The 69091-nt window shown below is 49.3% G+C and overlaps 4 protein-coding genes across 12 annotated transcripts in view; 2 read left to right on the top strand and 2 right to left on the bottom strand.

The window, feature by feature from the left end:
- Window positions 1-3392, bottom strand: part of RAD51D (RAD51 paralog D) — an 18589-nt gene extending 15197 nt beyond the window's left edge. For all 5 annotated transcript variants that reach the window (XR_009499750.1, XM_059908886.1, XM_059908888.1 and 2 more), the window contains exons 1-3: window positions 3129-3392; window positions 2750-2811; window positions 2429-2547 (exon numbers count right to left, since the gene is read on the bottom strand). Coding sequence is in view for 4 of the 5 variants with exons in the window: in XM_059908886.1 (XP_059764869.1) it covers window positions 2429-2547; window positions 2750-2811; window positions 3129-3210 (263 nt within the window). In the remaining variant the exon portion in view is untranslated. The remainder of the gene's footprint in view (window positions 1-2428; window positions 2548-2749; window positions 2812-3128) is intronic.
- Window positions 3393-4878: 1486 nt separating this feature from the next.
- On the top strand, window positions 4879-11541 carry FNDC8 (fibronectin type III domain containing 8). The gene is made up of 4 exons (XM_059908218.1): window positions 4879-5087; window positions 8399-8765; window positions 10598-10834; window positions 11389-11541. Exons 1-4 carry the CDS (start codon window positions 4879-4881, stop codon window positions 11539-11541), a joined length of 966 nt encoding a protein of 321 aa, XP_059764201.1.
- A 1599-nt stretch (window positions 11542-13140) lies between these two features.
- NLE1 (notchless homolog 1) lies at window positions 13141-21729 on the bottom strand. 2 transcript variants are annotated; one of them, XM_059907188.1, is made up of 13 exons: window positions 21672-21729; window positions 21392-21535; window positions 20162-20379; window positions 19480-19559; window positions 18584-18660; window positions 18309-18406; window positions 17775-17967; window positions 17162-17297; window positions 16970-17016; window positions 15905-16107; window positions 14211-14370; window positions 14034-14104; window positions 13141-13486 (listed from the first exon to the last, which is right to left on the bottom strand). In XM_059907188.1, the coding sequence occupies exons 1-13, from the start codon at window positions 21708-21710 to the stop codon at window positions 13474-13476; spliced, it is 1479 nt and encodes a 492-aa protein (XP_059763171.1). In that variant the 5' UTR covers window positions 21711-21729; the 3' UTR covers window positions 13141-13473. The 2 variants fall into 2 exon arrangements, with proteins under 2 accessions (XP_059763171.1, XP_059763172.1); XM_059907189.1 differs by lacking the exons at window positions 18309-18406; window positions 20162-20379; window positions 21392-21535; window positions 21672-21729 and having other exon boundaries at window positions 19480-19496.
- Window positions 21730-24852: 3123 nt separating this feature from the next.
- UNC45B (unc-45 myosin chaperone B) lies at window positions 24853-53846 on the top strand. 4 transcript variants are annotated; one of them, XM_059907185.1, is made up of 20 exons: window positions 24853-24961; window positions 25728-25895; window positions 26485-26521; window positions 27723-27898; window positions 29445-29534; window positions 32221-32388; window positions 32969-33137; window positions 36296-36466; window positions 37999-38170; window positions 40934-41234; window positions 42161-42255; window positions 42402-42543; window positions 43294-43434; window positions 44808-44935; window positions 45860-45926; window positions 46850-46963; window positions 47323-47438; window positions 48254-48371; window positions 50540-50695; window positions 53192-53846. In XM_059907185.1, exons 2-20 carry the CDS (start codon window positions 25728-25730, stop codon window positions 53450-53452), a joined length of 2790 nt encoding a protein of 929 aa, XP_059763168.1. In that variant the 5' UTR covers window positions 24853-24961; the 3' UTR covers window positions 53453-53846. The 4 variants fall into 4 exon arrangements, with proteins under 4 accessions (XP_059763168.1, XP_059763169.1, XP_059763167.1 ...); XM_059907184.1 differs by lacking the exon at window positions 24853-24961 and adding an exon at window positions 25068-25208; XM_059907186.1 differs by lacking the exons at window positions 24853-24961; window positions 50540-50695; window positions 53192-53846 and adding exons at window positions 25067-25208; window positions 49167-50511.
- Window positions 53847-69091: the final 15245 nt, after the last annotated feature.

Raw genomic sequence — 69091 nt, 5'->3', positions numbered from 1 at the left:
TCCCCTCCCGTGTTAGAGTTACATCCATCAAGTGTCCAAAGAACACTGTGAGGACGGCTAGAAACCTAGTGGGTCGTCTTTGATTCTTCACATCTATATTCCCCCTGGCAGGAAGGCTTATCACATTTCTTCAGCGTGCCTCCTGCCGTCCCCTGCCCTAGATCAGCTCACACACCCTCCCCTGCCATATCCTCCTGGGCCTCTCTCCTGCCAGGCTCCCCAGCCCCATCCACCCTGCCCACCTCCACCCTATGCCTGTAACTCTACTTTCACAATACAGCCTCCTGCCTGGAGGAGGCAATAGGGCAGATGCGCTAGAGGTGGGTTCTTATGCTTAGAAGCCTGACAGGTGTGACGTCAAGGGCCTGGTCTGCCACTTACCAGCTGAGGTATCTTTTTTTTTTTGGCCTCGCCACACAGCTTGCAGGATCTTGGTTCCCTAACCAGGGATCAAACCTGTGCCCCCCTGCAGTGGAAGCGCAGAGTCCTAACCACTGGACCCCCAGGGAAGTCCCTAGCTGTGGGATCTTGAGCAAGTCACTTAACCTGAGTCCCAGTTTCTTCATATACAGGATGATGATTTTCATTGCAACGCGCTCATTGTGATTGTGAAGACAAATGAAACTACGTACCTGGAGTAACTGTGCCGGAGTACTCAGAGAAGGCCCATCCGTTCCTCACTGCCCAAGGCCTGCCTCCTGCATAGAGCTTTCCTGAACCTCTCTGATCTCCCCTGTAGTGACCCACTGTGGCTGCCATCTTGCCAGTTTATCACCTGACTGCTTCCTCTGTATAATGCTGGCTTTATAAGCTCCCAAAGGCCAAGGCTGCTCCTTGTTAATCACCCCCTCATTTTTTATCTTTTATTTTTGCCACACCATGCAGCTTGCGGGATCTTAGCTCCCCAACCAGGGATCAAACCCGGGCCCCTGGCAGTGAGAGCTCCAAGTCCTAACCACTGGACTGCCAGGGAATTTCCAATCACCCCCTCTTTATGCTGCCTCCACGCATGCTCACACCTCTCACTTGTGTTTACCTGCCTTCTCTATCCAATGGGTTCTTAAGTGCCTTGCCTCACCTGTACCTGTATCATCTGCACTTAACTGGAACCCGTAGGCACTCGGCCAGGGCTTGATGAATGACAGAACTGAACCCCCAACCCGGGGAAAGCAAGCACTGTGCTCTATGAACCTTGTCAAGAGAATGTGTTATGGAAACAGGGAGGGCCAAACCAATCCAAAGACCTTTGCGGTGGCAGAGTTCTTTATCAAATTCTGCACCAACAGGCCAAGAATGAGGTCAGACTTCCTTGGCCAGAAGCCGCCTGTTTTCTTCCAACTCTTTCTCTCTCCACACAACACGGCAGAAGGTAACTACTCTTGTTCCCTCCTGCTGCAGAGTATGGGGAATGAACCAAGTTCTGGATCAAGTGCCCCAGGGCTGGAGCCCCACCTCTGCCCCTCACTCCTCTTGGGCTGAACTCAAGTGGGGTTAATAATCACTAACTCGGGCTTCCCTGGTGGTGCAGTGGTTAAGAATCCGCCTGCCAATGCAGGGGACACAGGTTCAAGCCCTGGTCCGGGAAGATCCCACATGCCGCGGAGCAACTAAGCCTGTGTGCCACAACTACTGAGCCTGAGCTCTACAGCCCGCAAGCCACAACTACTGAGCCCACGTGCCACAATTACTGAAGCCCGCGCACCTAGAGCCCGTGCTTTGCAACAAGAGAAGCCACCGCAATGAGAAGCCCGCGCGCCGCAACAAAGAGTAGTGCCACTCTCCACAACTAGAGAAAGCCCGCGCCCATCAACGAAGACCCAACACAGCCAAAAATAAATAAATTTTTTAAAAAAGAAAAAGAAAAAAAAAAAATCACTAGCTCACAGGGTCACTGAAGAGATTATACAACCTATTATATAACCTACTATGTGTCAGTGGCTCGTATGTAGTAGGCACTCAGTCAATGTTAGTCCTGCCATGCTCTCTCTTGCCCCATCCTTAAGGGAAAGAGGAGGTAGGGGCAGAGAAGAGTTGCTCTGATCTGCTGAATAATAATGGAATACTGACATCTTGTGTCACAGGACAGTGGTTTTCACCCAGCGGCAATTTTGCCACCCTGGGGTGGGGGTGGGGGGTCATTTGGTCACAGCTGGAGACATTTTTGATTGTCAGACATGGGAAGGGAGGTGCTACCCGGCTTCTAGTGGCTAGAGGCCAGGGATGCTGCCAAACATCCTACTATAAGTCCAGGACAGCCCCCCCCAAATAATTCTGCATCCCAAAAGTTAGGAGTTGTTGAAACCCTGTTAGAGCTTAAGAGAACTCAAAGTCCTGAACATCCTCAGCACTGTTTGAAAAAGCCTGCTCTCCCTAGACGCAAGTATCAAAAGCCCGCCTCTCACCTTTTCCCCCAAGTACCCACACAAACCTTGCAATGCCGGTGGACAGGATGGCAGTGGAGGTCTTCAGCTCCTCGTAGAGATCAGCGCCATTGAAGGGGAAAGCCGAGAACTGAGCCAGCAGCACCCGCCTCAGGGCGACCAGGGCCTGCGGAAGGGGCGGGGAAACTCAGGAGAGGGCCGGGGCGCTCCGACCCGAAGCAGCCCAGAGTACTCGGCAATGACCCGCCAATGGAGGAGGCCCCCCCCCCCAGGGTCTCATACGGCCCCCTGATCAATCTCTGGGAACCCTTTGCTCAGGGATGGGCATTTAGAGACATCCAGGTTTGGAGCGGAGATTGTCAGCTCACCTTATAAGACAAGCCACATTTCTGGGCTACTTCCTCCAGGTCTGCTGAAACCAGGTCCACCACTGAAAACAAAACACGTGGGGTTGGTGGGCAGGAAGGGAGGCTCGGGGGCCTCCCTCACTTGACTTTTCCTCGCCTACGTCGACTAGCTGAGCCGAAGGACCTGGCGTGGTGCCTGGCACACAGTGGGGGTTCTACCCTTCCTGGGACGTGGCTAGCCCACTCCCACCTTCCCGGGCTCTCAAGGAGGCTGTGGGCGGAGGAGGGGGGGGGAGGGGCCCCCCCCGGAGGGGCCCCCCTCCCGGGTGTGCCAGGGCCGGGGCCGGCCTCCGCGCTGGGCCCGGCCGCGTGGCCCGCACTGGCGCACGCCTGCGATCACCTGTCTTGATCCCGCGGCTCCGCAGAAGCTGGACCATGTCCTGGGTGAGACCCGGGCACAGTCCGGGCCGAAGCACGCCCATGTTCCCTGTGGGCCCGGGGCCGCTCGTCCCGAGGACATCCGCGGGGCCCTTTCTGGACCGAGCGCGGGAGGCGGGAGGGAGGCGGGAGGGAGGCGGGAGGCGGAGGCGGCGCGGAGGGTGCGGAGCCTGCGGGGACGCCAGCACCCAGAGTTCTCCCACCCGGACCGCGCCGCAGCTTCCGGCTTCCAGGCTCCAGGGCCCGGCCTGCAGCGCCACCTGCTGGCCATGGGCCGGATGCGCGAGCCGGGCGATTGGGGCGGAGACGGCGCGGGCGGCGCGGAGCCGGGTGCCCTGCGTCGAGGCCACCGCGCCCAGATCTGCCACCCTGCGCCCGCGTGCGTCTCTGCCTTCTCCCCGACCTCGCCTCCCTGCAGGCCTCCCAGGTGCAGCCTTCTATGCTGAACACTGGGCCAGAACGTTCGATCGGACGGACCATCCCTACGCTCAGGGACGTACTTGTTATTGAGGGAAGACAGCAAAGAGGAAATCAAATAAATCAGATAATTACCGATCGTTTGATGGGTGCTAAAAAGCAGCTGAGCACAGAGAGGGCATCTGCTTCTCTATTTTCCAAATAAAAGAATTTGTAAATGAAAGACAACGAAAACCCTGAGTATATAGAACACACACACACACACAAAATAATTTGGTATTTTTAAATGTCCTTTGCTTGACCTCATCCTCTGGAAGAAAGAAAACAACTTTACAGGGTTATCTCCTCACAGTCCAGTAAGGTAGGTGCTATGTTTATTCCTGTCTTACAGATGAGGAAGCTGAGGTGCAAAGAGGTGAAGTCATTTGCCAAAGGTTTCACAGCCTGTAAGGGCAGAGCTGGACTTAGAGTGGACAAAACCACATGTAGGTGCAAAGCTAGTGCTGTTTTAACAGCACCCCCGTCCCCACCCCCCGAAGTATTGAACCTGGACCCCCTGCATTGGGAGCATAGAGTCTTAGCCACTGGAACACCAGGGAAGTCCCCCTACTGTGACATGGTTTCCTTGAGAAAAAGAAACAACACAATGTCTGGCCCATTTCTGTATGCCTCTGCAGCACCCACCATTGTCACTCAACACATGAAGACACTTGGGGTGAGGGTGTGGCAGAATTTAGAATTCCAGCAGTAAAACCTGGGTATATGTGAGCTATGAACCTCATGAACCATCCAGGCTTTCCCTGTGCTTACACAACTGGACGAAGGGGGTTTGCTGCCTAGGATTTCTGGATATAGAGTCTCAGGATTCTATAGACAAAGTCCCCCACTCCCAGAGGCCCAGTCCAGTACTGCCTGCCTGCCTCCATGCCCAGGTCCCTTTGTATCACCATCAATCTCCTCCTTCCTAAGGCAGGTCCAAAGGGCACCGGTGGTGAGCATTCTTTTAGATTTTCAGAGAAGGGCAGGGCTGCTGTAACCACAGAGCCTTAGCCCAAGGGGTGTTGTAGTCTCTTCCTTGGCTCTACCCACTCCTAACATTGGCCCTGGGCAGCAGCAGCCTCAGATCAAGGGGGAGGCTGGCCCCTAATTGTTACACTCTCTGACGATTATGAAGTCAGCTCATTGCACCCCCATCCCACCCAAACTAAGGGTGTGTCCTCTGCCTCCAGTTTCTCTCTGCTTCCTGTCAGCTTGGTTGTCCTGCATGGTGACGGCTGTGGCCCCAAACAAGGTAGATGGCATCAGAGACACTCTACAAAGTGGGAGATGGAGAGGAGACCGTGCTGAAGAAGGAAACCCTCAACGTTTTGAACACACTCAATCAAATGTCGAAGCCCTTTCCAAACCCCAAGTCTATGAACAGGACCGTCACTACCAAAGGACTCCCACTTTCCTCAAGGGGCAGTTTGGTTAACTCCTTGAAGGAAGATGCCATCAATCTACCGTAAGACACAAGTCTGGTCCTTTTCTCCTTTCTAAAACCAGACCTGGGGGGTGGGGGTGGGAAGAGGGGCTCGAAGAGGCAGTACTTCCTTGACTTATCACAGTCAAGACGCCCAGGGAAGAGCATGTGTGCAGGTTGCCTATGGCGTCCTGACCTCAGATCAGTTCCTGGAGGCATGCCGGCCTCCGCCTCCGGGAGGCCTTCCAGGATTAGTCAGAGGTTTCCTGGCGGTGCTTGTCATCCTGCTTTGTCCTCGTCATCCTGCTTTGTCCTCATCATCCTGCTTTGTCCTCATCACCCCCACACAGACCCCCTGCCCCCTCCACTCCCCATGGCTCCTTTGCCTCATCCTCCCTATTGTACGTTCACCTGCCTGGTTATGTCCCCCCAGTAGCCTGCCTGCCTTCAGATTGAGGTTTGCTGTTCCTCCTCAGTGATTCTGGGTTTCCTTTACTTCATTTCACAAAACTCTTTGAGCACTTAGGTGTCTGGCCCAAGGTTAAGTTCTGAGAATGCAGAGCCAGAAAGCACAGTCTCTGCCTTCAAGGAGCTCCCAGCCTGGTTGTGTGTGTGTGTGTGTGTGTGTGTGTGTTGGGGGGCTATCAGGCAAGAATTGAGACTATTACAGCATGGTCTGCACTATGACGGGACAACTGGAGGAACCAGAGGAGGCTTAGTGTAGCTTGGGAGGGGGTGAAGTTAAGGGAGGCTTCATGGAGGAGGTGACTCTCGTAGGAAGGGAAGGAATTAGCCAGTGGAGGGATGGTGGTGTGGGTTGATGCGGACTGAGGGAACTGTCTGCCGGGAAGTTTCATGGGTGTGTGACCTGGGCAGTCACACACAGCCCGACACTTAGAAGTGCCCTGTGCTTAGTTTAATGCTCAGATGTCACTGTCTTGAAATTCTTAATAATTTCTGAAGAAGGGGTCCTGATTGTATGAAAGAGATATGGTGTCCACTCCCTAAGGGACCTGTAAGTAAGCAGGTATGGCTAAAGTGATGGATGCTTGTAGGAAACTTCCTGGTATGGGGCAAAAGTCTTGGGCTAGGAGCCCAAGTTTAAATCCACATTCTACCACTTAGATATAGGGCCATAGACAAGTTAAATAAGATCAGGGACCCTCGGTCCCTCATTTGTAAAATGGGGCCAACACCATCCAGCAGGACTGCTGTGAAGATCACTAAGGCTGCCTTCCATGCCCCTTCAGCACTGGTGTTTCCAGTCAGTAAGTCTAAAGTAGAGATTCGTTAGGACAATCTATAGTAAAACTGACATCCATACCCAGACTCTTCAGCCTATAAAGGGCCTTGGTGGGGGAATCATCTATTCCAAGCATCCACCAAGGGCTAACATAGGAGGTTTGGGCTGATCAGGATTTCTCAGGGGGAGGTTGATGGGGCTGGAACTCAAGGAGGAAAAATTTGGCCTTGATCAACCAACCATGAAGCTGGAGGCTATCCTGGCATAAGGGATGTAGGGGTGTGTGTAGGTTGCTGGATCTGGCTAGAGCAGCCCGGGGAGAAGGGGGATGAAGCAGTGGAGGGGAGCCAGAAAGCACCAGAAGAAGATGGGAGCTGTGTAGCATAGGGCCCAGGAGATCTGGGTTCTGGTTCCAACTCTGCCATGGACTTACCCTGTGACCTCGGTCAAGGTGCTTGGTCCCCAAAGGCCTTGTGACCACTCTCTCTAGACAGGGTTCTTCAGACTGAGAGTTGTGACCCATGAATGGGTCAGGAGCTCATTCTGGTTGGTGGAGACCAGTATTACAAAAATGAAATAAAATAGAATTGAAAATTTCAAAGCACATCACACACAGAGTAAGGATTGGTTTGTGAAACATTTTAGTTACATGTGTATGTATGAGTATACTAGCTTGCCAAGAAATATGTATTTCTTACTTTGGCTTAAGAGAAAAAAAAGATTTGAAAGCCAAATGTTTTGGATTCTGTACTTCATCAGCAAAACCTTTTAAAGAGTGGGGAAACATGTACAAGATTTTTCTTTGTAATAGCAAAGAATTGGTAAGAAAGAATACAAATATCCATGTAATAGAAAACATACAGCGGTTAAAATGATTGAACCAGAGCAGATTAATCTAAAATATACAATGTTTTAAGTAAAAAACAGCAAGCTGCAAATGGGTATGTACTGAATGATACCATTTATTTATATAAAGTTTAAAAATATGCAAACTAATAACATATGAATGTAACAAACCTATAAAGACACATGGGGAATAATAAATACAAAATTTTAAATTTACTGCACAAGCTACCTCTGAGTGGGAGGATGAGGAGAGAGGTGGGGGAGTGAAGTATACAGGGGCCTTTAACTACACTGATAAAGATTTAGTTCTGAGCTGGATGGTGGCTAAATGCAAGCTTAATATATTACAGTATGTTCATTTCCAGTTTTATTGAGACACAATTGAATTTTAACAATGCATTAGTTTAAGGTGTACAACATGATTTGATAATTGTATATATTGTTAAATCATTACCCTAATAAGAGAAGTTAACATCCATCACCACAGAGTTACAAATTTTTTGTGTTTGTGATGAGAACTCTTAAGATCTAATCTCTTAGCAACTTTCAAATATACAATACAATATTGTTAATTATAGCCACCATTTTGTACATTACATCCCCATTAATATATTAATCTTGATATCTTGGAGTGTGTCTAAAAACTTTCATAATTTAAAAAATTTAGAATGGAAGAAAAAAAGTTTTTGAGCATTCATCCCAATATATGTATATTTATCTGTACTGTTAACTTTTACATGCTATATATTAATAAATATTGTTAAATGTTATAAAACCTAAGTAAATAAATTAGTAATTACATAATAAGCAATAGTAAATAAATATTAATAAAACTTGATTTATTATTTTTCTTTTAGATACTTTTAGATATTTTTCCATATCCCGGTTAGATCATTGTGGTCATTCCCTAGGGTGTTCGCACCCCACTTTGGAGGAAGGACTTAAGGTTTCAGCAGTGTTTCTAAAAATGTGGTTCTCAGAACGCTTGCATCAGAATCATCTGAAGATCTTACTAAAGATGCTTTAGCAGCTTCCCCAGTCCCATTCCAACCGGGGACCAGGGACCAGGAATATGCATTTTTCACTAGTAAGTGCCCTCGTGAGTTTGATGCACTGCTGCAGAGCAAGAATGTTCTGAGCTGCTCAGAAGCAGCTGGGGGCTCTGGGTAAGTTGTGCCCAAGGCCTGCCCGCCAGGAGCTTCCAGGCAGCAGGGGCCGGGGTGGCCTCCTTCGTCTGTCTCACCTGTCTCCCCTCCCACTCCAGGAAGCAGATGCCAATGGAGGATTCTGAATGCAGCTCCGATGACGCCAGCATCTCCCCCATGTCATCCACTTTGTTGAATCCCATCAAACTGGCCGTGACCCAGCCCAATAGCAGCTTCTTTGCAGGGATGCTGGAGGGCGAGCTGAACAAACTCAGCTTCTCCTCGATGGGCAAGAGTACAGAAAAGGGGGACCTGGCCCTCTGCCCCCAATCTAAGTCCCAAATAGCCCCTGGTGGCCTGCTGGACCTTGACAACCCTGAGGTGGACACAGATACCTCCTCAACGCCCTCAGAGTCCTCTGTGGTCCTGGATGTGCCGGAGGCGCCCTTCATCTGTGAACATACGGTCAGCGATTCCACGGCTGTGGTACGTTTTCCCCTTCTTGTGCATTTGGCAAAGGCTTAGTGGCTGCCCCCGACGTGCCAGGCAGTGAGCTGAGCTCACTGGGGAGTGTGAAGATGCCTGCATCCCGACCTCAAGAACTCCAGCACAAGCTAGAGAGGGCTCAATGCTGTAGGAAAAGTTCAAATCAAGTGCCAATAGGGATTCAGAGGGAAAGAAATATTACTTCCAGGTGCAGAAATAAGCTTTGGTGGCATTTAGTAACATTTGAGCTGGGACACAGAGGTCGGATTTAAACATCTAGAGATGGGGAAAGGCACTGCGTGGAAGGCTGACACTAGCAGAGGCTCACAGGTGGGAAAGTATGGAAGGAAACACCTAGGTCCAATCCAGGGCTTCTCATACTTTCCTGTGCCTGCGGATCTGATCATCTGGTTACCGATAAGATTCCTGGGCTTCATCCCTAGAGGTTCTGATTCAGGAGGTCTAGGGTGGGGCCTGAGACTCTGCACTGCTAACAAGTTCCCAGGTGGTGTTGATGGCCCATGGACCACACGTCGAGTAGCACTGTTCTAGATACAGGGAGAGAAGAGAGCAGGAGTTAGTCTGGGGTCACCCTCCAGAGGTCCTTTAACATTACGCTGCGTTACAGATTTTTCAGTAAGCAGTAACGATTAGCTTTTTGCAAAGCTTTCTGTCAGGTGATAGATGCAATTTGAGCTATATTTTGGAAGATAAATCTGGAAGTCCCATTGTTGGATGGCCTAGAGCAGTGTTTCTCAGTGTGGTCCCTAGACCGCCAGTAGCAACAGCATCATAGGGAAACTTATTAGAAATTTAAATTCTTGCTTTCCCTACCCCCTGCTTGGGCCTCCTGAATCGGAAACTGGGGGCAGGGGCCAGTGGTCTGTGTTTTTGTGTTTTTGTTTTTTTTATAAATTTATTTATTTATTTAATTTTTTGGCTGCGTTGGGTTTTCGTTGCTGCACTCAGGCTTTCTCTAGTTGCGGCGAGCGGGGGCTACTCTTCATTGCGGTGCGCGGGCTTCTCACTGCGGTGGCTTCTCTTGTTGCAGAGCACGGGCTCTAGGCACACGAGCTTCAGTAGTTGTGGCTCACGGGCTCTAGAGCGCAGGCTCAGTAGTTGTGGCGCACGGGCTTAGTTGCTCTGCGGCATGTGGGATCTTCCCAGACCAGGGATCGAACCCGTGTCCCCTGCATTTGCGGGTGGATTCTTGACCACTGTGCCACCAGGGAAGTCCCCAGCGGTCTTTGTTTTAACAAGTCCTCCGGGGTATTCTGATGCACACCAGAGTAGGAGAACCACTAACCTAGTTAGAGGAGAAACTGGAAATGGGAGACAAGACACGTGACAGCAGGGCCAGGAATCTGCAGTGTTATAAAAGCTCTCTGAGATCCTGGCTTGGCAACCACTGTTGTAGTACAAAGTGTATGGACTCTGGAGCTATTGGTTTGAAACTTGGCTCTGCCACTTAACTGCTGTGTGACCACGGGCCAGCTACTTGCTCTCTCTGAACCTGTAACCCCATCTGCAATGAGTGAGGTGGACGAGATGATGGCTAAGGTCCCTTTCAACTTAAACAGTCTAGAATATGGAGTGAGGGTACACTCTGAGGTGGTTGAGGTTGCCCAGGGAGAGTTGCTCATGCTTTGGGCTGGTGGGGCCATATTTAGCGTTGGGAGTGCCTAACACTTTCCATCAGCTCTAGCTCAGCTCCAGCAGGAGCAGGGATGGGAGTGGGGTCTTCTGACCCACGTTGTGAGGGATGGCAGGGTGGTGAGGGAAGGCCAGGCCAGGCCAGGTCTGAGGAAGCCTCGGGGGTTCTCTTCCCCTAGATTTCCTGGACCTACGCCCCAGGCAAGCAGCAGGTCAGTTTCTACCAGGTCCTGTTGCAGGAGGTGGTCAGGAAAAATGATAGTGAGATGCCCAAGGCAAAGAATCGCCCATGGATCTTCAATAAGATCTTGGGCACCACCGTCAAGCTGATGGAGCTGAAGCCTAACACGAGTTACTGCCTGACTGTCCGCGCAGCCAACGTCGCTGGGGTGGGGCAGTGGTGCAAGCCCTACAAAGTGAGCCCTGGGAGAAGGCGGGCCCGAGGGGTGTGGACCAGGGGTTTTGGAGGTTGGGAACACCCCTATACCCCCACGACTCGTCCTCTTGCTGGCTTTCCTTCTCCCTGGGCAAATAAGCCTCAATTCCAGGCCACTCTCCTCTGGGAGGGTTCAGGGTTCAGCCACTTTGGGGCCCACTAGGAATGCAAATTGATCTTTTCATTCATCTCTAACGAAAGTCTCCCAAAGCCATTGGCTTCTGGATTCTTCAACTTAGTGTCAATAATTGTGAGTGGGTCAGGAAGTCAAGGGCATTGAGGGTAAGAGAGGGAAGAGGCTAAAGCGGGACAAAGAAGGGAACAGCCTGGGGGTGGGCAGGAGAGGCCCCAGTAAAGACAGCACACAACTGGGGAGGCACAGATTTGAATCATGCCTCTTTGTTCCTGTTCCTGGTGTCAATGAATAGGTTGGTAAGGCTGTCGGAGACCCCATTTAGCAGACAAACGAGGGGGTGGCAGAGTCGAAGAGGTGAGCTCAGGGTCAGGAGTTCTGAGGACTTTGGTTTATTTCAGTTTGCAACCGTGGCTACAGACTTGAACAGCTTCCCCGAGAACAATCCCATCCAGATCACCGTGCGGCGCAAGGAACCCCAGCGGAAAACCATGTCCATCGGGTTGGAGGACATGCGGAGGCTAGAAGATCTGGAATACCTCTTTCCCTACTAAGGGGGAGGGTCCCAGGAAGCCCCTCACCTACTTTCAGCTTCGGCCTAGGGCCCTTAGGAACCGGAACCATGAAATGTACCAGCAGCACCAAGCCAGGGAACCGCTGACTATCCTGCTGGTCCCGGGCCTGGGGCCGAGGCCAGATGGGAGCTCCACTCACCTGGAGACACCGCAGGCCTGGCCAGGTCAGATCAGCCTCCACTGCCCATAGCTGCTAGGCTTCCTTCCCCAGATCTGGGCTGGTCCAGGTCCCTCATTAAAACCTGCAGGTCACGCAGCACCTTGGAATTCTGTTTCATGCCGCCGACAGCCTCAGCTGGGCTGCTGCCACCCACCCTCCTGGCTTCTGCCAGGACCAAGAGTCCAGGTGGGTCAGGGGACGGGGTAATGAGATGACAACAACACCCTTTCCCCGTGGGAGGAGGAGATGGTCCTCAAAGATTAAAACACACACCAGGAAAAAGAGCAATGTTGGACAGAGGTAGCAACAGCCCACACACTGTCAGCCTCAGACTTGAGCTCTGGGGGACATGATGCAAAGTGCACAAGCTTTGGGGGGAGGGTCTGATTTAATTCTGTCTCTTCCTGGATGTGAGGGTACAGGCAAACCATTTAAGCTTCTTGGGCTCAATTTCCTCATCAAAAACATGGGGACGTGGTCTGACCCTTCCAGGTTTGGCTGTAGGGTTACTGTGAGGGTCACGTGAGAGCACAACAGAACAGTGCCTGGCACCGAGTAGGACCTCAGACCCCGCTGCCTCCCTCGGCCCCTCACGCAGCCCCCCTGCAGAGACGGGCCAGGTGGAAGCCAAGAACCACAGCCAGGAGACGATTTAACAGCACAGATGGGGCGGGGGAGGGTGAGGAGGAACAAGATGCCAGAAGTGCCGTGGCCCCGAGTGGTCCATACAAGGATGGTTTGGAAGTCAACCTGAGTAGATGCACCTTGGTATTGGAAGAGAAAGTGGAGGCAAGACGCATGGAGGGCAAGATCTTGGCCAAAGGTTTGAGGATGTCCTGGTGGGGATTCCCTTCACTATGTGAGTCTTCACGGGGCAGAGAACCACCCTCCCCATTACACCACTCCCGCTTCCTCCAGAGCTCCCGCCACAGCACGGCCTGTTAGAGGGAACCCTCCGGGACAGCCGCCGCCCTCCTCTCTGTGCTGCGAGAGCCCAGCGGGGCTGTCTGAGGCCGAGGAAAGCACCCCAGAGCAGCACTGACCAGCACAAGTCCTTGTGATGGTCAAAGTGTCCTCTACCTGTGCTGTCCAAATCAGTAAGTAGCCCTGAGCTAGTGTGACAACTGCATTTCTAACTGGACCGAATTCTAGTTAATGCAAACAGCTTCATGTGGCTGGTGCCACCAGAATGGACAAGACAGCCTTACGTCATCCTCTGGCCACTAACATACGGGCTTCAGCCCATCTCCTCAGCCTCAACTGGCCTCTCCCTCGTAGGCACGGTGGGAAGAGAGGAAAGGCAACTTCCTGATCAGCATGGTTTTGGTGTAGCCCAGAGGGAGGGGCTAGACAAGCTGACCTAGCATAGTCCTCAGTAAAGCCCTGAGAACCTGGGACAAGAAATCATAACCCAAACACACAAAATATAAGTTATTTATTTGGTCACAGAATCTGGGGTCTGACCCTAAATAGACGGCATTTAGAAAAGGAGGCAGGGGCAGCAGTAAGGGCCAGTCAACGCTCGGCCTCCCCCGTGCTGGCACCAGCGAGCTACCAAGTGATGGCCAAGGGCTGAGCTCAGTGATAACCTCCCGCGACCTTCGACCTCCTGCTCTGGGGAGGGACGCCACTGGGGTCTGTCCTAGGACGGCAGGCCACGCTCATTCTCAAGGTCATCACCCCGGCCTTTGGTCTCCATCCGGGCAGGCAGCTGGCAGAGGCTGAGTCCAGGTGGGGGTCCTTGGGATTTCTCATCTCCTCCATCTGTGGAGGGAGGGAGGGAGCAGGATGGGGATGCCACCTCGGGAGAGGGAGGCACCATACAATCCCAGGAGCCCACTAGGGGGAGAGCTTGTGGTCCCCCCTCGGTCTACTCCCCCGGCCCCGGCTACTGTCCCTGCTCCAGACACCTGAACTTAGGCCAGGCGCCCGCCACTGCCTCGGCCAGGACCTCATCCAGGGGCCTGGCCCCTGCGATGCCCACCACGGCTGTCCAATGACAAACAGTGGCAATCCTTTGCAAGTACACAACCCTCAGGTTCCAAAGTGTATTCACCTATCTTTGATCCTCCTGTCTCCTGGTAAGCCCCAGGAGACAGGTGAACCAAGCTCTCCACGACTGCACACTGAAAGGCAGAACAAAGATTTGAACTAGGTCACAGGACTCCAAGATCCAGCGTGCTAAGAACTACCGCCTCACGCTGGAGGCTACCGTCTCGGGACGGTGTGGGCACCTGGAGAGCCCTTGGAACTCTACACCACAGGGGACGGTCACAAAGGGCAGGAGAGCCGCCACCTCCCCCAAACTCACATCCGGAGGCATTTGTCCTTTCCACCACTTGCCACTCTCTGGCCATCTGGACTCCAGTCGACAGCGTATACCTGAAGGGAGGAAGGGGAGGGGGACGGTGGCACGGTGAGGAGGGTGCGGGAGGAGGGCCAGGCCTCAATTCCCCCTCAACCACTTGCCCACGAGGGTCGGCCGTACCTCATCCGCGTGGCCTGGCAGGTCTGTGACCAGCTTCTGGGCCTTCACATCCCACACCTTCAGTGTGCTGTCACTGCTGCCACTGACCAAGAGCCGGCTGTCGGCCGACCACGCAATCTGGTACACGGCAGCCACATGGCCACGCAGGGAGGCCAGGTACCTGGGCCGGGGGAAGGAAGACGAGGATGGATGTGAGATCTTCAAACACGCCTGAAGGGTCCTCTATGCCCACAGCGGTGGTTCTCAACCTTGGCTGCGTGTCAGGATTACCTGGGAACTTTTACAAAATCTCACTGTCTGGTCCCCGCCCCAGACCAATTTAATCTTTTCCGGTCATTACGATGTTGTAAAACTTCTCCAAATGAGTTGCTTCTAGAATGCTTCTTGCCAGGCCTCCATACCTGCTCAACTTTGCAAGCCTCGGAATCCAATGCAGCCGTCTGCTTAGCCCATCCGCACGACCCCACCCTCCCCCAACCACCCCGACAGGAGCCTGCTGACAGGTGGCATGGAGAAACAGTGGGCCAGGCCCACCTGGAACCTGGTCGGGACAGACTGGCTGTGTCTGCTGGTGCAAGTCGTTGGGCCTCTCTGAGACTCAGTTTCCTTATCTTAAAAAGAAACCGGGGCTTCCCTGGTGGTGCAGTGGTTAACAATCTGCCTGCCAATGCAGGGGACACGGGTTCGAGCCCTGGTCTGGGAAGATCCCACATGACACGGAGCAACTAAGCCCACGCGCCACAACTACTGAGCCTGAGCTGTAGAGCCTGCGAGCCACAACTACTGAGCCCACGCGCCACAATTACTGAAGCCCGCGCGCCTAGAGCCCGTGCTCCGCAACAAGAGAAGCCACCGCGATGAGAGGCCCGTGCACTGCAACCAAGAGTAGCCCCCGCTCGCCACAACTAGAGAAAGCCTGCGTGCAGCAACAAAGACCCAACGCAGCCAAAAAGGAAACAAAAGAAACTGAATGATCTATTTCACAGGGCTGTGGTGTGAAAATACACGGAGACTGACACATAGGTGCCCCTTCGGCCTCAAGAAGGGCTTCCTTGCTCCTTTTCTCGCCCACGCCTCTGCCTCTCCTCCTAACTAACTGCCAGGGCACTGTGCCTCGTCACACCAGTGCTTCTCAGACTTGAAAGGTGACCTTAAAGTGCAGGTCATCTGATCCCCAAGGTCTGGGATGGGGCCCAAGGTTCTGCATTTCCATCAAGCTCCCAGGTGATGCACTGCCTCACTTTGAGGAGGGCCAGATAAAGACTGGACCACAAACCTACACTTGTGCTGCATCCCCGGCCCTTGGCCAGCATTTTTTTTTTTTTTTGGCCATGCCGTACGGCTTCCAGGATCTTAGTTCCCCGACCAGGGACCGAATCCCTGGCAGTGAGAGCACAGAATCCTAACCACTGGACCGCCAGGGAATTCCCTTGGCCAGCTTTAAGATCATTTCTCTCCCTAGATATGAAAGAAACTAGCATTTTCAGCGCCCACTGAGTGATGGTGCTAAACAGACCACCTCATTTAATCCTTGTAACAAAGCAGAGAGGTAGGGGGTCTGCACATTCAGAAGAGGAAACAAGAGGCTCAGAAAATCCAAACACTTGCCAGGGCCACACAGCTGGGAAGCGGCAGAGCCAAGCTCGTTCCGGAGGAAGAGCATCGCTCCTCCCCTCCCCACGCCCGCCACTCACTTGCCCGTCCTGCCATCCCATAGCTTGATGGACTTGTCAAAGGAGGCGCTGGCGATGATGCGCGAGTCTGCAGAGAAGAGCACCTGGTTGATGAGGGCCTGGTGCCCCGTCATCCGTGCCAGGGGCTTCTTGTCCTCCGCCGGGGACCACAGGAACAGGGTGAAGTCGTCTGAGCCAGACACCAGCCTCTCTGGGCCCTGGCCCTGGGGAGGCACAAAGCACACATGGTCTCAGAGAGGAGAGCCCGACCTCGGCAGCGAACACACCACTGACTGCTCAACACCAGCACGGGGTCCAGGACTGGAGAAAGGAGGCTGGTTACTTCCCCCGAAGGGAAACTTCACGCACACGGGACGGGACCATTTCTCTGACGTGTAATTACATGAAGAAGCAAGGTACAGAGTGGTGTGTTAAAAAGGGGAAGGATTTTACATGTGGGCTTGTATACGCGTGTGTATCTGTGTTGTGTGTAGTGTACACGTACACGTGTATGTGTATATATGACGTCTGTGGAAGGAGACACGAGACACAGGTAGCACTGGATGCTTCCAGAAAGCATGGATGAAGGTGCAACAGAGATGAGAGACTTTCCACCATCTAAAACGGCCCCTACTGCTTTGTGTTCTTTGCATTTAAAAAATTTTAAAAAATTTTTTTGGCCACGCCATGCAGCATGCAGGATCTTAGTTCCCCGACCAGGGATCGAACCCCGGGCCCTTGGCAGTGAGAGCGCCGAGTCCTAACCACTGGACCACCAGGGAACTCCCCTTTTTGTTTTCTTTGAACTTTAGACCATGTGAATGTGTTACTGAAACTACATAAAATTTAAAAAGAGAGGTACCTGAGGATTGCAAATAAACAGATAAGCAAACAAAACAAAATGAAATAAAATGATCCCCAGCACATTATGGTTTTTAGGATTGTAAACTAGGATTATCAGGAACAACTTTCCGGAAAAGGTACGGTCTGAGCTGGGGCTAGGAGGGAGAAGGGCCTGAGCGTCTGCAGTATCTTGGGGACGAGGAGAAGAAGTGTGTAGAGCTGGCGGTGCTGGCAGATACTCACCCGCACGAGATTGTAGCGGCTCAGAGCTCTCTCTTTTAACTCCTGCACTGTGTCCAGGTATCGAAGGAGAGAAGGAACAAGGCTGATGAGAAAATCCAACACAAAGAGCAAGTACCCTCCCCAGCCTAGGTCCGCCTCTCGCATGTTAAGCTTGAGAACTGGCTCCTTCCCTTCCTCCTCCCGCTCACTCACAGGACCCTCGGAGGTCCTGGGCGTTAACTGAGGCCTCGGCTGGGTCAAAGGCCCCCGTGCGCAGGGCGTAGTCGGTGCTCAGGGCCATGGTGTTCACCCAGTGGCCATGGCCTTGCAGAGTCCGGCACAGCACGCCCTAGGGCGAAGGGAGGCAGGTCAGACACACACAGAGCACCCCACCCCGGGAACGCGCACCCCCAGATCAGCCCCAGAAGATGGGCACTGTGGGACTCCGAAGCAGGGCCCTCATTCACTGTGATCTGAATCAAATCACCCCTCTGGGCTCAAGTCTCTCCTCATTTGTAAAATAAGGGTACCAGCCCAGAGCACTGTTTCTGGAAATATGTTTCACAGAAGGGAAATGTCACAAAAAAGGGCTCTAGTCAAAAAAGTTTGGGATACGGCAGGTTCGAGAAACCTAAATAGGCTTCCTCCAGCAGGAAATTTCCAGAGCCTGACCATGCTAAGGGGTCCTGGAACCTCCGCTATAACGCAGCACCAAACCATAGGACCCCCGTTCCCGAAGCACTTCCCCAACCACCCAGGAAACAGTGGTCAACCTCCCTGGACCAAGATTTCCCCAGGCTGGTTCCGGGCCTCTCCCAGCTCTTACATCATGAGCCCTCCAGACTTTGATGGTGCGGTCCTGGGAGGCGGAGTAGAGAAGCCCGTCCCCTCCCCACCGGAGACAGGTGACTGACTGCGTGTGCCCAGTGAGGATGCGCTCACAGCGGCCCACAGCCGTGTCCCAGACCCGCACGCTGCCGTCCTTGGAGCTGCTGGCCACGTAGCGGCACTCGGGGTTGCTGGAAAGAAAGGGAGACGTGCCCTCACTTCTGACCTGGCAACGCCTGTCTTCCGATCCCCAGCGCGAAGACCAGGGATAATGTCTCGACAGCTTCCTGAACCCAAGATCTGGCTGCGCTGCAAGGTGGCTCTCAGGCCCCGTGATGAGCACCACCGCCCTCCCCCCGCCCCACCCGCGCAACACAGGTGCAGAAGACCTTCCCCATTGCCTGCCATGCTGTCACTGCCGGTCAGACTGTCTACCTTGTCCCCTCACATAAGACTCCTCTGCACCAAGCAGGGGAGGGCTACGGCTTTGAAGCCCTGGCTCCTCATTCACCCAGCTGTCAGTGTCACTCACGCATGGAGGGGCTCCCAGCTCAGGGCTGTGATCCACTTGCTGTGGCCGGCAAGGGTCCTGCCCACTTGCTTCCCTGTGCTTGGGTCCCATAGGAGAATCTGAAGGACAGCAGCTCATCGAAAATAACCCTCCCCACCCTTCCCCTGGTCCCACCAAGGGTCCCCCGGCCATCGCCCCCACTCATCCCTCCCAGAAGACCCCAGAACCTGATTCTGACCCATCTCGCAGGAAGGGAGCCCCAGAATCCCTGCCTAATTACCCTGACCCCCATCTACCTGGCCATTCTTGCAGCCTGAAGCCAGCTTCTTGCCGTCTGGGGACCAGGATATGCTAAGGACCCAGTGTCTGTGTCCTAAGAAAGCAATGGGGGAGAAAGGGGGACACCTGTCTTTATCCCCGTTGCCTAGCAATGCTTGGCACGCTGCAGAAACTCCTTAGCTAGCTGCTGAATAAATGGACGATCGAACAGAAGAGATGAGGCTTCCTAGGCAAAGGGAGAATCCTTCCCAAGTGCTAGGGCCGTGCATCTCGCCTCACAGATAACACTGCCACTTTCTAGTAGTTCCTCATGTGCTACGTGATACAAAGTTCTTTCACACACATCAGTCCTACAATTCTCATGATAGCTCTAGAGCATGGGGCAAAGCAAGAAGTATCATCCCCATTCTCCAGATGAGAAAACCGAAGCTTAGAAAGGAAGCAAGGCCTACCTACAAGGTCACCCAGCTAGTGTGAGGTCCCCAGGCCAGCAGCATCAGCAATGCCTGGGAACTTGAAACGCAAATTTCAGGTCACACCCCAGACCTAAGGAGACAAAATTCTGGGGGTGGGACCCAGAAATCTATATTTTAACAAGCCCTCCAGGTGATTCTGATGCACGTTCAAGTCTGAGAACCACTAGGGCAGAGACTGGATTTAAGCCTGGTTCTCCTTGCTACCAGGCAGTTAGCCCCTGCCCACAGCCCCACGCTGACTCTTCCGTCCAGTCTCTGCTTGTTTGTAAGTGGCTGGCGGGGCTCAAGGGTAAGGTCTCTACCTAGGAACAGGCAGCCACTAACTGGATGTCAAGGGGCTGGAATGTGCTCTGGGCCTCCTCAGGAACTAAAGAGCTGAGTGAATCAGCCCCCCGCCACTGCGTTAAAACCCCCTAAGTGGGTAAGTGGGTACTGACCCTGGCACGTGAAATGTGGTGTCTCAGTGCTGAGATCCCAGAAGCGCACAGTAGTGTCTCCAGAGCCACTGGCCAGGTACCTGGGGAAGAAGAGAGGCCACCTGACCTCTGCAGTGAGGACAAGGGGTGGGGCCCACCGGAAACACTGCACATGTACATTCCTGCTGCCTAGTCAATCATCTTCTGGGAACAGAATCTGGGACTGGAATTTTCTCTTCTGAGAAGGAGAAATATAACACCGATGCCATCTGGGAGAAGACTCCAGGAGGCCATTTCTCTCCTTGTCCTTTCTAAAAGGAATGGCCACAGTCATAACCAGATTTAAAGCTTCTTATTATCCTCATAGGATTGTGAGAAGCAAATAAACCCTATTTCTCAGGTGAACAACTATCTCAGAGAGAGGTTAAATGATTTGCCCAGGTCACATGGCTAAGAAGGGACAGAGGTGAGCTTGCAGCTCAGATCTCCTGAGGTCAAGTCCAGGAAGGGCTCTTCCAAGGCAGGTATCCTTGACCTTCAGGGACCAAACTCCACCGGGGAAGTCCCTTACTTGCAACCTGAGCCCAGAGCTTGGGTCTATGGTAGGCAGCTGGAGGCCCCATTGAGCATAACTTGGGGGTCCCCCCACCCCCGCCAGCAGCTGCACCCACTCTCTCCTCCATGACTCTGCAGCTGTCCTTACTTTCCTGTAGGGCTGAAGGCCACAGAAATGACTGCCTCGCTGTGACCCTCCAAGGAGCTGGTGCAGCGGGTCACAGCACGAACCCTGAAGATAGCCTGTGGCTGGTAGACGATGTCAAGGACCTTCTCTGTCTCGACCGCCTGTGACTCCAGCGTCCTCCCCAGGGAGGAGGTGATCTCGGCATCATGGACATAGAAAGCCAGTGGCAGGGGATCCTCCTGGAGGACAACAGCAAAGAGAACCCCCCCGCCCCCATCAAAGGATGGGCAAGGCCGCCTCCACCAGGGACCCCCACCCTCCGTGAGCTGTGAGCAGGCAACGCTTCCTACTTTTCAAGCCACCCTGCTTGGGTTACCCCCATCATTCCCCATTCAGCAGGAACTTTTTAATCCTTGAAGAGTGACTGCAAGACACTTACACACCACTTCAAAATCCTTTATCTGAATCTCACAACCACCCTGGGAAGTAGGCATTAATACTGACAGATGAAAAAAACTGAGGCTCAGAGCAACTAAGTGATTAGCGCAACGTCCTATTGCTGATGCCTAATTCAGTTTCTTCAGAAAGAAAACTAAAGTCCAGCATTAGGGTTAGTATATAGCATTATGCAGCGTTTTCTAAACCACCAGACCATGCTGCATAATGTGTAAGAAGCATCCAAGAAGCTGACTGAAAAAAGGCAGACTCTCTGCTTCACCCCAGGGTCTGGTGTAGCAAGTCTTGGGTGGGGTCCAGGTATTGCATTTTTAAACAGCCTCCCACCCCTCAACAGAGGGCAGCATTCTGATAAACACCGGCTTAGGAGAGCATGAGTTTTGAATCTGACACTTGGCTTCCAACTCCCAATCTACCACCTACTGCGCAGCGCCATACAAAGAATTGAATGATCCCAGGCAACACTGTAAAATGGGGATATTAATGACAATGGGAATATAATGAGGAGCTGTGACAAGGAATCACTGTTACGATGCACCCAATGCTTTCAAAACGCGGTCTCTCTCCGCAGGTGAACTCCCGATGGTGGGCGCGTAAAGCGCTCTCACACTGATCACATCTTCCGACCCTCCCCAAGGCAGACGGCACCGCCGGGTTGTTATCACCCCTGTGGGAGAGTGGTGGGGATGTACCCGAGACCTTCGGTCTCCTGATCCCCTGCGTCCCCAACCAGGGCAGCGCCGCCCGCCCCGCGCCCGGCGGAGAAGACGCTGGGCCGCCGGGCCCGCCGCTCACCTGGGCCAGCAGCGCGTTGCACACGAGCTGCAGCTTGTCCGGGGTGATGTCCACGGGCACGTCGAACGGGGAGCCCAGCAGCTGCCCGCCTTCATCCTGGAACTGCACTAGCAGTCGCTGCACGTCGCGCGTCGCCGCCTCATCCTGTGCGGACAAGCGCGGCGGGCGTCATGCACGCCGCCCGGACCGAAGGGCCCCCACTTCCGCCTCCCTCCGGCCTCGGGGACCCCGGCCCGAGCGCCCAGCCGCGGCGCCCCCGCCCCCACTCAGGCCCACCCACCGCCGCCACCGCCGCCACCGCCGCCGCCACCGCCGCCATCCTGCGTCCCCACGTGGAGGTGAGAACTCCGGCGGGACGGAGCGCCACCCCCGTGGCCCAGCGGTGCTGCAATCCGCCACATCGCCCTCTGGTGTTGCGGAGGGGAAGTGTCGCGCCGCGCCGCGCCTGGTCTCAAATGGATCAAATAAATTAATAATACTTGATGCGTACAGAAGCAAAAAATTCCTACAGTTTTCAACAGTGTAGAGCAATAACAATAATAATAATGATAATGATAACGATAGCAATGTATCAGGCATTGTTCTAAGTGCTTTACATACGTAACTCATTTAATCCTCACGACTCTTTTCACCCCATGTTACAGATGAGGAACTAAAGCAGAGTCGGACCAGGAGCGCTCTTACCGGAAACCTGGGATCTCCCTGTCAGCTCCTCTCTCTCTCTCTCTCTTTCTCGCTCTCTCTCCCCCCTGCATCCAGGGAGTCTCAGGCTCTGCCAGTGCTGCCTCATGAACCTATCTAGAATCTCTTCTTTCCATCTCCACTGCCACACTCCGCTCTGAGTCACCGTGGTCCCTGCAATAGCCTCTTCACTTGCCTCCCTGTCTCGACCCTGCCTCCTCCTGTGCGTTCTCCACACAGCAACCAGAGTGACGTTTCAAACCAAAAAATCTCGTCTGTTACTTTCTGTCCTAAAACCCTACAATGGCTCCCATTACAGGCAGGAAAAAATCAGACTCCTTATAATGGTCCACTCAGCCTTACCTCTCCAGCCACTCCTCTCACTTTAAGATCAAATCTTTCTGGCTATTTCTTAGTTCTTCCAAGTGCTTTTGCCCATGCTGTTTTCTGGAACTGGTACAGACTTGTGCACACACACCCCCAATTCATACGTTGAAGCCCTAACCCCCAGTGTGACTGTATGTGGAGATAGACTCTATAAGGATGTAATAAAGGTTACGTGAGGTCATAAAGATGGCATCCAAATTTGATAGGACTGGTGTCCTTATAAGAAGAGGAGAAACAACAGCTCTCGCGTGCTCTCCCCCGCCGCCCCACACCTCTCTCTGCTCTCACACAGAGAGGAGGCTGTGCGAATACACCACAGAAGGTGGCTATCTACAAGCCAGGAAGTGAAGTTTCACCAGAAACCAACCCTAATGATGGAACCTTGATCTTAGGCTTCTAGCCTCCAGCATTGTGAGAATAAACATTTGTTGTTGTTGTTTAGGCCACCCAGTTGTGGTATTTTGCTGTGGCAGCCTGAGCTGATGAATACATACTGGAACAGTTCCTCATTCTTCAGGTCTTGCCTTAAATATCCATTCAATCATTTAACAAAGGTCTCTGTCAGACACTGTTCTAGGAGCTCTACGTACATTAACTCATTCAATCATTTACTCAGGGAAACCTTCTCTGAAACAATGTCATGTTTCCTCATTTCAAAACACCTTGGTATTCTTCAGAAATCACAGATCCATGGAAGTCTTTCATCCATTCATTCAACAAATATTATTGAGCACCTACTACATACCACTCACTGTTGCAGACACTTGGGATATGTAAGTGAACAAAATAGACACAAATCCTTACCCCCATGAATGTTCTCTGCTTCCATAATCATTCACAGTTTCTGGCACATAGCAAATGCTTAAGAAATGCTTGTGGAATGAATTACCGAATCAGGATTTGAATCTAGGGTCCCTTGGATCTCTCTCTGCCAATGGCAGGATCCTTTACCATATTATGTCACTGCTACAGAGAGCCGCCCACAAAGGGGCCCGGGGTTGGGGACACCATGAGGGCAGGGAATTCACCCATCCATTCATTCGTTTATTCAGTCAACAAACATATAATCAAGGCTGGATCTCGTGTCCAGCAGAGCAGTAGAACTTGTCCAAAGTCACAGAGCTGTGTTTTCAAGGTCACAGAGCTAAGAGCAGAATCCAGTGTGAGTGATCCCACCTATGCTTTTTCTCCTGCAGTATCTTTCTCAGTTTGAAGATATAGGGGAGAGGATGACAGAATGGTAGTAAGTGAAGCAAAGCATCAGCACAAAGACTTCATTCATTCATTCATTTAGGAACATGCATTGGGCACTGATTCTTCCAGGCTCTGTGCCAGGGGAAATCAAACTGCATGAGATGCTATCCTTGCCCTCTGGGAGGGTGCCCACAGCCCAGGCTCAGAGACACAGAAATGCGGGAGAATTCTGAATCCAAGTAGGGACAACCTCATAAATTTCTCTTAGGAACCCTCAGTTGGATGAGGAGAAACAATTCCTGCCCCAGGGGAGACCCTCTCTGGTGACGAATACATAGTTGTTTTTTTCTTAATTAAAAAATTTTAATTTAATTAAAATTTTAACATCGAGGTATAGTTGATTTACAATATTATATAAGTTTCAGGTGCACAACATAGTGATTCACAGTTTTGGGGGGTTTTTTTGTTTTTGTTTTTTGGCCGCGTGGAGTCACATGCAGGATCTTAGTTCCCTGAACAGGGATCAAACCCGTGCCCCCTGCAGTGGGAGCGTGGAGTCTTAACCCCTGGACTGCCAGGGAAGTCCCTGATTCACAGTTTTTAGTGAATCCATAGCTCTTGTCCCAGGAAGACCCCCTTCTGATGAGGGGGACTCCGCAAGTCCCAGTCAGTTAGGGGGCACAGTCCTTGGTCTCAGGGAATTCCCAGGTTGCCCCAGCTCTTGCTGTGGGAGAAGATTTCAGTCTGGTGGGGGATGAACAGAGCCCATCCTCTGGGAGCTCCCAGTCTGATGGGAGAGAGAGGCTGAATATAGCCACTCCATACAGACGGGGAGGAACCACAGAAGAGGTGCAGAGTGGAACAAACAAACATCCCACTTCCACTAAAGTGAGATAGCAAGCCCATGGGTCTTTCTGAAAAGCAAGGACATTTTCAACAGGTGGAAGGGGTAGGGGAGTTGTGGCCAAGGGGAAGAGGGGAAGGAACATTCCTCCTTCTTCCCTCCTCCCTCCAGAAGGGCATTTCTGGATGTCTCCAGTTGGTCTGGGACCTGGGCAGCTGCTCTGTGTGTCCAAGTCTGCCAGCCCCTCAGCTGTCACTCTGCTCCCAAAATAGCAGTGGTGGGGGGGGAGGGGAAAGGAGGTCGTTTATCTGGGATGGAGTTGGACAAGCGGCATTAGAGCCGTGCCGAGGGAGGGAGGGAGGGTGCGCTGGGAGGTTCCCGTCCCTCTGGATCTTTCTCTCACTCTTTGGGGTATGAGTGCCTGAGCCCCCAGGACCGGCCCTGAGCGGGGTGCTGGGGCAGAGGTTAGTCAGAACCTCCACGTGGTAATGACTGTCCAGTCTGGGGAGGGGGAGGGCCCTGAGTATCAGTGACAGACTCCAGGGGCACCTGCCCCTGTGGCTAAATATGGTCTGGAGCCACCAGCAGGGCTGATAAAGTCTCCTGGGTAGGGGCTAGGAGGGGCAGACTGACGCTGGCTGGCTGGGGGTTCACACGCACGGGAGCTGCACCCGGGGGAGGACAGACCGAGAACATTGTCCTCGTGAGAACGTGAGCTGGCCTGGAGTGCTCCTTGGACTGGGGAGGGAGAAGGGGGACCCAGAAATTTTAAGGCCTGCGGTGAGAATTCAGGCCCTTGGTGTGTCTAGCTGGGAGGGAGAGAGAGGGAGGAACAGGGATTTTTTTTTTTTAATTTTATATTGGAGTATAGTTAGTTAACAATGTTGCCTTAGCTTCAGGTGTACAGCAAAGTGATTCAGTTCTGCATATACATGTATCTATTCTTTTTTAGATTCTTTTCCCATTTAGGTTGTTACATAATATTGAGCAGAGTTCCCTAGGAACAGGGTCTCCGAGACCCCTCTCAACTCGGGCCACGCTCCGAGCAAATGCTGTGATGTCCTTCTGGGCAAAGGATTCGCGGGTGCTCGGGGTGGGTCCGTTGCAGGCTGCATCCTCACCTCGCATCCTGGTGGATGGGGCACCTGGGGCTCCAGACCTCAGGCCAGGAACCCAGCCCCGGGTCTGGAGGGAGGGGCTGGCCAGACGGCGCTCCCCCTGTCCCCACAGATGGCCGAGGCAGAAGCAGCGCAGCTGAAGGAGGAGGGGAACCGGCATTTCCAGCTCCAGGACTACAAGGCCGCAGCAAAGAGCTATAGCCAAGCCCTGAAGCTGACCAAGGATAAGGCCCTCCTGGCCACGCTCTATCGGAACCTGGCAGCCTGTGGCCTGAAAACGGTCTGGGATGAAGAGGGGCAGGGAGCTGAGGGCCAGGGCTAGGATGCAGCAGGGGTGGGGAGGCAGCCCCCTCCTCCTGACAGGCACGCCCATCATCCCAGCCCTCTCAGTGGACCCCTCAGGTTGGAGAAGGGCGCCTCCCACTGCTTTCTGGTACCCACTGCCTGACCCACTCCTCTGGGAGACAGAAATTCATCCATGGAGATAGTTCTCATCCCACGGGAAGCAGCCTCATGGGAAGTGGCGTCATGACAGGGGCTTTTTATAGGTTATTTCGTGGCATTTTAACCACAGACCGTGAGGTCGCTGCTGCTTCCGTGCCCATATGGCAGATAACAAACTCAAGACTCAGAGGAGGGCTCAATAACTTCCCCAAGATCTCCAGGTAGTTAGTAGCAGAGCTGGGTTCAAACCCGAGTTTGCCTGATGCCAAAGCTCGTCCGCTTTTCCATGCCCAGTGAGGGGCGCTCCCCTGGCCTCTGACGGTGGCAGCTGCCAGCGAGCCCTCTCTCCTCGCCTCGGGGACCCTCTCTGGCTGTCACTGTGTCGGGCCCACATTAACCAAGTTTCCTCCTTCCCCATTTCTCAGGAGAGCTATGCTCAGGCGGCTTCAGATGCCTCGAGAGGTGAGCCCCCCTCACTCGGACTTGCCCTCCTTCCCTCCCCTTCTGCATCGCTGTTTAGTCTAAGAGGCTCTCGACACTCGCAGGAATGACCGACTGTATAAACGCCATCCTGGGCATTGTAGGTGGGGCTTCAGATGTACCATCCTTACGTGAAAGGAGAGCTCCAGAAAAGCCATCCCTAAGTCACGTTTTTACATGTTAAATATGCTGGGGCAGCTTCTTTGCTTATAAGGTTGCTTCCAGAAATCCTTTTGTCATGGTAAGGACACAGCCAGTTTGTTGGAAGTTTGAATATGTTCATGGGGTGGCAGCGGGAGAGGGCTGGTTCCCAGAGCCAGGGCATCAGCCTGGTCCACTCTGTGGGGACCGGGCTTCCTGAGGGGAAGACGGAGGCACTATTTCATTCCACAGACACTAGGAGGAATAAACATACGTAAATGCTGGCCATGGAGTGCCTCAAGTTCTGAGAGAACTTAGACTTAACAGCACGATCAAAATGGGAACACTTCTCCTGGCTGCATTTTTAGGGCTATAATACGCAGAATGAAGGGGATTCTCCTCTGCAGAGGTCTGTGTTGGGGTTTGATTTGGTCACTTTTTTTTAGGAGAAACAGAGATAGCCTGGAGTGAGTTCAGAAGGGAGGGACCCAGCTGGAAAGGGGACTGGAAACACGTCCTGTGAAGAGCAGGGAAGTGGCAATATTTAGCTCAGAGAAGGAACTCCCAGGTGGGACAGGGAGCTGCCTTCAAATACCTAAAAGGCTGTCACGAGGAAGAAGGATTGGATTTCATCTCGCGTGTTCCAGGGCTAGACTCAAGACAAAAGGGCAAAGTTACAGGAAGATATGTTTCAGGTGGGAGGAGGGAAGGGCTCTCTGAAGGAGCTGTCTGCCTTGAGAAGGAAGGAGCTCCCGGACGGCTGGAGGTATGCAAGCACCAGCTGGATGAGCCTTTGGCAGGGATCACTGAGCCGAGACTGGAGAGTCAGGAATTAGACAAGATGACCCTTAAGCTCCCTTCCAACCCTGAGACTGTAATTCTTACCGCCTCCCTAACAAAGGGGAGCCTTGGGCCAGATAGTCTACAAGGACGCATACTCTCCAAGGAGGGCACAGAAGCCCTGCAGTTGGGGGCAGCGGCGGGGGAGGGGAGGGTGGTCTGTAGCCCGGCCCCCTGAGGCCTTGCCTGTCCCCCTTGCTAGCCATCGACATCAACTCCTCGGACATCAAGGCTCTGTATCGGCGAAGCCAGGCACTGGAGCACCTGGGGGAGTTGGCCCAGGCCTTCAAGGATGTGCAATGCTGTGCCACCCTGGAGCCACAGAACCCGAACTTCCAGGAGACACTGAGGAGGCTCAACGCCAGCATCCAGGAGAAGGTGAGCCGGGCCCCTGCACGTAAGCCTTGGCTACCTCTCCCCATTCCTAGTAGGGACCAGTTAGGGGAGCGGGACATCAGGCAGGGCTGGCCTACCTCCACACCCTTGGATGCAGTGGTCACGTGACACAGAACAGGCGGGCAGGGGCACCTGTCTGTGAGTGATCAGAGATGCCGTGATGCTTGTTCGAGGGCGCAAGCCAGCCAGGACTAGAACACCAGTCTTTTGAATTCCAGACGGAGGCTTTTTAAAAAATTGCAACTCAGTATGTCTGCACCATGATCTTCCTCTCTGGGAAGACAAAGGCAGCAGGAGAAACCTAGGAACTGGGGGAAGGGTATTGCTGGGGAATGGAGGACAGCCAGGAACCAGTAGGAACAGGGAATCTTTTCTAGGAAAATGGAGTGGGGTCGGGAGAACTTGGACCAGAGATGAGGAATCCTGCACCCTAGTACTGGCTTAGCTACCAATTTTCTGAGGGACCCCTTGGGGTGTTGCTTTCCCCACTGTAAGAGCGGGAAGGTAACTGATCACACAGCTCCTTGCTCCAAGACACAGTAACTTCTTTGTGCCTGGGGCAGCCCCATGGTGGGACCACGTCGTACTGTCCAGGGTGCAGACTCAAGGGCTGACAAAATACAGACTAAGGAGTGATGAAAATAGGTGGCACCGTAGACCAGCAGAAAAAAGCAGTGGGAGGTACAGAAGGAGCTGGCAAGATGGGGGATGATGGATTGGTTAGGTCACTTTATGAAAGCTTCAGAGCACTGGGGTTGGGAGAGTGAGGGATGAGACATTCAAAAATAACGGTTTTAATTTGCTTGAAAAGGTACTTAGAAACTGCTTCAGGTTTCCAATCCTGGAGATATATTTCCATTTTAGCCTATATATATTTTTTAAAATTTATTTTATTTATTTATTTTTGGCTGCGTTGGGTTTTCGTTGCTGCACGCGGGCTTTCTCTAGTTGCGGCGAGCAGGGGCTACTCTTCATTGCAGTGTGCGGGCTTCTCACTGTGGTGGCTTCTCTTGTTGAGGAGCACGGGCTCTAGATGCACGGGCTTCAGCAGTTGTGGCTCACGGGCTCTAGAGCGCAGGCTCAGCAGTTGTGGCGCACGGGCTTAGTTGCTCCGCGGCATGTAGGATCTTCCCGGACCAGGGCTTGACCCCGTGTCCCCTGCATTGGCAGGCGGATTCTTAACCACTGCGCCACCAGGGAAGCCCTTTAGCCCATATTAAAATGTCTAATAGCTAATTGTTTACTAGACTTCAAAACTAGGGTGATGATCCTTTGCCTTCCAAGACTTGTGAAGACCAAATGGGACGGCGAATGTAACTAGACTGTCAGCTTTGTGGGGCAAGGACTTGACTTTGTTCTCCATTCTATACAGTGTCTGACTCATAGTAGTTGTTCAGTAAATGTTTGTTGAATGAGTGAATGATGGAGGGAGACAGGAAGCTATTAATTGAGGTGAACTTTATGTGGAGCCGCTGGAATGACGTGGACCCCTGCCTGCCTTCTTCCCCACTCCCTCCTCTCTCCTCAGCTCCGTGTGCAGTACTCCACAGACTCGAGGGTACAGAACATGTTTGAGATTCTCCTGGACAGAAACAGTGAAGCTGATAAGCTGGAGAAGGTGGGTGCTGGGCCGGCAGCGGGTGCTCTTGGGACCTGCCAGGTAACTGTACTTCCGCTGCAGACTCTGCTCCTGTGTCTGGGCGGTAAGGCAGCCAACAGGTTGCAGGCCAGGGAGGCGGCTCCTTGGAGAAAGTAAACAAAATTGATTCTGATATTTTAAACATTGCATTAAATACAAATTTATTAAATGCATTGCATTTACAAATTTATTAAATTTATTTACATATTACATACAAATTTATTAAATTTATTAAATGCATTGCATTTATCTTGATTACAGAGGTTATTGGTGCCCCATAAATTTTGCACCCAAGGTGTCTTTCTTACCTCACCCTACTTTTGGCCCTGAGAAACAATGACACATTAAAATAATGTTTTATTCCATTTCAAAACATTGCAACAAGTCATTCTGAAATATGAAAATCTTTATTCAGAATACCATCCTCTTAGCCAAATTTGCTGCATTTTTAAAATGTTTCTAGGGACTTCCCTAGTGGTCCAGTGGTTAAGACTACGCTCCCAACACAGGGTGCCCAGGTTCAATCCCTGGTCAGAGAACTAGATCCCACATGCGTGCTACAACTAAAAGAGTTCGCATGCCACAACTAAGGAGCGCATGTGCTGCAACTAATAAGCCGGTGAGCCCCAACTAAGGAACCCCCCTGCCGCAACTAAGACCCGGTGCAAACAAATAAATTAATTAATTAAATAAATTTTAAAAAATAAAATGTTTCTAGTCCTTCACAGGAAAAAAAAAAAGAATATCTGAATATTTATAAGAACTTGGCAGACAATGCCTGGGGAATTTTTGTTAGTTTGATGGTCAGTAAGTTCATATAATATGCAGCTATCTTTTATAGCAAACTCTTATGAGGACTTGAGTTGTTATAGATAAAAGTGGTTCGAGAAGTACAAAGCCCTTGACTGACAGAGCGATGACGGTTCAGCTCATGTTTGCCTGGAATTCTCTAATCAGCCTCCCTACCTATTTGTCTACCTCCTCCTTTTCCTGCCTCATGAGTTCTTTGCCCAACCCCAGGGTCTCAGGTCCTGTTCAAGGCCTCCACTCCAGATCTGGGGCCTTTTAAGGAATTTTGATCCTCAGTTGGTTGCCTGTGGTTAAGGAGGGCCGCCTGTACTACGCCATTTTATATAAGGGACTTGAGCATCCATGGATTTTGTTATCTGCGGGGGTCCTGGAAAAAATCCCCTGCGGATACTGAGGGATGACTGTATATATATCCTCAAGGTGGAAGGCTTTAGGGTGGGAAGACACTTGAAAACCCAGCTCAACTGTCTATTTTTACAGACAGGAATCTGGGGCCCAGAGAGGTGCTATGACTTGCCCAAGGTCACACAGCTAGCATGTGGCAGAATCAGCACTCAAACCCAGGGCTTTCAAATCCCATCTTGTGCTCTCTGCCCACAACCTTCAACCTTCCTGAGAACCCCCTGCAACTTCAGATTTCCCTAAACAGGTAAACGAACAAACAATGCCAAAACCATATTCGAAGAACATTTTTAATGGAAAAATAATTTCCCATATGAAATCACTTCACTTCTGTTAGAAGATAAACTGAGACATATAAAAATTCTAAGAATTTATTTGAGCAAAATCTGTTTGAATTGGGCAGCGCGAAAACAGAAGTGGTTAGGGGTACTCCACCGACAGGAGCTAGGAAAAAGACTTTTATAGAAAAGAGGTGGAAGCAAAACAAGGGAATTATTTGATTGGCTATAGCTGAAGCAGTTGCATTATTTGGGAAAGGTTCGTTAGCTGTTTGTGATTGGTCATCCTTAAGGTTCGATTTCTTAACATTGAGGCAATACAGGGTTAGGTTTTGCTTTGTTTTGTGTTTTTTTAAATTGAAGTATAGTTGATTTGCAATGTTGTGTTAATTTCTGCTGTACAGCCAAGTGTGGTTTGGGTTTGCTTACTTAGTCGCTTAGGCATTGAAGCCACCTCCTTGTTTAATTAATTTAACATTTCCCTACCTTTTTAAAGTCCTTATCCACAAGCATATATACACAGGTTTATTTTACCATAAGTGCAATCAGAGTGAACCTGTGATTCTGTTTCTGCTTACCAATGTGTTTTCCAAGCTTCTTCTGAGTCTTTTCATTTATGACTTTAATGGCTGCAATATATTTCATCCAGTCGGTCTTTTTTTTTTTTTAAAGCTATTTTTAAATTTATTTATTTATTTATTTATGGCTGTGTTGGGTCTTCGTTTCTGTGCAAGGGCTTTCTCTAGTTGCGGCAAGTGGGGGCCGCTCTTCATCGCGGTGCGCGGGTCTCTCACTATCGCGGCCTCTCTTGTTGCAGAGCACAGGCTCCAGACGCGCAGGCTCAGTAGTTGTGGCTCACGGGCCTAGTTGCTCCGCGGCATGTGGGATCTTCCCAGACCAGGGCTCGAACCCGTGTCCCCTGCATTGGCAGGCAGATTCTCAACCACTGCGCCACCAGGGAAGCCCTATCCAGTTGGTCTTTCTTGCAAGTTACTCTGTTTCTTGTTTTGAATTATATTCTTGGGCTATGTTCCCACGAGTAGGATTATAGGGCAAAAGAATATAAAGACGTTTTGAAGACCTAGTCCTTGCAGCAGCCCCTGCACTTGGCTCCTGGCCAAGGCCTCTGCAGCCGGACTTCCCTCATGACCTTCATTGTTTCCTCCCCCCTTCAGGCGGCCAGAAACCTCATTGTCCTCAGCCGTGAGGAAGCAGGGGCCGAGAGGATCTTCCAGAACAACGGTGTGGCCCTGTTGCTGCAGCTTTTGGACACTAAGAGGCCAGAGCTGATGTTGGCTGCAATACGGACCCTGTCGGGCATGTGCAGTGGCCACCGAGCTAGGGTGAGGGCAGGGGCAGGGTTCGTGGCACGGAGGGCTGCCAGTCCGAGGACCTGGCGTTGCCCTGTGGGCAGGGCGTGGCTGGCATGGATAGACCCTGATACAGCGTCTAAAGCGTCTCCCCTCAACCTTGGTGGTATGGCCCCAGATTCAACAGAGATTGATCCTCTTATTTTTTCTTTGAGCTGGGAATGGGTCTGATTAACCAAAGATAAGTTTCTTGAAAGTGGTTTATGTGGAAGAGCTGAATGCAAAGGTTATGACAGTTTACAGTTTTTCATACTAACTCTTCAAAACCCAGTGTGCATTTTACCTCACAGCACATCTCAGTGTGAACTCGCTGCATTACACGTGTTCAATGCCTCCCCTGTGGCGAGTGGCTGCTGTATCGGATGGAGCAGCTCTACACCTCTGGAAAGGGGCATGGCTCGTGTCAAGGGCCTTCCCAGGCCACGGGTCCCATGAGGCATTGGCTGCCTGGTCTTCTGTCCCTACTGCACGGGGCAGCGATCACCCACTCCCTAACCTGCAGCTGGAAGGGAAGGGCGGCCAGCTGACTGTGCTCCTTGCTGGGGGCATCTAGGCCACAGCGATTCTCCACGCAGTCCGGATAGACCGAATCTGCAGCCTCATGGCCGTGGAGAATGAGGAGCTGCCTCTGACCGTCTGCAACCTGCTCCAGGCCATCATCGACTCTCTGTCTGGGGAGGACAAGCGAGAGCATCGAGGGACGGAAGAGGCCCTGGTTCTGGGTAGGAGACAGTTTTCAGCCTCGGTTCAAGGGGGTGGAGGCAAGGAAGTGTCAGTTACCACCTCAGACTGGGCGTTCTGTGCATGTGGAGGTGGCCTGGTTATATTTTTTACATTTATTTTCTGATGATAAAAGTAACAGAGGCACAGCTGCATAATTTACAACAGCTAAAAGGTGAAAGCATCCCAAGTGTCCATCGACGGATGAACGGAGAAACAAAATGTGGTGTCCATCTATACAGTGGAGTATTGTTCGGCCTTAAAAAGGCAGGAAATTCTGACACATGCTACGACATGGAGAAACCTCGAGGACATTATGTTAAGTGAAATAAGCCAGTCACAACAAGACAAATACTGTATGATTCCATGTATATGTGATTTCTAAAACAGTCAAACTCATAGAAACAGAAAGTAGAATGATGGTTGCCAGGGGCGGGGGAGGAGGAAATAAGGAGTTGTTTGATGGGATAGAGTTTCAGTTTTGCAAGGTGAAAAAAGTTCTGTGGATGGATTGTGGTGCTGGTTGCACAACGGTGTTTATGTGCTTAATGCCACTGAACTGCATACTTTAAAATGGTTAAAATGGTAAATTTTATTATATGCATGTTTTACAACAATTTTTAAAAGTAACAGGGGCTTATGGAGAAATGTGGAAAATTTTAGAAATATGTAAAGATGAAAAAAATCCCAACAACCTGTAATCACCCCTCCAGATAACCACTACTATCACTGCCATGTGTATCCTTCCAGTCTTTTTTCTTTTTTCTATAAAGTATTTTATTTATTTTTTAATTAATTAATTAATTATTTTCTGGGCCTGCGTTGGGTCTTCATTGCTGCGCGAGGGCTTTCTCTAGTTGCTGCGAGCGGGGGCTACTCTTCATTGTGGTGCGCGGGCTTCTCATTGCGGTGGCTTCTCTTGCTGCGGAGCAGGGGCTCTAGGCGCACGGGCTTCAGTAGTTGTGGCTCACGGGCTCTAGAGCGCAGGCTCAGTAATTGTGGCTCACGGGCTTAGTTGCTCCGCAGCATGTGGGATCTTCCCGGACCAGGGCTCGAACCCGCGTCCCCTGCATTGGCAGGCGGATTCTTAACCACTGTGCCACCAGGGAAGTCCCCCTTCCAATCTTTCTTCTATCCATCCATATAAATATCTATTTAACAGAGTTGGGATTCAGCTATGGATATTTTTGTGTTTTTCTCCTTTCTGAGCATTATATTACTATTGCATACCGTTTAATATTCTTAAAGAGGATTCCTTTTTACTTGAATAATTATTAATTTAACATTTGTCTCATTCCTGCATATATGCATATACAAACTCAGGCTTCTTCCTGTATATCCAGGTCCTAGACATCATTTTAGAACTTCCTGCTCTGGCTGGGAAGGTCACAGAGGCAGGTTCACTCACAGAAAGCTTGATCTTAAATAATTTCATTACATGCCATTGTATGGATATATCATAACTCGTCAATCAGCTCTATATTGTTGGAGATTTAGATTGCCTTTAATTTCATACTTATAAAAAACACTTCAGTAGCCATTCTTAACATAAACCTATGTTTGCATTTGTAATTATTTTCTTGGAACAAATTCCTAGAAATGGGAGTACTAAGTCAAATGCTATGAACATAACTAAAGCTCTTTCACTACCTCACTTTCAAACTCCTTTTGAGAGGGTGCATCAATTTTTACTCTCACCAAGTGATGATAAGAGTTCCAGCCTCAAATCATTCTCACCAGATTCAAATACAATCATTCTTAAAGACATTTTCCTATTCAGTAGGTAATAATTATCTGTTTGAATTTTAAAAATTTATGAATTAGACATTATTTTTCCTTATCCTTATTAGCCATTTGGATTTCTTTGTCTTCAAATGGTTTGTTCATGTTGTTATCTATTTCCTCTGTTGGAGTAACAGTGTTTTTCTTATTGATTCCTAAGAGCTCTTTGTGTATTAGTAATTAACCCGCTTGGAGTCTTGAATTCTTGATGTGGTTCTGACTTACTATGGTAAGGATCCTTTTCTGCACTAGAATTATTGGAGGGTCCAATATGGCTTCACTCGGATGGCTGGTGGTTAACTGGAGATGCTGGCCAGGGTATCTTGGTTTTACTCCTTGTAGCCTCTCTGGTGGGCAGCTTGGGTTTCTATGTAACATGGTGGCTGCATTTTGAATGGACAGCCCCAATGTGTAAGTGCTTTTAAGCCTCTGAGTGTACCGTAAGGTCACATGAGCAATCCAGGGCCAGTGTGGGAGGGGACTCCCCAAGAGCATGAATACTGAGAGGTGTGGTTCATTGGGGGCCACAACCTCCTCCGGAGGGAGTGAGCTGTTGGACATCTCTGCTAAAGAATTCTTCCATATATTGATTTTAAATCTGTCTCCTTGTGGTCGCACTCACTTCTGGTCCCAGTTCTGCCCTGTGGAGCCTCACAGAATAAGTCTGTTATCTCACGCTCATGACATACTTTTATCTGAAGACAAGCCATCATGTACATTTGTGTCTTTCCTTCTCCAGTTAGATAGCCCTGTTCCTTCATCATTTATTTATATAACATGGCTTGGAGATCTTTCCTTTTCTACCTGCCTGCCTGCTTGCCTTTGGGCTACAATCTAGAATGAGGACAAAAATCTTCAAGTTCCAGAGAGTTCAGACGGCAAAAGCAGGAGGAGGCATTTGCCTTTAAGATTCCCAGTGGGCAGGAAAGACCTGGCATCGCAGGCAAAGGCTTGAATCTCAGGCTCCCAGCATGTCTGGATCTGCGGGGAGTAAAATGTCTGTAAGGAGTGTAAATTTCCTTTCTGGAAAACATTTAATTAAATCAGTGTATTAAAAACTGCACGAAGCACCTCTGGATCCCTGCCCATCGTTGCCTGGGAGTGAAGAACTTTCTAAGAACCAGAACTGTTCAAGAATGGAATGGGCTGCCATAGAAGTCAGTGTTCAGAGTGGCTGGAGGACCCCTTGGGGGTGTTGTCTAGAGATCTCCCTCCCTTTTTTGGAGTGAGATACTATACTTTCCTGGGAAATTCCAAAATCTGGGAAGCAGTGGATTCAATATTTCCAGAGTCCTTCCAGAAGCCTCTGCCATCCCTGGTCCTATATACCTGAGACGCCCTGGTCATCTCTATTTACCCCTGTCCTCTCCTTCCTCAGACACCAAGAAGGACCGGAAGCAGATCACCAACCACCTGCTTGACATGCTGGTCAGTAAGAAGGTGTCTGGCCAGGGCAGGGATCAGGCCCTGAACCTGCTCAGTAAGAACGTCCCCAGGAAGGACCTCGCCATTCATGACAACTCACACACCATCTATGTAGTGGATAACGGTGAGGAGGTGGGAGGGTCTGGGGCTCATGCCAGCCTTTCCAGTGGGCACCAGGGTACCAGGCAACCAGCAGAAGGTGGAAGGGGTGCGGCTCTTGTCTGGGAGAAGTCTTCATTCCCAACTGAAAAGCCAGGAAAAGCCATTAGCATATTAGGATCCACCAGTGGGCTGGTGAAGGTGTAGGTCCAGGCTCTGAATTCAGGGCCTGAACACACCCACAACACACTCAAAAACATCTGGGCGGAGTTTCCTGACAAGCGAGGCAAGTGCCAAAAGAAAAACAAACAAGACTCCACCAACAAGGGGTAGCGTTCCTGAAGTCTCAGGATGGCAAAATACAGGCCTTCCAGAGGGAGAAACAGCACCAGTGTACATTATACAAAGTCCAGTAACAATGTTCCAAGAGATAGTCACTAAATATTTCAGCTCCAGGACATCACCCCTCTCCTAAATCACCTTGTTCGATCGTTCAAGAATCATACCTGTGGCTTTATGATCTGCTGTGATAAATTCTCCCACAAGTATAATGACATATAGACCAGACCTTGTTCTAAAAGGTTCAAGTCAGCTTTTAGCAGCTTTACCATTATTCTCTTTTGATATAGCACTTCCCCTGTTTGGTTTTCACAGATCTCAGCAAAGTTCATGTGTAAGTGCTTAGACTTGAACAAATTACTCTAGTGCTTTAACCCTCCCCCTCTCAACACCCTCCCCCCCATCCCACTTCTGGTCCTCTCTGCATATATTACAAAGGCTGGGCATTGACAATCGACTTCTCTCTGCGCTAGGATTTAGGCCCAACCGCACGGTTTATGGGATGGGGGGGGTGGGGAGCAATATCTGAAAACTGGGCTGAAGACTTGGGTAGGGGAGCCACCAGGATGTCAAGCCTGAAGTAAGTTTTTGGGTTCAGGGAGGGGCAAACGTGGACAAGGAGGAGGTCCAGAGTGTTCTAGCAGAAGAGAAATGAGATGCTCAAGGCAAGGGCAGAGCGGAAGGGAAGGGTAGGGGGTGAGGCTGGGGAGGTGGAGCCGGTGCATCTGATGAAGGCCTTTGAGAGCCAGGCTGGGGGCTTTGGGTTGGTTCATCAGGCCCCTTCCAATGACTCTCCAGGCCTCCCAGTGCTTTTGTGTGTGTGTTAAAATACACAGCACAAAATTTACTGCCAGGCACTTTTATTTTTGATTTTTACATTTTTAAAATTAATTTTTATTGGAATATAGTTGCTTTACAATGTTCTGTTAGTTTCTGCTGTACAGCAAAATGAATCGGCTATGCATATACATGCCAGGCACTTTTAATTCCCTGCCACATCCAGAGTTTCATGCCTCCCAGTGTTTACCTAGGATGTTCCCCCTCCCGTTTACCTGTCCCACCCAAGGTCTGACCAACTCCTAGCCACGTTGGATAAGCTACGTGCTGCCTAAAGGCGGGCCGCAGAGCTCTGGTGATAAAACAGGACTGAGCGAGAAGGAGCGTTTGTGAGGACAGAGCCCGGCAAGCATCTTACACTTGCTGCTGTCTGTCCTGCAGGCCTGAGGAAGATCCTGAAGGTAGTGGGGCAGGTTCCAGATCTGCCGTCCTGCTTGCCCCTGACTGACAACACCCGAATGCTGGCCTCTATCCTCATCAACAAGCTCTACGACGACCTGCGCTGTGACCCGGAGCGGGATAACTTCCGCAAGATCTGCGAGGAGTACATCACGTGAGTTTCCTGGAGGGTCGAGTAACCGAAAGTGTGGGACCGGTTGCTCTAAAGCCGGTAAAGAGGCAAGGCTGGTGGAAAGGAAAAGTTTGCTTTATTTTGGAGGCTGGAAACCTGGGGGTGGGAGGAGGGCAGATGTCTCTCCAAAGGCTGACTCCCCCCACCGCCCCACCAGACAATCAGGGGGCAAGAGCTTTCATAGACAGAGGGAGGCGGCTACAGGCAGAAACAGCACAGTCAGCTCTGACAGTCATCTTGAAATTAGTCATGCAGTGGTCGGATCAGTATCATCTTGATTGTTTTAGGTACAGTTAAGTCTTTAGTTCCAGGGTCAGTTTGTTCCCATTTCTTTGAGGCCAGTTCTCGGAATTGTGGCAGCTTATGTCACGGCTACAGCCTGGTCATCATGTAGTTAACTTTCTCCACCTGGTGGATGTTTCAGTATCTATAAGACAGCTCACAGGATACGGCTCAGAATATTATCTACAGCCCTTGAGGGGAACTAAAGGCCCTGGACTTCGCTTAATGACTATATTTATTTGGTCTCCTTTGACTGCTTTCCTTTGTTTCTGCCTTTTCTCACTTCTCTGATTAAACTTGTTTGGCTAAAGGTTTTCCACAGACAAAAGGCAGGCTGAGGACATGGAGGGGGAAGGACCATAGGGTCCTGCTCCATTTCCGTCGGGCTCTGTATTAGTCATTGATGGCTGTGTAACACATTACCCCCAAATTTAGCAGCTTAAAACAAGAAGTATCATGTGTTATCTCACAATAGGACAGCAGTTTGGCCAAGAGGCAGCTGGGTAGTTCTGGCTTTGGGGCTTACAAATGACAGTCACATGTTGGCCTGGGCTGCCATCATCCAAAGGCTGGACTGGGGCTGGAAGATCTGCTTCCAAGATGGCGTGCTGAAGTGGCTGGCATGTTGGTGCTGGCTCTTGGTGGGAGGCCCCGGTTCCTCCCCATGTGGATCTCTCCTCATGGTAGCTGGCTTTCCCCCTCCTTTATTCCAATGATCCTCATACTTGGAAACTATTCAGATTTCTGGGACCCCACCCCCACCCCATGACCCAGTAGTCTGGGTTGTGGCTCAGGAAGCTGCATGTTTAAAAAGCACCAGGTGAGTCTTGGGAGGGTGAAGACCCTGCCTTCACTCTGCTTTCCTTTCTCAATTCCACGGGTTGGCAAACTTTTCCTGTAAAGGGCCAGAGAGTAAGTTTAGGTTTTGTGGGACACGTAGGTCTCTATCACAATTTTTTTTAAAAAAAAAAACCTTGAAAATGTAAAAACTGTTCTCAGCTTCCTGGATTTGGGTTCCAGCGAAGTTGGCTCCATCCTATAGCTTCTCCTGATCCCGACTTTGTGTCACTTAAAGCTCCTCGGGGCCTCTCCGGTCTTCTTCGACCTCAGCTTCAGCATCCCGGTAACTATCTCCCAGCCAGTCCCCGTTTGAACGAGGCCCCCTCCTGGTCAGACTGTACATGCTGCCTCTGAGGTCACCTGACACTGAGTGGGTAGGGTCACCACCTTCAACAAATGGTGCCCGAGGCTGCCACTCCCCTCCCCCCTCCAGGGAGGTGCTTCATCAGGGGTCAGGGGCTGGGTGGAGGTTCAGGCACCAGCTGGCATAAGGAACCAGTTTAAAGGGCAGACCCCAACTAATTATGCAAGGCTGGTTCCCCGGCACTGAGTGGGAAGAAGATGAGGCACAGGACACAGATTGTCAGAGCTGGAGGGGCGCCCGGAGCTCCCAAGGCTGATCCTTCTCGCCCAGAGGGACTTGCCCAGTTACCCAGCCAGAGGCAGATGTGGGACCGGAGCCCAGGTCTCTGACTCTTGCTCCACGCTCTCTTCTTTCATTTATACACATCTACATTTGCACTGTGCACATCTGCCCGGATTCCCCACATCAAATCAACCTGGGCAGATCACGGAAGGATCAGAAGGTGTGTCACCTCTGATGTCCTCACACAGAGATCCTTCCGTAGAGTAGATGATAGTAGATTTTGAAAGGAAGGCAGAAACTTCAGGCTCTTCTAGTCTACCCCTCACCCCTGACTTGTTAGGGGAAGGGACTGGACCAGACAGGGGATTGACTGGCTCAGGCTACATCGTGACTCAGCTACACGGCAGAGTCAGGTCGTGCGGCAGGCATCACGGTAGCCCTATTGTGCTGTGGTGGCTGCTGTCCTGTCCCACCAGACACCCCAGCTTCTGGGAAGCCTGTTGGATGACAGCTCTCACCTGTCACCTCTCTTTGGGGACTTGCCTTGGCTGAGGACAGCTGTTCACCCTTCTCAGGGCAGCCAGCATCCAATGACTTGTCCCTCACCCCAACTTGGAACAACTTTGAAGGGTGTCTTGGCTCTGGAACTCTTCGCAAGCTGAGGCTTTGTCATGACCGCATCTCAGTCCAGTGCCTCCCTCCATCCAGGCCTGATTTCTTCCCTTTCCCAACAGGTGTTGATCCCAAGAGCTCTCCCGAATAAACTTCCTGAGTGTCAGTCCCCATCTGAGTGTGCTTCTTGAGGAACACATCTATGACTTCATTTATCCCCATTGTAACTCTGAGAAGTAGTAGTGCTATCCTCAGTTTCCAGATCAAGAAGCTGAGGCTCAGAGAGGTTCAGTGAATTGCCCCAGGTCACACAGCACATGAGTGTTGGATCTAGGATGCAAAAACAAATCTGTCTGTCCCCAAATCTCACACTCCTCCCACTCCCCTTGGCCAGTTCTCTTGACCACGCTGGCCCTCTGTTTTAGGGGCAAGTTTGACCCCCAGGACATGGACAAGAATGTGATTGCCATCCAGACGGTGTCAGGGATCCTGCAGGGCCCCTTTGACCTGGGCAATCAGCTGCTGGGACTGAAAGGAGTGATGGAGATGATGGTGGCTCTGTGTAGCTCAGAGCGTGAGACGGACCAGCTGGTGGCCGTGGAGGCCCTCATCCATGCCTCCACCAAGCTCAGCCGTGCCACATTCATCATCACCAACGGCGTGTCACTGCTCAAAAATATCTACAAGACCACCCAAAACGAGAAGATCAAGATCCGCACGCTGGTGGTGAGTGCGCTGGGTACCAGACACTGTGCCGGGCATCAGTGACACCAGAATGAATGAGACGTGGTCCCTGTCCTTGAGGAGACCACGCCCTAAGCACCCAGATCCACCCACAGGCCCCTGCAGATTGGGGTGATAAGCAGGAGGCTGTGAGAACGTGGATTCAGGATGGGGGACCCTGCCACGTAACACTAACAATGATCTCCTCGATGCTTTTGAACGACACAAACACTGATGAGCTTTTTTTGCCCACCAAGTAGTTTCACTGCAAACTCCAAAAACTCAAGTTTGTTTCCTTAATCGGTTTCTATATAGCACATTTAAACCTGCTGCATTGTTTCCATTTTCATTTTATAGAAATAACTTCCTTTTTCTTGACAACAATTACAGTGAAGATTTGAGTCATTGATCTGTTTGTTTGGTTTTTTTTTTTTCGTTCATATCAATTAAAAGAAAACTAATTTTAGCTTCTCCATTGTGAGTTTTCTCTTACGGAAGACATTTTTTTTCCTAGCAAGAGTCCAAATTTTTTCCTGGGTAAAAATCTGCACATCTGAATCTGCCCCCCAACAAAAATATGATTTCACAGTTTTTGTGCCATAAGTTTTATCATTGTGGTTACAGATATGGTTAGTATTATCCTGTGCTGATTTTTCAAAATGATAGACACAAAACATCTACGTGGGCAAAATGGTGGGGGAAAAGGGTAAGTTAAAAACCTCCAGCTTTGTGGGCATCTACCCTAACCTGGAAGCCTCAGGGAAGGCATCTCGGAAAGGTGACACCTGCCCTGAGTTCTGCAGGATGCAGAGAGGTTTATCCAGGCAAAGAAAAGGGGCAAATTGTTCCAGCCACAGGGACCCGTTTGAGCAAGGCCTCGTTCCCAGGCCTTGGTGTCTCTGATCCTACACATCTCCCCTCCTCCCCAGGGACTCTGTAAACTTGGCTCTGCAGGAGGCACAGACTATGGTCTCAGGCAGTTTGCAGAAGGGTCGACAGAGAAGCTGGCCAAACACTGCCGCAAGTAAGGGGGTCCTATTTCCCCAAGCCCACCATCTTCTCTCGGGGATGTGCCCTAGTGGATGCCAGATCCTAAAAAGCCGCCCACCTGCTGCCCTGAATTGCTTCACTCTTGCCCCAGTCCCAGCACCCTTGCCTCCCCTCCCCCAGGTGGCTGTGCAACACGTCCACAGACACCCAGACCCGGCGATGGGCAGTGGAGGGCCTGGCCTACCTCACGCTGGACGCCGACGTGAAGGATGACTTTGTTCAGGACATCCCTGCCCTGCAGGCCATGTTGGAGCTGGCCAAGGCAAGTGTGGCCCTGGCCTCTGGCCTCAGGATCTGCTGGATTCAGGCTCACGGGGCTGTACGCTGAGCATGGGAAATCAGACCCCCCTGTCCTCATCCTGACTCTACCTCCTAACTCTTCCTGTAAACCTGGGTTGGTCATTTCCCTCTGTCTGGCCCTCATCTTTCCTGACTGTAAAATGGGCTCAAAACTCTTCATGCCTTCCAGGCAGTGGGAGGATGAATAAGATGAGGGTATTTTTTTCCTGAGATCCGCCCCCCTCCTCCCCCCCACCAAGGGAGTTGAGGTTTTTGAGGGACCGAGGGGCAGTACCTGGCCTCTTCTGGGCCCCTCCCTCCATCCCAGTCCCTCCCAGATGCCCTTCCTCCTCTGCTGGGCCACCTCCCCCCGCGCCCCTCCTCTCCCCGCTCTTTCCTGCCACTAAAGGGTGGAAGTGTGGGACGGAGTTTCCACCAAAGGGTGTCCAGCTCCCACCCTATCCCAGCGCAGTGTGATGGAAAGCCTATGGGACTGGGCTTTTGAAAGGGGCACAAAGCAAAGAGCGCACTGAGAGGACTCCCGTTCGTGCTCTGGGGTGCTGTTGAGGGGAGCAGAGCCCGGGTGAGCAGAGCCAGCTCCTCTCCCGCGGGGCCACGCCAGCCACGCTCCTCCCAAACCAGCCTGCCTGTGAGGGAGCCTCTTGGAGGCAGTGGTTTGTTCTCAGGTTTCCTTGCTGCCTGTCCCCTCCTATCCCCCACCTCCTGCCTCCAGACCCCTGACAAGACCATCCTGTACTCGGTGGCCACCACCCTGGTGAACTGTACCAACAGCTACGACGTCAAGGAGGTCATCCCTGAGCTGGTGCAGCTGGCCAAGTTCTCCAAGCAGCACGTGCCCGAGGAGCACCCCAAGGTGGGGAAGGGGATGGCCGGGAGTTGGGTGGGGGGGAAGCTGTACCACCGGACCGCCAGAGAGGTGGGAAGGACAGTTAATGATGTTCAGGCGCCGTGCCTGTGTGTCTGGGAGGATTTGGTGGAAGACGCAGAAGAATTGAAGAGGATCATGGTCAGTTTCCCTCACTAGGTGGCACTTGTGTTTTTTCTTAGTGTTAATGTTCTGTGGAGGGGGAGGAGGAATTGACAATTTATAGTCAGAGAAACCAAATGGAGCCAGGATGAACGTTTTCCAGTTTATGTTGTTGATTTCATGGACATCTGACAGTTAGTTGTATTTCATGTTTTCCACATTTATACAAATTTTATTTTCTGGGATATCTGGATTTGGGGATATGGGTGCTAAGTACGAATAATGAGAAGTGGAGGGACGGGGGATCAGGGGCAGCCCAGGTGTCACAAATCCCCTTGGGACCCTCCCCACAATGATTCCCTGCACGCAACGGCATACTTTGTATGTGGTTTGTATATGACTATATATGCATTGTATTTCCAGCCAATAAAACATTTAGATTTTTAAAAAAATGACCAAAGTCATATAACCATGTTGCAAAACAAACACAAATGTGACAGTAGAGAAAAGAAAATAGCTACTTGCGATTACATCATCTCCCTCTGAGCACTACTGTCATTTTGGTGTGTTATATCACCTACCAGAGGCTCTTTATTTCTGTGTGTTTTAAAAAGAATAGTTATAATCAGGGGACCTCCCTGGTGGTCCAGTGGCTAAGACTCTGTGCTCCCAATGCAGGGGACCTGGGTCTGACCCCTGGTCCGGGAACTAGATCCCACATGCTGCAACTAAGAGCTCGCATGCCGAAACTAGAGATCCTGCGTGGCTCAACTAAGACCCAGCGCAGCCAAATAAATAAATAAATAATTAAAAAAGAAAAAATAATAAAAATAGTTATAATCAGAATGTAGTTATTATTTTGTACCCAATTTGAGGAAAATACTTTAGATGTTTTCCACACTGCTATGTCGTTCTCTGAATCATTTTTTAAAGCTGCATAGGATTTCACGCAGCCAAGGGTGTGTAGCATGTTCTGCCGTCATGAAGTTTTAACGTGGCTTCTAGAGATTGCCTCTTCCCAGCCACCCTGAGGATTATCTGTAGAGACTATTCAACCCTGGGGCTGACCCAATCCACTGTTAGGTCAGCTTTATCAGCTCTCTCTCCCCTCCCACCCCTGCTTACCCACCCCGCCCCCATGCATAGCCTAATGGAAAGCTAGCCTTCTGCAAGGAAGTAACATCTAGGTCATCTAGGGTTTTGGATGGTCTTCCTTCTCTTTCGGGATTGATTTCCTTGCCATCTTTTCATCTCCCCAGGACAAGAAGGACTTTGTGGACAAGCGGGTGAACCGGCTTCTGAAGGCCGGCATCATCTCAGCGCTGGCCTGCATGGTGAAAGCAGACAATGCCATCCTCACTGACCAGACCAAAGAGTTGCTGGCCAGGTGCGGCTGCAGCAGTTCAGTGCTGGGATCTGAGGGGCCTGGAGGCAGGAGGCTGGGTGGGGAGACGGAGATGGCAGGGGTGGGGAGTAAATGAGGGAATGAGCCATTAGGGGTCTGAAGAGGAGGCTGATGGGGGTCAACACTGAAAAGTGACCCGGCGGGCAGGTCATCACAGGGGCAACTTTGCATTGGGAGGAAAGAGGTCACTGTCCATTCTGCTGACCTGGTTCCCAGGCCCTGAAATGCCAAAGATGAAAGGCACGGTTTCTGTGCAGCCTGATGGGAGGCACACAGGCTCACAGTTACCACACGACGCGGCAGGTGCCATGATGGGGGACATACAGAGGACAGGCTGGAGCACGAGCAGTGGCCCCCAACTGGCCAGACTGGAGGGCAGGTGGCTAGGCAGCTAGGAAGGCCTCCTGGAAGATGTAACAACTCAGGGGAATCCTGAAGGAAAAAAAGGAGCCACTCAAATGCAGCAGAAGGAAGGGTTCCAGGCAGAGGGAACAGCGTACGCAAAGACCCTGAGGATGGAGGGAGAATGAGTGAATGAGGACGGGGTTCTCCAGGGAGATGTCTGGAGCATGGAGTGCACAGGAGAGAGTGGTGCTAGATAAGACCAGAGAGGACGGCAAGGGCTGGAACATGGTGGTCCTGGGGTGCTTCCATGTGGAAGAGTTTCTCCTGGGTGGTGGGCAGCAGGAAGCCATTTGGCATCTCCCTAAACAGGGATGGGGCCGCTGCTTGCAGCTACATCTGGTCTCACTTCCTCCCCAGCCACTTATGTCCATGGCAGTATCTTCCCAAGGTTAGTTCTGGGGCACGTGCTCACTGGTAGCACTTCCCAGAGCTTCACTGGGCCTGCTGATGCCTGGGAAGGGTGTGCTCATGCACTGAATGTCCTTTATCCTTGCTCTCCAGGGTATTCCTGGCACTGTGTGACAACCCAAAGGACCGAGGTACCATTGTGGCTCAAGGTGGTGGCAAGGTACATTGGGTGGGCTAAGGGGTCCTTGCCATCCTAGAAGGTGCTTCACTGGGGAGAAGCACACTTGTGTATGTGTGTGTATGTCTGTGTGTGTGCGTCTGTGTGGGTGTATACGTGTCTCTGTGTGTTTGTGTGTCTATGTGTGTAATTGTGTCTCTGTGTGTATGTATGTCTCTGTGTGTGTCTCTTCATTTGTGTACATGTGTGTCTCTTTGTGTGTGTATGTGTGTGTGCATGTTCTTTGCCTGGCCCAAGAATGATGCACCCCCTGCCCCAACCCGACCTCTGGAATACAGTCATTAAGGTATCTGTGCTGTCAGTGCCTAAGTCTATGAAGTGTCATGGGATTTACTGTGGGATCCCATTTATCCTCCTTGTTACTGGAAGGAACCCTGCTGCAGATAGAGACCGTGGGCTTTGCTATAGACGGCTTGTCATCGAGTCCTTGACTGTCCCCTTTTTAACTGCGCAACTTCGGGCAAATTACTTAATCTCCCTGAGCCACAGTTTCCTCATCTGTAAAACAAGGGAGAACATCACACACTCACTTTCCAGAATGTCACAAGGATTAGAGAAAACACACTTAAGTGTTGGCTCATAGGAGGTGCTCAGTGAATGGCCGCTATTACAATTAGGTTTGACTTAGTCAGAAAGTAAAAAATGATTGATTTATTTTTCCAAAAGCCACATGAACGTATGGATGGGTGGGGAAGAGGGCGGGCGAAGATCTCCATGTGTGCTGGGAACCAAGGGGAGTGAATCCGTGATTAAGAATTTAACTGTTTTCCATGATGCTCAAGAGTTGACTCTATTACAGAGTCTTCCTGAACTTCTGATGGAACAGACAGCAGTTGGAGAGGGAGGTTCGGGAGAGAGGCCTCTGTATATCTGTGACCGAGGAGTGACTGTGCCCTTTCTTGCAGGCCCTGATTCCCCTGGCTTTAGAGGGCACAGACGTGGGCAAGGTGAAGGCAGCCCATGCTCTAGCGAAGATCGCTGCAGTCTCCAATCCAGACATCGCCTTCCCTGGGGAGCGGGTGGGTGATGGGGGCGGTGGGGTGGTAGTGATGGGAGGAATCTGCTCCCAGGGGCCCTTCCCCTTGTCACCCTACCCCTGGCCTGGGAGGGGGCGTGGTGCTGCCACAAAGAGGGCCATGAATTGGAGGTGCGTGGATCCCAGGCCTGGCTCTACCACTGACGAAAAAGGCCGTCCCCTTGGAAACTCAGTTATCTCATCTTCGAAGTAAAGGAAATAATCCCGCCCCTCAGGATCATTGTGAAGATTGAATCAGACAATGGGTGGGCACGTGCATTGGAAATTCTAGAGCTGGGCACCTGTAAATGACTGGGGGGACATGGTCTCTACCTGACCACTCCTTGACGCCTCCCCCCACAGGTGTACGAGGTGGTGCGGCCCCTTGTGAGACTCCTGGACACACAGAGGGATGGGCTCCAGAACTACGAGGCTCTCCTAGGCCTCACCAACCTGTCTGCGCGGAGTGACAAACTCCGGTGAGTGGGGCGTAGAGGGAGCAGGGGTGGAGAGAGGTGTCCCACGAAGTGTTGGTGGAAATGTCACAGGTACTGTGTGTGCTTTTCTCTGAGGACAGGCTCGAAGGCAGTGGGTAGAAATGACCGTGGGAGGGATTTGAGCTAGCACTTGGAAAGACCACAGTGAATGTGCAAAGCCAAAGGAGACTGGAAAGACATTTCTCTCTGAAGTAGTAGAAAAGATATCAGGTGGATGGGTGGGGATAAAGTGTCCCCACCCATCCCCGGAAGCAGGGGGATGGTGGGATTGGGTTGAAATTCTTTTGATTGCAAGTGGCAGAAAACTCAACTCCAACTGGTTTAAGCATAAAGGGAATTTAATGACTCAGGTCATTAATGACTCATCTGGGATAAACCAGATTCAGGTGCGGCTTGATGCAGTGGTTACAAAGCTGTCCTAGATCCTACATCTCTCCACCTCTTCTGTCTGTATTGTCTTAATTTTCAGTCAGGCTCTTCCCCTCTCTCATGATCACATGAGGGTTGCTCCAGACTTCACATCTTCTTGGCTTCATCTCCAGCAGGAGAGAGAAAGACATTCCCCAGCAATAATACAAGAGAATCTCCAGCTGGGTGACATGTTCATCCCAGACCCTGTTGCTATGGCCAGGATGCTGTGCTATGTCATTGGACGCCCCTCCTGGAGCTGGGGGTGGGATTACTGCCATCTAAACCATGCTGGCTGAGGATGTGGAATGGCCCTTGGGTGGCCAAAACCCCAAATGCTCATTACAGAGGACTCAGCAGCCTCTCTTCTTCCACCCCTCACACCCTAGGCAGAAGATCTTTAAGGAGAAGGCCTTGCCAGATATTGAGAACTACATGTTTGAGAACCATGACCAGCTGCGGCAGGCAGCCACCGAGTGCATGTGCAACATGGTGGTGAGCAAGGAGGTGAGGGGGCTCAGGATGGGAGTCATCAAGGCATGGAGAGTCGGGCCACAGGTCAGGGCCTGGCGCTAGACCGGGGGCTGTTACAGTGGTATTAAGGCAACATTTTGTCAAAGAACCCAGGAATCCCTGAATCTTTCCTAGATGACAGCCTCCCTCCCTATGGGGACCCCGAGAGGAATATAATGCACAAAGGAGACAAAGGAAAATACACAAAGTAATATCATCCCTAGCTGTGGTTTTGACCCCAAAGCTTGGGCTGGATGGTGTAGAAGTCCCATTTCCCCAAGTTATTTACTAAATAATCTCATAGCAAAAAAGATATGAGGCCAGGGCCTCTTAGATGTCAAGAGAGGCTAGACCACTTGGATCTGTTGAAGCTCCACATATATAAAAAAATGAAGAAATGCAAAAACAGTCACAAACGATTTTAGAATATGTTAAATGTTAACATTTAATGAACGATCGCTGTCTCCATAGAAAATGCAGTGCACTATAACTGTGTTCGTCACAGAATAATTACAGGATTTGTAAAAATAAAATGAATTCAGAACACATCAATGGCTTCATGGTCTGGTACTGGGATAAATTATCACCATATGATGAATGAATGTCTCCTTCTTTCCATCCTGGCAGAGCACTGCTGTGCCTGTAGGTAGAACCTCATCAGAGGTAACAACAGGGTTGAAATCTGAGGCCCTTTGTTAACATGACAACCAGGGCTAGTGGCCGAGTGTGAGACCCGCTCTGTTGCCCCTCAGTTCTTAACTCAAGTCTTGGATGTTCTCACTGTTATAGGAGGAAAACCTGATCCATGAGAGCCTTTTAAAGTCAAAAGAAGTAAAGCTACCACAGTCCATCAGGGAGCTGGCCTGAGGCTGGGCTGGGGGCCTGGCAGCCACGTGGGAGAAGAGAGTGTATCCAAAGACAGCGGAGGGGAGAGTGATGGGATGGGGAGCAGCCTCCCCGGCGGGGAGCACCAGCTGCCACAACAACCCGAATCAAAATGAACAGTGGTCCCAACAGGAAAGAAGTTCATTTCTCACTCACATCATTTCTCGCTCACGTTGGGATCAGGTGGCTCGCTTCCAAGCAATGACTTAGGGATGCAGCCATCTTCAATCATCAATAACTATACCCCCCCTCCAAAAAAAGAACTGTCTCTCCCTCTGCCACCTTGAGAGTGGTCTCCATTCAGATGGGGAATGGGGAGACAGACCACAGGAGAGACCCCTGTAGCGCTCCACTATGGTGGCCTGGAAGTGACACACATTACATCCATTCATGTTCTGTAATGAGAATGAGGTCATGGCCGTATTTAGTGCAAGAGATGGGGAATGCAGTCCTTTTGGGACAGCTGCTTTCCAGTCACACCTGTGCCCCGTGAGGGGACTGCGCTGACTGTCAGTATACTCTTACCTCTGAGGACCACTGCTCCAGCTTCAGGGAGTTGTAGGTAGAGGTTTATAACCTGGGCAGCTGTGACCTTTGACCCCTCTTGGCGTTCCCCTTCTAGGACACCTCACCCAACAAAATGCCCTTAAATTTAACCAACCAGATTTTACTATAGAGCAGAGGGGTGGGGAGGGTCAGTGTGCTTTCAGACATGTCAGGGCCCTGGGCCCCGGGAGGCTCTTCTCCTGGCTTTTGGGTGCTTGGGAAGCCTCATCCCTCACCTGGTGAATGGTACAGCAGCTCTTGAGTACCATGTAAACTACCCAACTGTCTACTGCTCTTGCCAAGCCTCTGTGCCTTCAGGGACTGCAAAGTCATTTAACGGCAGACCCTGAAGGCCCATCCGTTGTGGGAGAAACAGTCCAGGCTTCCCCAAAGGGAAGTGAAACATGGCTCTTCAGGCAACATCTACCCTTCAGAAGTCTGTGCCTGCCCTTTCCCCAGGGGTTGGAGCGCTGAATGCAAACAGAGGCGACAGCGAATGCTATACAAGGAACCCCTTATTCTCTTTAACCTTTTAGCTGGAGGACTCTGTAGCACGGTCATCTAGCTAGTCAGAGAAGACTTCCTGGAGGAGGAGGTGTCATGGGTGAGCTGCTCAGAGAGAAGCTCTGAGGGATCTTGGGTCAGAGAATATGGCTCCAGATGCATCTTTCCCTCTCCAGGCTGGGCAGGTGGGGGCATTTTTCTCTGAGCCATGTACCCGCCTCCCACAGGTACAGGAGAGGTTCCTGGCTGATGGGAATGACCGGCTGAAGCTGGTGGTGCTGCTCTGCGGGGAGGATGATGACAAGCTGCAGAATGCGGCCGCGGGGGCGCTGGCCATGCTGACGGCAGCGCATAAGAAACTGTGCTTTAAGATGACTCAAGTGGTGAGAGCGGGCCCTAGGGACTCTGGGGAATCCCCCCACCCCCAGCCCACACTGCCCTGCATGATCCTCTGGGGGGGAGGCCAGCCCCTGTATCTGTTCCTACCACTTAAAGAGAGGAGACTCTATACGCTTCGACCCCTTACACTCATTATTTGGACTCCCTAAGTGTGCTAACTCACTTTGGTGGTGCTTATAAGTCTTTTCTTAAGAATAATGACGATAATAATAATAGCACTAACTATTGCCGTGGAGTCCCTGAGCTCCCCAAGAGAAGAATGGATGTGGTTGGGTTACCATCCACAGTTGGGCGAAGAGGCAGCAGATTCTCTTAAGTTCATGTGATGACCAGACCCTTTGTGGGACTGTGGCCATCTCAGCAGGTGTAATGAGAGTGATACTGACACAGCCGCAAACAAGGGGATGCAAAATGAAAGTTTCCTTATTTCACCAAACTGAACTTAGTTTGTGGGCATCACATTCACTGATGGTGAAAAATGTAAACATCTCAAAAAAAATGTAAACATCTCAATTCAAATATTTTAAAGCAAGTCTGCTTTAAAGGCAGGCTCTTTTAGATAGCCAGCTTAAGGCAGGTGTGTGTGTGTGTGTGTGTGTGTGTGTGTGTGTGTGTGTGTGTGTGTGTTCTCTAAATTCCATGGGGGCTTATGCTGTCCTGGCACCAGGGGAGGGGTCTCTCTCCTAGATGTAGCTCATCCTGCTTGGTCCCTGGCCTTTAGCACTTTCCCTAAGGCAAGTTTTTCAAAATTGTAAGATGTGTAAGAGTCACACGGAGGGCTGGTTAAAACACTTTCCCCAGATATTCTGACTGAGTAGATCAGAGGTGGGGTGCTTCCAGCCTGGGGACCACAGGCTGCTGTCCTAAGGCAGCTTCTGCTGAAGTTACTGGTCACACATTTCTGTCACCAGGCCCCGCAGGGTGCTCTGTGACTCCTCCACTTACTGTTCTCCAGGCGCTGCTCTAAGTGCTTGCACCTATTATGTCATTCCATCTTCCCAACAACCCTGTGCAGTGGGCATGATTATTATTATCCTCATTTACCGATGGTGAAACCGAGCTCAGAAAAGTAATAGCCCAACACCACATAGCCAGTTAGATAGGAGGGGACTGGGATCCTTCAGGATTGCAACCCACTCTTGGCCACTTCTTCCATCTTCTCAAGGGCCTCAGAAATCCTGGCTGCATTCCTGTCCCAGGGAGCGATAGGCACTAGACCCATGATCAATTACGCATCAGCATAAAATCTTTCCCTGAACCCTACCACAGCTAGCTGAACTTTCCTTTCCTTTCCCTGTGGTAGGATACAGTGCAGAGTTTACAAAAGTCTGCTTAGAAGCTCCAAAGAAATAATTTGCCTTTTCTTCCTCTCTGTATCTGCCTCCCCATCTGATAGCGGTGTATGTAGAAAGGTATCCCTGCTAACTACTGGAGGGTAACAGGTCTGAGGAAGCAAAGGGGAAATTGTTGGATTAGTGCCTAAAATCATCATTCCTGTCCACTTCTACTTGATGGGCTCTTACTATGCTCTAGCCATAATGCTAAGCTCTTTTCATGTGTCATATCATTAGATCATCACAATATTATGAGGTAAGATAACAGATGAGGCTCCTGAGGCTTGGAGAGGTTAAATAATTTAGCGAAGGTCATACAGTTGGTTAAGTGGCTGAGTTGGGACCTGAACACTAGTCTCTCTGACTCCAAAACCCATACTGATAACTATTCTCTTCTGTGTCTGTTGAATGTTGTAAGTGTCAAGCCTCCTGGTTCTATTCTCAGCTCCATTTCTGTCTCCCGGGGGGTGATCAGAGTGGTCTAGAGTCCTGTCTCCCCCACGTACAGTAGTTGGGCTGCTTCACAACTGGGAATGGAGGAGAGAGATGGAGGAGGGGTGGAGGAGAGGGTACATGCCAGACTCCAGTGTAAATTCCAGTTGAAGTCAGGGCTGGTGGAGTGCATGCCTAGGGCATATCTCTAAGGGGCACCTGGGTTGGCAGAAGCAGGCGTTGTGCATGCGTCCAGGGTTAGAATCCTCCTTTCTGAACACCCTCCATTCCCATTCCACTCAGGCATGCAGTGGGCCTGTCCCTTTGCTTCTCAAGATGCTTAAAAATTAAATGGATGTGTGGATGTTTATTCTCTACTATTTCCAGATGTGTGACCGTAGCTAAGTTACTTCCTCTCCTTGAACCCCAATTCCTCCACTTATAAAATGAAAAGGATTGGATTATTTCAAGTTCCTTCTAGTTCTTCAATTCCTGCCCTGGTCCTGGTAAGGAGATGGGCATCACCCAGCTAGTCCCAAGGGGCTCAAGTGGGCATATGCTGAGTCCCATACAGATAACCAGATGTGTGCTTGCCCTTTCAGAGCTCAGGATCTGGGCCTGGCCAAGGCCTTCTGTTTATCTTGTCCAAAATCTCCTTTCTTCATCCCCCCACTGATTCCTCCAATCCTTCCTTATCCTCCTCCCCACCTTCAGACGACTCAGTGGTTGGAGATCCTACAGCGGCTTTGCTTGCATGACCGGCTGTCAGTTCAACACCGGGGCCTGGTCATTGCCTACAACCTGGTGGCGGCTGATGCTGAGCTGGCCAAGAAGCTGGTGGAGAGTGAGTTGATGGAGATCCTGACTGTGGTGGGCAAACAAGAGCCGGACGAGAAGAGGGCAGCAGTGGTTCAGACAGCTCGGGAATGTCTCATCAAATGCATAGATTATGGCTTCATTAAACCAGTGTCTTAGACAGGGGCCCAGAGGGATGCTGGGGCTGCTCCTGTACTGTGCAGAGTTCTGAGCTATGAACTCCTGGGGTGTCAGTTCAGCTAGGGATCATAGCAGCGACCATGAAGTCTCCATATAAAAGAAGGATCTGATTGTCCCCTGAGTTGTGAATCTCCCCCTTTGCTCTAGGAAAGTTTGCATGTTTCATTAGCTCTCTTGTTCCTTGCATCTGTCATGTTTCCCAAATTCCTAGAATAATTTTCATCTGTGATTAGGAAGACAGGTTGGATAATTCTTTCTGTACCCATTCCAGAGGCCAGGATAATGGGCTGGAGTTCTTTATATTTTGGAAAATGGATTGTGTGGTAAAGTAGGAACTAACAGGTGTGTGAATATAAACGTTAGTGCTGATGCATCTGGATGCTGAGCTGCGCTGGTTTTTATATCCTCTCTCCCATGCTGTTTGAATAAGGCTGCCTAGAACTGCATGTTTCAGCTGTAGTGCCCTGTCCCAGCCCCACGTCCATTCCCATCACTCAACTACAATGGAAGTACAGTTTATGTTCAAGAGTATGACATGATTTTTGCAATTTACTTGGGGAAATCTTCTAAGCAAGATGGATGTGATGAATATAAATAAGATCAACTCATAGTACTTTAAGCAAAAAAAAAAATTCATTGGTTCATATATCTTGTCAATGCAGGGAAAGGTCTGACATTGTTAGAACCAGGGCTCAAATGTTGTCATCAATATTCTTTTCTGTGTGAGGGCTTTTATCTCTCTGTCATCCCCCGTGTCATATCTTGGTTTTAATTTCCTCTGGGTTGGGCTTAATTTCTGGCAAGCTCTTTTCATCTGGTGGGAAAGATAGTGCCCAGAAGCTCCAGACTTCCACGTTTGTTTGTTTTTTCCCGTGGTTTGTGGGATCTTAGTTCCCCGACCAGGGATCGAACCCTGGCCCTCAGCCATGAATGTAAGGTGTCCTAACCACTGGACCGCCAGGGAATTCCCACATAGTTGTTATAGCTCATAATTATGGAAGAGAAGAGAGAGGACCATTCTTAATAACCCATCGACATTCCCAGAGATAACTCTGATATGTGTAGCTTGTATCACATTTCCATATATCACATTAACAGCACGAAGAAGAAAAATAATATGATTATTTCAATAGATGCAGGGAAAACATTTGATAAAATTAAACAACTCATGATAAAAAATTCCAGTAAACTAAAATTAGGAGACTTCACTAGTCTGATAAAGATTATCTACGTAAAGGCTACAGCCTAAATGATATTTAATGATCCCCCTGAGATTAAGAATGAGACACAGGACTTCCCTGGTGGCACAGTGGTTAAGAATCCTCCTGCCAATGCAGGGGACGTAGGTTCAATCCCTGGTCCAGGAAGATCCCACATACCATGGAGCAACTAAGCCCGTGCGCCACAACTACTGAGCCTGTGCTCTAGAGCCTGCGAGCCACAACTACTGAGCCTGTGCACCACAACTACTGAAGCCTGCGCGCCTAGAGCCCGTGCTCCGCAACAAGAGAAGCCACCGCAATGAGAAGCCCGTGCACCGCAACGAAGAGTAGCCCCCGCTCACTACAACGAGAGAAAGCCTGCATGCAGCAACAAAGACCCAGCGCGGCCAAAAAAAAACATAAAACAATACTTGCTATTACCAGTTCTATTTGGCTTTGTACTAGAGGTTCAAGCTAGTACAATAAGGCAAGAAAAGGAAATGAAAAGCAGAAAGATTGAAAATCAAGAAGTAAAACTTTCAAATTATTCACACAACAGGACTGTACATGTATACATGTACATGTGTACAGAAAAAATTTACAGATAAACTCTTAGAAATAATAAGTGAATTTAGATACAAGGTCAATTTACAAAAATTAATTGTATTTCTGTATACCTGTAACAATTAGGAAATTAAAATGTAAAAGATGATGCCATTTACAATTACAAAAACTACATCAAATACTTAGGAACAAATCATGTGAAAGATGTTGAAGGATTCTACGTAGAAAACTATAAAATATTATTGAGAGAAATAAAAGAAAACCTACATAAATGAGAGATATTACCATGTCATGGATTGGATGACTCAATATTAAATTGGGGATGTACAGTCTCTCCAAACTGCCATATAGGTTCCATGAAATGCTAATCAAACCTGAGCCTGTTGGGGGACAGACTGATAAGTTATTTCTAAAGTGTATATGAAAATGCAAATAATCCAGAATACTTGAGCAAACTACTTGAACAGGCATGTCATAAAAGAGGCCAATAAGTATATGAAAAGATGCTCAACCTCACTAGTCATCAGGAAAATGGAAAATAAAAGTATTATGAGATGCCACTATAGACATTAGAATGACTAATATTAAAAACACTGACAAAAATCAAGTGTTGGTGAGAATGTGGAGTAACTGGAACTCTTATACATTACAGGTGGGAATGTAAATTACTACAACCACCTAAGAAAATGTATTTGGCAGTATCCCTAAAAGTGTTAAGCAGTACCCACTAAAATAGCCAGCAACTCCTAGGTACAGAGTCAACAGAAATACATACTTACGTGCGCCAAAAACCATATACTATACAATGAAAGAAAACATGTTCAATCACAGCTCTTAAGTGCAAATAACCCCAATGTCCATAGAAAATAGATAAATTGTTCCATCCTCATACAGGAGAAGATGATACACCAATGAAAGTGAATAAACTACTACTACATACAACAATATGGAGGTAACTTACATAACATTCAGTGAAAGGAGCTGGACCTAACACCATGTACTGTATAGTGAATGATTCCATTTGTATAGGTTCAAAACTAGGCAAACTAGCCTATGGTATTTAGAGTCGGGATACTGTTTACAGTACTTGTAGGGAGAAGGGAGTGGATAGTGATGAGGAGGGACCCTAAGAGAACATCTAATTTTGGGTCTGGATGTGTTCACTTTCATCAAACTTACGATTTATGCACTTTTCTGTATGTTTCATTTTTAGAGACTTAATTTAGAAAGTAAATGTTTTTCTCTTAAGAGTGTGAGGATTACATAAAAGAATGGATCTTAAGCACCTGGTTCGTAGCATATGAATACTCAATTAGTTCCCTTCCTTTCATCTGATTAATATTCCCTGTCCCAACTGATGGATCTGTACTTCAACAGGTCACTTAGGGGAACAGGGGACTGGTGAGTAAGCCAGTTAACATTTGCAAATTCACCCAAGGAATGGCAGACACCTGGCCTCAGTGTGTTTAGGAAACAAGGGTTCTTGGCCAGGAGCTGGAAGTGGTGAAATGCAATAACATCTGTTCTTCGAGATTCCAAGGCGGAGTGGCCGCAGGGTGCCAGGTGAGAGCCCAGGTTGGAACTGGGATTGTACTAAACCACCCAGGAGCCCCCACGGTGCTGCTTACTCTCCCAGGAAGTGCGGGCTCCCATTACATCTCTCTTAGTTCCCGCACCAGGGATGGAATCCTCGTCCCCTGCATTGGAAGAGCAGAGTCTTAACGACTGGACCGCCAAGGACGTTCCCCCCATTACCTCTCTTTGCAGCCTGCTTCCCTCGCCCTTCGCCTTCTTGGGCCTGTTGGAGTGTCTGGGCCGGGCCGTGGCGCTTGAGTCTGGCACATCGCCAGCGCCCAGAAAATAGTGCTTTATTTTGTATTCTCTGAACCGCAAAAACACCTGCACCTGTCACCATCTGCAAATTCCAGCGCCTTGGGGGAGCTAAGAGTCTGCCTTAGACAACATGTACGCTTTAAGAATTTCAATAAGAAAGGAGGGAAGGAAGGAAGGGAGGGAGGGAGGGAGGAAGGAAGGAAGGAAGGAAGGAAGGAAAGGGCGTGGTCTTTAAGAATCTGCCTGCCGATGCAGCGGACGCGGGTTCGATCCCTGTTCCGGGAAAATCCCATATGCCGGGGAGCAACTAAGCTCCTGCGGCACCACTCCTGAGCCTGCGCTCTAGAGCCCGCGAGCCACAACTACTGAAGCCCGCGCGTCTAGAGCCCGTGCTCCCCAAGAAAAGAAGCCACCCCAATGAGAAGCCCGCGCCCTGAAACGAAGAGTAGTCCCTGCTCGCCGCAACTAGAGAAAGCCCCTGGGCAGCAACAAAGACCAAATGCAGCCAAAAATAAATAAAATAAATTTATTTAAAAAAAAAGAGCGGAAAAGTGTACTTCTGCAGAAGCGGAGGCTCGATTTCCTACCTCCTTCTCGCTCCATCGCTCACACTCACCTCCTTCTCCCGGCGGGGAACCTGGGCGCATCTGGCAAATCAAACAGGCACCCACCGGCTGGAAGCACCTCGCCCTCCGGACAGCGCAGGGATTGAGGCGTCTTCCCGTGGGCGCAAGAGCCGGAGGTAGGAGGGTGCGGGGATGTGGAGAGGCACCGGGGTCCACCCGCGAGAACCATCGCTATCGTCCTTCTGGGCGTGGATCCCCGGGCTGAGTAGTTGCTGTCGTCGCTCGGTGCCCCCACCTCCGTGGCGACGCGGCCGGGTGGCGTCCCCAGCCGGACACAAGGAGCAGACACGGGCGGGAGGCTGGAGCGCGCTGGTGCCTCTACCAAGACACCCGCATGGAGGACGCGCGAGCTGGTAGGGAGGCTCTGCCACCTCCTAGGGTAGATCCTCAAACACTCGCCTCTCCCCAGACCTCCGGGGTCTCATCCGCCCCGGATCTAGGAGGACGTGGACGGGGTGCATCTGGCGCTGCCCCGCCCGCCCCTCTCCTGCCCCCGGCGTGGCCGCTTCCTAGCTCCAGACTCCGCAGAGACTTTCCCAGAAAGGCCAGCGTGGCGTCTCTAAGGGTGGGGCTACCCAGGCAGAGGACGGGTTGGGACCCGACCGGAGAGATCCAGATCAGATGTCACCACTTGCTTGCACCGGGAAGCACTGAATACTCAGAAAGGAGGGGACATCTGAGTGATGGAAGTGGGGCTGCGGCAGCCTGGCGGGAGAAGCACTTTGGACAGACAGGTCCAAGGGCCCTCAGTCAGGCGCAGATCTCCCTATTTCCTGGACGTCCCTCCCGCTCCAGGTTCTGAGAGTAAGCACAGGTGGGTAATAGGAGCTGCAGAGGCACTTGCTGCGCTATAGATGTACGGACAACTTACACCGTACTTTCAGGTAGGACTTCATAATCTGTAAGGAGGAAAGAGATAATGAAAACAACCTCAATACAGTAAAATACCAAGTGCCACCGGCAGGGGGATACATTTGTCACCCCCTTCTATTTGGTTCTGCCAAAATGACACTTCGGCACTGACCTTTGAGGTTCTGAGGTCTGTGGGTTTCCCTCTTAGTGTTGAAGTTGAAAACAGAATCCATCGAAACACCAAGGTAATAGACTTCCTCGTGGTTCATAAAATCTTTCATAAAACATTTTATGAAAGATTTTCACAAAACATGGAAGATTTTCAAGGAAACAGCCACACCATGAGCCAAGGTTCTGGGACCCAAGCTAGGTAGGTGAGTTTTGGGTCTTGGGTATGAATAGCTCCCTGAGACCATTTTACCGTGGGTTGTGTTCCCACGGGGGCGGGGGTGGGGAATGGTTCAGGCGGTAGTGCGAGCGACGGGGAGCAGCAGATGAATTCCTTTGCTGGCTAGCCCGCTGCTCACTTCCAGTCCTGCGGCCAGGTTCCTAACAGGCCCTGGACCGGGTTGGGGACCCCTGCTCTAAGGCAGAGCCTGAGCCAGGGAGCAAGGGGGGTGCTGAAAGGTGGGTTGAGGATGCTCCCTGGGGTCTGGGAAGGGAAAGTGTTAGGACTCAGTTCAGGATTTACTGGACTGCTCCTACGGAGTTCGTAGTTGTTTTTTAAAAAAGTGCCTGTGATACAATCCCCAGAACACCTACCCACACACCCAAAGAGCACAGTTCCCGTGCCATTCTGCTTTCTTCCATTTAGTCCCTCTTGGAAATCCACCACCAAGCTTGGGGACTTCACCCCAGCGAAACTGTAAGTGTTGTCAGGTTTTCATGCAAGAGTCTTGCTGTAGTGTGAATAGCTGTGACTGATGGATGACTCATAACTATCCGTGGTTACCCGTTACACTGAGGTTGTAACCCCATTCTGCTTTCTGCACAACAAAGAAGTTTTGTAAACATACTCTTTAAAAAAAAGGTAATAGAGGTCATGGGAAAGAATGAAGGAGCTACTGCTGTCACCTGCAGGTGGCAGTGCAGGGTGCATGCTGGCTGGCACAAGGGGAACTGAGTCCCCATAGTTTCTTGGGGATGGATGAGTTCTGGGTGTTACACCAGTAGGGAAGGTCACCAGCGCTTCCTGGGTGAGAAATGTTCATCTAAATGAAACATAAACTCTCAAACTCTTAAGAAATTGAGCAGAAGCATAAGTTTTATTATCTCCATGCATGTGGGAGACAGGAAAGAACTCTTCTTCCTTCTGGCTCGAAAAAGCAAATTTGTAAGTGTATATCCCTTCCAGGAAAAAGGTGTCAATTTATTTATTTATTTTTAATTTTTTAAAAATTTATTTATTTATTTATTTTTGGCTGTGTTGGGTCTTCGTTGCTGGGTGCAGGCTTCCTCTAGTTGCAGTGAGCGGGGGCTACTCTTCGTTGCGGTGCGTAGGCTTCTCATTGTCATGGCTTCTCTTGTTACAGAGCACGGGCTCTAGGTGTGCAGGCTTCAGCAGTTGTGGCACATGGGCTCAGTAGTTGTGGCTTGCAGGCTCTAGAGCTCAGGCTCAGTAGTTGTGGCGCATGGGCTTAGTTGCTCCACGACATGTGGGATCTTCCTGGGCCAGGGCTCGAACCCGTGTCCCCTGCATTGGCAGGCAGATTCTTAACCACTGTGCCACCAGGGAAGCCCCCAAGGTGTCAATTTAAATGTTATCAGAGCTGTACATCATTTAGTTAACCGATCAGGATAACAGACTTTTTAGCAGTTAGTGATCACTTTCATAGGACACACCAACAGTCTCTGAATTCCAGGTGTTTATACAATTCTCCTTTGCCAGAATAGCATTTAGAAAGACAGCTTTCCCAAGCTGAGTGTTATCTGCTTTTTTTGCAGCTCTTAAGGGACAGGAAGACATTATCTGCTTATCTTGCTGATTTTTTTTTTCCCCACCTAGGTCTGTAATTTTCAGAGCCAAGCACTGCAGTTTCACTAGTTGTTTTGGAGAAAACGAATGCCAGATCCCCAAAACTCAAAAGTTAGAATGTGCAGGGAGAGGTCAGGATGGGATTTTTATTATTATTTGACTGTAGATCCTGCAGTGTTTTACATTCACAAGAGTGCCAAGAATCTGGGACTATAAAACACAGATTGTATCATAGACTCAGGTTATATGGGGGAAAAAGCTCCGAAATAGGAGACACACACATTGTCTACTACTTTCCAGATTATTATAAGAATTTTTATAAAATTAAAAAATCAAAGTTGCACAACTACATGGTATTGAAAGTCAATAGTTCTACAAGGCTTATTATAAAATCAGCAGTCTCCTGTCCCACCCCTCTTCCTGCTCCCCAGAAACAATCACTTTAATGTTTCTTTTGGATATACCTTTCTGTAGGTGCAGTTTTGGGTTTCAAATGGGTATTATCTATTTACTTCCTGAAGATTTAGTTCAATTACACTCCCTCCCTATCCTCCCCTCCCCCATCCTGCCAATATGCTTATGTCAGCATTTTGGATTAGAACAATATTCAGTGTATACCTTATTATAACTTCTCACAACTGTGCTAGGTGATACACTATGTGTGCATTTCATTTCTTGTACAATTTTCTGCTTTGCTCAGGATTTATAATCATCTTACTTTTTAATTTTATATTTATCTAACTAATTTATCTCCAAATTCTCTGCCTCATACAGGAAACGTTTTGTTGTTGCTGTTAATCTAATACATTAAGTATACATCAATTTTGTATCCTCAGGGCATATGACCCCTGAGCCCTTTGCCCTGGGATCCTGACTGGGGCCTCTCTAGGCTAACTCCCAGACTCTCCCTTCATGTGTATCCAGTTTTTTGGTTTTTGTTTTGTTTTGTTTTTCTTTTCCCTAGGGTTAGATCCTTGTTTCCTGCATTGAGCTGCTTGCAGAAGTATAGTGTGGGAACAGGGCCAGGGCAATGCTTGGGGCACCAGAGTTTCCCTGTATGTGCTTTAAAAATCTCTCCAATCCATTTAGTTTTTCAAATTTCTTGGTTTATACTTTGATGAAACAAAATCTCTCTTTATTTTTAGAAAAAATGTCACCTATCACCAAATTATTAATGTTTCTTTAAGCCTAAAGGGATAAGAGATGGTGATATAGTCTGCTGACATTCCTTTGACAAACAAGACCCAAGACTTTTTATGCATGGAAGAGAGCTTCCAGTTTGAATATAGTTACTTTACCAATGAACTAACATGAAATCTGTTTAAACTAAAGGTTCCAATACATGGGAAAAAACTTTAATGCTTTGAAGGCTAGATGTTTCAAACGGGACTTTTTTTTCCCCTAGTAGTTCCACTATACTTTTTTTATTTGGCCGTGCCAGACGGCTTGCGGGATCCTAGTTCCCAATCAAGGATTGAACCCTGGCCCTCGGAAGTGAAAGTGTGCAGTCCCAACCACTGGACCACCAGGGAATTCCCTATTGTTTTGTTTTGTTTTTCTTTAATGGAACTTTTTCTAAATAATCTTCAAGCATCCTGTAGTACACAAGATGGTCACAAATATAACTTTTCACAAAGGGGAATTCTGTTAGACAAGTGTATGTGATTGTGAATGCTCTGGCCTTCATTTACCTACAGACTCTGAGAATTTACCCACCGTGATATCCTGACACCCACTACCTTCTTCTGAACCAGCCTCTTCAAGGTCACTGATGATGTACAGTTTTCTCTATACAGTTTACCAGTGTCATTACATTGCTCTGCTCCTTACCAGGCACTTGACACCCCACCTTGAAACACCCACATCCCTGGGTTTCCTTGATATAACTCTCACAGTGTCTTGTTCATTTTTTAAACTGTGTTAAAAAAAAAAAACACATAAAATTTACTGTACAGTTCAGTAGTGTTAAGTATATTCACATTGTTGTGAAATAGACCACAGCTTTTTCATTTTGCAGAACTGAAACTCTATACCCATCAAGCAACTACTCCTCATTCCTCCCTCCCCCAGCCCCTGGCAGCCACTATTCTATTTCTGTCTCTATGAATTTGGCTACTCTAGGTACCTCGTATAAGTGGAATCATACAGTATTTGTCTTTTTGTGATTGGCTTATTTCACTTAGCATAATGTCATCAAGGTTCATCATGTTGGAGCATGTGACAGGATTTTCTTCCTTTTTAAAGCTGAATAATATTCCATTGTATGTATTTACCATGTTTTGTTTATTCATTCATCTGTTGATGGACACTTGGGTGTCCACTTCTACCTCCCAGCTATCGTAAACAGTGCTGCTATGAACATGAGTGTGTAAATACCTCTTCGAGATCTTGTTTTCAATTCTTTTGGGTATATACCCAGAAATGGGATTGCTGGATCACATGATAGTTTTAACTTTTTGAGGAACCTATATACTCTTTCTCATAGGACTGTACCATTTTACAGTCTCACAAACAATGCAAAAGGGTTCCAATTTCTCCGCATCCTCATCAACACTAGTTATTTTGTTTTGTTTTATTTTGGTTTTTTTCTGATAGTATCATCCTAATGGGTATGAGAAAGTACCGCATTGTGGTTTTGATTTGCATTTCTCTGATGCTCTGATGGTTAGTGATATGGAACATCTTATCATACGCTTGTTGGCCGTTTGTATATCATCTTTGGAGAAATGTCCATTCAAGTCCTTTGTCCATTTTGAATCAGGTTATCTGATTTTTTTGTTGTTAAGTTGTTGAAGTCCTCTATATATTCTGGATATTAACCCCTTATCAGATATATGATTTGCAAACATTTTCTCCCAGTCTGTATGTTGTCTTTTCACTCTGTTGATTGTGTCCTTTGATACACAAAAGTTTTAAAGTTTAATACAGTCCCATTTGTCTATTTTTTGTTGTTGTTGCTGTCCTGTTCGTTTTATTCCCTAAGTATCTCCCAGATGTGCTCAAGTGTCTTCTTCTCCACTGCCACTAGTCTAGTCTAGGCCACCATCTCTCAACTGTATGGCTGCAATGACCCTCCTTTGCTTTTAGTTTTCCTTCCCCACATCTTCCCTCCACCCTGTGTTAATAATATGACACTTTAAAGTGTAGATTGGAACATGTCTCTTCCTTACCTAAAACCCTTCATAGAGGCATAACCTATGGCTTTGGGAACCTGTTGGTCTGAAAAACAATGGATCTTAAATCAAGGATAGGGAAATCCATCTTGAAGAAGTGAATCGTTTTTACATTTGTGTTCTCAGAATACTGTTAGATCTTTGATGACAGAATCAGGCTTGGCATATAGTAGCTATTCAATAGATTGCTGTTGAATGAAGTGAGTGAATGAGAAAATGGTTGTTGAACATTTCTAAGATTATTGTCATTAAGTCAACAATTATTTACTAAATCATAATGCGCAGGGCTCTATGCTGTCTTCCTCAGGGGATGCAAAGTTTCTCTTTCCATGAACCTTACAATTCGTTCATTTATTCACTAAATATTTATTGAGAACCTACTATGTGGTAGATACTGTGGCAATGATGGGGATACAGTGTTGTACAATATAGACATAGTACCTGGCCTCATGGAGCTTTTGGTTTAGTAGGGAAGACACCCATGAAAACAATTACATAAATATTTATTTAATTAGAGTTTTTATAAGGGTTATTAATGAAAAGCACAGGAATCTATGAGAACGTTTTATAGAAGGTCCTAATCTAGGGTTAGGGATGGTATATGTGGAGAGGGGTAGGGTGGGGAAATAAGACATATATACCGAGGTATTTCCCTGGTGGTCCAGTGGTAAAGAATCCGCCTTACGATGTAGGGGACGTGGATTCAATAGCTGGTCTGGCAACTAAGCCCGCGCACCAAAACTACTGAGCTTGCATGCCTCAACTAGAGAGCCTGCATGTCGCAAATTACAGAGCCCACGTGCTCTGAAACCCATGCTCCACAGCTACAGAGCCCACACGCCCTGAAGCCCGCGTGCCACAAGGAAGAGCTCGCACGCTGCAACGGAAGATCCCGCATGCCTCAACAAGGATCCCGCATGCCACAACTGGGACCCGACGCAGCCAAAAATAAATAAATAAAATAAATAAATAATAAATAAATCTTTAAAAAAAATACACATATACTGGTAAGTATAGCAAAAAAATGAGGTAAGTTCCATCAGAACCTCAAGCAAAGCACTAATGAGACTGAGAGAGGAGAACCATACTGAACAGAGAAATGAGTTCAAGATCCAAAACAACTCTTCTTTAATGGTGAATCTCTGGGCATGCAGCAAAAGCATGCAGCAAAGGCAGTAGTCTAGGCAAGGAAGAGGATGCATCTTTGCCCAATGTCCTCTAAATTCTACAAGCCTCACTTGGGAGCTTGTCAGAAATGCAGACTCTCAGGCCCAATTCCAAAACTACTGAGTCAGAACCTGCAGGTCTAACAAGATCCCCAGGTGATTCATACAGACCTTAAAGATACCAGAATGAATGAAGATATCATGTTAGAAGACTGTAATACATTTTGCACCTCCGTCAACAAGAGGAAGTTCTGCCGTGGAGCACTGTACCACCGAGGTGGTTTTTTGACCTTTACCGGGTATAGCACACAGAGGAAGAGCATTTGTTAGGTAAAGTCAGTTTCATTCAGTTTCATTATCATTATTTTTTCATATGTGCCTCACTTTTATCTTTTTTATTTTTAAATGAATACACCTTATTTTTTAGAGCAGTTTTAGATTCTTAACAAAATTGAGCAGAAAATACAGAGAGTATCTCCTGTCACCACACACATACAACCTCTTCCCACTATGGATTTTCTGCACCACAGTGGTACATTTCTTACAATCGATGAACCTACACTGACACATTATCATCATCCAAGGTCCATAGTTTACATTAGGGTTCACTCTTGGGAGCTGAACAGTCTATGGGTCTGAACAAATGTATAATGACATGTGTCCACCATTATAGTATCATACAGAGTGGTTTCACTGCCCTAAAAATCCTCTGAGATCATTTCTTCATCTTTAACAAGTACAGCACATGCAGAAATCATTGGTTGGGTAAATTCAGTTTTGTTTTTTTTTTCGCATTTTTAAATTTATTTTATTTATTTATTTATTGGCTGTGTTGGGTCTTCGTTTCTGTGCAAGGGCTTTCTCTAGTTGCGGCAAGCGGGGGCCACTCTTCATCGTGGTGCGCGGGCCTCTCACTGTCGTGGCTTCTCTTGTTGCGGAGCACAGGCTCCAGACGCGCAGGCTCAGTAGTTGTGGCTCACGGGCCTAGTTGCTCCGCGGCATGTGGGATCTTCCCAGACCAGGGCTCGAACCCGTGTCTCCTGCATTGGCAGGCAGATTCTCAACCACTGCGCCACCAGGGAAGCCCAAAGTCAGTTTTTGTTTCAGAGAGAATTCAGATTCTTTTAGCTGGTGATGAAACTGACCACGTTTTGTTTCAGAACCTCAGAACAGAAGGAAGCATGTGAGCTCAGAGGAAAGAGAGGGCCAGGGAAGGGAGAATTTATTTCAAACTCAACTGCTTGTGCTCCCTTATAAGCTTGGTCCTTTTTGTTCGACTTCCAACCACTGCTCTTTCAAATTTGGTATTACCTTGGAATTATTTTCTTCTCCCTGAAGTAGTTCAGAAGTTAAAGCTGCAATCACCTTCAATCCAGTTGTACCACAAATCAAGTTCATTTGCTTTGTCTTTTTGAAACTCATTTTTAAAATGAGTACTTCTTTTTAAAGTGAATTTCAGAGTGAATCTCTTCACATTTGACAGGGTGCAAGTGGAATCACCTTATAAAGTATTCTTTGTGCGCATTCATCATGTATTATATATTTTAGCTGAGTTTTAATTTTCAGCTTATTAAAAAGTTGTTCAAATTTAAGTCTGAATTCAAGGTACAAGGAGCACTAACATCCACATGTCCCTACCACATGCCAGTGTGTTCACGGTTAGTTCATTCAGTCTTCCCAGCAACTCTGAGAGGTGGGTCTGTATTGTCTATGGTAAAAAGAGTGAAGCTCAAAGAAGTCAGATAACTTTCCCACAGCTTCCCAGGGCAGAAACAGTCTGACTCCAAGGACCATGGTCTTTCCACTGCAGCAAACTGTCTAGTGCTTACAGACCCCATTTTAAAGAGATGCTGTAAACCTATAAGTTATGTATTTGCTGAAGACACTACCTGCTATAACATGTCTTTCTTTCCCTTGCAAAGGGAATCGTGTGGTAAACAACCAACCAGCCCCCAATGCTACCTAGCCATCCCAGGGCAAAACTATGATGGTCTGTAACAAAGTAGATTTAAGAAGAATACAAATGATACACACCACAAGGACTCAAAAAGGAAACTGTAATATACATTGTTTATGTTAATTAACAGCATTCTGAACCAAATTTTTACTAAAGCCTCTACTGTAACAGAGCATTAAAACTTATTTACAAAGTTTCCACTGCTGTTGAATCTAATTCCAGCTCAACTGTTTTTAAAGTTAACATGAGACGGATGAGCTCATAAAATGCCCCAAAGTCATCACATATATACTTTTATACTAGGTCACCCTAAACTCTGGGGAATATATACTTCACAACTCTGAGACAACAGTAAATGATATTTTTTCCTCACTAAAAAAAGCCATAAAATTGATGTTGTAGTCCTAACTTGAAGCATCTCTGTACTTACATGGAAAAACACAACGGGTGTAAAATAATGTTTTTATACAGAACTGTGGTGTGTGTGTGTGTGTGTGTGTTTTCAGGAAATTAACTGATATATCACTATCTCTCCTAAAATATGTGTTTTTATAATTTTGTGAGAGGTAGAGGAGTTTTCATCCTTCAGATTTCATCTAAGAATTTGATTTCCCAATTGTTTTGCTAGTAGGAAATTACAACTACTTTAAAATTAGAGAATGACCTGAAAATTCACTAACTAGTAAAAACATACAGGTAAAAAATAAGACAAAATGGGGCTTCCCTGGTGGCACAGTGGTTGAGAGTCTGCCTGCCAATGCAGGGGACATGGGTTCGAGCCCTGGTCTGGGAAGATCCCACATGCCGCGGAGCAACAAAGCCCGTGAGCCACAACTACTGAGCCTGCGCGTCTGGAGGCTGTGCCCTGTAACAAGAGAGGCCGCAACAGTGAGAGGCCCGCGCACCGTGGTGAAGAGTGGCCCCCGCTCGCCGCAACTAGAGAAAGCCCGCGCACAGAAACGAAGACCCAAAGCAGCCAAAAATAAACAAACAAATAAATAAAGTGGACAATAAGGTTGTTTTAAAAAAAAAAAGACAAAATGAAGATGTAAAAGAGTCAACTGAGATTGAAGAAGATAATGAAAATAACATTCCTCCTTAGTTTATGAGAAATGCGCTGTATTAATCACTCGTCACTGCATTGATGGGAAGATATTCAGTAATTAATAATAATAACACAACCACCATGACATTTTTAAAAATTATTTATTTATTTATTTATTTATTTATGGCTGTGTTGGGTCTGCGTTTCTGTGCGAGGGCTTTCTCCAGTTGTGGCAAGCAGGGGCCACTCTTCATCGCAGTGCGCGGGCCTCTCACTATTGCGGCCTCTCTTGTTGCAGAGCACAGGCTCCAGATGCGCAGGCTCAGCAATTGTGGCTCACGGGCCTAGTCGCTCCGTGGCATGTGGGATCTTCCCAGACCAGGGCTCGAATCCGTGTCCCCTGCATTAGGCAGGCAGATTCTCAACCACTGCGCCACCAGGGCAGCCCCTCACCATGACAATTTTAATAATACAGCCGCAGCTATCATCTATTGAGCACCTATTGTGTGCAAGGTTCTTAGACCCATTATCTCTTAAATTCTACCATGGCCCTATGAAGGAAGCATCTCTAGATAAGCAACATGAGGGGTTTAAAGAGAGATTAGTTTGCCCATGTCCTGTCCATGTGGAACTCTAGCTTAGTCTGACTCAAGTATATGCTCATAAGCACTGCTACCTTGTCTTTTTCATAGTTAGCCTTTAAAAAAAATGCTTTTTCAAAAACTTTCAAAAAGAAAATGTGTGTTTTGTGGTAGTCTGTTTACGTTAGTGACCCCCAGTGGGCTAGGTATTCATGGTTTTGGGCAGTTTCCTCCTCTTGAATATCTGGGCTGGGCTCATGACTGGCTTTAATCAACATAATGAGGTAGAAATGACACTGGGTCAGGTCTGGGCCTCAGCCTTAAGAAGTCTGGCAACTTCTCCTTTTGTGCTCTTGAGAGATCTGAGCTGTCACACGGGAAGTATGGCTACCCACCTGGAGAGCCCACATGGAGAGAGAAAAAGGCCCAGTCAAACCAGTGTCCCAGCTGCTTCCTGCTCCTATCCATTCCCTCCAAGGTACCAGCCACGTGGGCGAAGCACTGTCTTGGATGTCCCAGCCCGGGCCACTTTCCATCTCCTTTAAAATATATGCCTTCATGACTTTCGGGTAACAAGGGAGACCAGCAGAAGAACTGCCCAGCTGAGACCCACTCAACTCACAGAATTATGAGCAGAGAGAATG

The sequence above is a fragment of the Balaenoptera ricei genome, chromosome 20 (genome assembly GCF_028023285.1).
Source record: "Balaenoptera ricei isolate mBalRic1 chromosome 20, mBalRic1.hap2, whole genome shotgun sequence".
Taxonomy (NCBI): Eukaryota; Metazoa; Chordata; class Mammalia; order Artiodactyla; family Balaenopteridae; genus Balaenoptera; species Balaenoptera ricei.
The sequence above is the reverse complement of the archived record's forward strand: the minus strand, read 5'-3'. Positions and strand labels throughout refer to the sequence as shown.

What these genes read in the sequence shown, in the direction of transcription:
- NLE1 (XM_059907188.1), bottom strand. Translation starts at nt 21,710, where the DNA reads ATGGCGGCGGTGGCGGCGGCGGTGGCGGCGGTGGCGGCG. An exon ending in TGGGATGGCAGGACGGGCAA is followed by an intron (nt 14,371 to 15,904) that starts GTGAGTGGCGGG and finishes CCCCCGGCCCAG; the next exon opens with GTACCTGGCCTCCCTGCGTG. An exon ending in TGCCAGGCCACGCGGATGAG is followed by an intron (nt 14,105 to 14,210) that starts GTACGGCCGACC and finishes TCCTCCCTTCAG; the next exon opens with GTATACGCTGTCGACTGGAG.
- FNDC8 (XM_059908218.1), top strand. Translation starts at nt 4,879, where the DNA reads ATGGCATCAGAGACACTCTACAAAGTGGGAGATGGAGAGGAGACCGTG. An exon ending in GAAGATGCCATCAATCTACC is followed by an intron (nt 5,088 to 8,398) that starts GTAAGACACAAG and finishes CTCCCACTCCAG; the next exon opens with GAAGCAGATGCCAATGGAGG. An exon ending in TCAGCGATTCCACGGCTGTG is followed by an intron (nt 8,766 to 10,597) that starts GTACGTTTTCCC and finishes CTCTTCCCCTAG; the next exon opens with ATTTCCTGGACCTACGCCCC.
- UNC45B (XM_059907185.1), top strand. Translation starts at nt 25,728, where the DNA reads ATGGCCGAGGCAGAAGCAGCGCAGCTGAAGGAGGAGGGGAACCGGCAT. An exon ending in AAGCTGATAAGCTGGAGAAG is followed by an intron (nt 29,535 to 32,220) that starts GTGGGTGCTGGG and finishes TCCCCCCTTCAG; the next exon opens with GCGGCCAGAAACCTCATTGT. An exon ending in ACCAAAGAGTTGCTGGCCAG is followed by an intron (nt 44,936 to 45,859) that starts GTGCGGCTGCAG and finishes CTTGCTCTCCAG; the next exon opens with GGTATTCCTGGCACTGTGTG.